Source organism: Neltuma alba, unplaced genomic scaffold (assembly GCF_004799145.2).
Source record: "Neltuma alba isolate B1F8T4 unplaced genomic scaffold, ASM479914v2 tig00010549_pilon, whole genome shotgun sequence".
Classification (NCBI taxonomy): domain Eukaryota; kingdom Viridiplantae; phylum Streptophyta; class Magnoliopsida; order Fabales; family Fabaceae; genus Neltuma; species Neltuma alba.
Window position 1 is genome coordinate 68,320 of NW_021635416.1, and position 72,089 is coordinate 140,408.

Genomic DNA, 72,089 nt, shown 5'->3' on the forward strand with positions numbered 1-72,089 from the left:
CTATCAATAAACAGAGTGATATGGAAATAGATTTTCAAGGAATAATGATCGAACATTTTATCAATAAATAGATGATAGATAAACTTATCGATAAACGATAAAGAAAAAATATATTCAGTGAAAACATAGACTTTGTAAATTATCGAATAGGTGATCGATTAATGAATGATCGATCAAGTGATCGATAAAATAAAACAAAGAGATTTAATCCTGTAAAGTCAAAGAGCTGATTTATCGATCACGTTATGTGAAAAACAAGGCATACAGGTAAGTGCAGTGATCAATCATATTATTGATAATTTGATTATCGATCTGGTGATCAAAAAGACCATTAATTAAAAACGAGATACCGATAATCGATCATTTGATCGATAATCCACTGATTGATCAAGTGATCGATAAGCCACTTGGATAACAACCTGCATATATAGTGGGTTATAAGGCAATGTTCGATCACATTATCAATAAATCACTGATCGATAAAGTGATCAATAAATGGTGACTAAGGCAAAACATAGAGTGAGTAGAGCGCATTACCATTTGTCTATCTTCTTATCGATAAACCATTTATCGATCATGTGATTGATAAATGCCTATTAGATTTGTATGCTTTATCTGACTGATGTTCGATCATTTTGATTATCGATCAAGTGATCGATAATTTACTATAGACTTTTATACATAACTAAGTTAACAATGATCGATCAATTGATCGATCAAGACATTATCTATAAGGTTATTGACCAATGTTTCCGCTAAGTTACTGATTATACAGAAATATTATCTATCAAGTTATCGATAAGTCCTTGATCGATCAACATACTAAAACATATATTCCTCACTTTGTTATCATCAAAACCTTAATCCTAACATGGCCCAATCATAAATATCAATTTCTATCCAAAACCCACTATTTTGGTTACTGTTTTTAAAAATAGTTTTAGGCCTCCAAAAATTCATTTCTCCCTATCAAACACTCTTTTTTAATATAGAAAAGCACCCTGAAAAATTTTAGAATTTATCTCAACCTCTAACTATTTATTTTGAATTTTCCCCGAAATAGGGCTTTACCGATAAAGTTTTAGTAATAAATATAAGATCTGGAATCAATTTTATAAATTCAAATAAATCCTTAAATAATTTTCTCATATTTTTTTAGGAATTATTGAGGCCTCTACATATTTAAAATAATTATTTTTTCTCAATTTACAATATTTTTCCTGAAAAGCTTTTGTTTTCAAGAAATTCTGTAATAAGCTATTTCCATGCTATTTTCACCTCCAGAGTCTCAAATAAAATTCTAAAACCTCTAATTCACCAATTTTCTATTTTTAAGGAATTTTCTAAAAAAATTTTCAAATTTTCTCATTTTGCCCTTCTTAGACCGATAATTTCAAAAATATCAGTTCTGACTCATTCTAGATTTTATGTCATGCCTAGCTTCTTTAGCTAGTCTACATTCCCTATTGGCCCTTGAATTAATTTTTCATACCTATTATCAAAGTTAAATTTTGCGGGATGTGACATTATTTGAGTAATGTGGAATGTCATTGTTGCGTGATTGATAGGCATTCAATTTGAGCAAGTGGAAGCTCAAGAACAACCTAAGGGGATCAAGGTGCGACACTTGATAAGAGATAGCAAGAACTTATAATTTTAGTATTAAATTGTATTAGTTGTTTTTGCTATGTATGTAATGCCATAATGTGGTTATGTTATGCATGATGACGTGTTAAATCCTTGCATTTATGCCTTGGAAATGTCTGTAGTTGAGTTGAGAATGAGATGATGTTATGCTCCCTTTTTATGGCTTGCAAATGTGAATAGATATGTGGGAGATTTGATTATGCATATCATGAGCAACCTTTAATACTATGATTGTTGTTCTATACGACTCAGATTTTCTTGAAGTCTCACCTTTTTTATATACATTAACCCTACTAGGAGATAGCTCTTCAAAGGAGAAAAGAAAGGGTTTGGAAGTTTGAGAATAAATTGCATGAAATGTTATGTAAATCTATATATTTTGTATAATGAATTATTTGGATTATGTAATGTATGTATGTTATGATGGATGCTTGTATTGATGGTTATTCCCACTTCTTGGGAGCTATTATATTATATTATCTATGATGATGTGAATGGTCATTGGTAAAAATAGAAGCTAGAAATCAAATTTCACAAGTTAGGGCAATTAAATGAGTTAAAATTACTTGTAAAACCCTAACTTTAAGGCTATATCTTTTATGACCAAATGAGAAAACCTGGTCATGAAATTTGGTGGGCTTAGAGATCACATTTTAAAGTTCAAATAAAGTGATATATCACTTAAATTGGAGTTTTGTATGAAAAGATATGAATTTTTGAAATTAAGGTAAAAAAAGTGGAAAATGAAAATCGATCAAATAAACAGTAATTCTTGGGAAGAAAATGGAGCCCAAATGGATTTAGCATTAGACTAGTGGGTACTCTTCCTCCATAAAGAATTGAATGAGTTTTGAATAGAACTTGAAACCACCTCATTTTAATTTTTTTTAGAATTAATTGTGACTTGTTAAAGTTGACAATATTTTTAAGGTTACCAAATAAATAGTAACCTAAGATAGTAACTTCAAAATATGGTTTGTGACATCCTGAATTTAGGGCCTAGAAGTACTAAAATTAACCTAAAATGAGTAGGCTACTAAACCCTCCTTATGTATCTTGAATGTTGTATTTGTTTGATTGGGTTTATTTGTAAGTGAGACAGGCGAATGAAGCTCTATTTGTATAACTGAATCTTCCATTATTCTATTAGTATATTGAGAAAAAAAGAACTGATTGTTTGGGTATATTTTTACGCTGGGTGCTCCGTTTTTTGCCGTTGACAAAGGTAGATTGTTCGTTTGTGCGTATTTCAATTTTTGTGATGAGTAGTAGGAGAACAAAATTGTAAGCGGGAGGTTATGTTTGGGATAAGATTTAGGCTTGAGAGAAGAATTTAATGTGTGTCATTGTTTGTGGTTAGTGGTATAACAATTGAAGTTGGGCAATTTAGCAGAAGAACTAATACATTTACAAGTTGATTGTGGTAAGTGGCATAACAACTGAAGGTAGGCAAATTGCGAGAATAAATAGTGTATTAAGAAGTTCATTGTGGCAACTTCATTTTTAGTGTCCTGACAATTTATTCTAGGCAATTTACAAGACGAATTAGTGCATTAACAACTTGACTGTAACAATGACATGTCTCATCCTGTAACAAGTGAAGTAAAGAAATTTTCAATAATAGTTACTGTATTTAGAAGTGTGGAGTTCATTTAACAAATGGATTTGCATGCAATGGATTTTGATGTATATTCAGCATACTTGTTACTGAAATAATAGTTATTGTGTGAAGGCTTACAAAAGATGACAAAAAAGGATCTAAAAGTTACTTGGTGGAAGGTATTTAAGACTGAATTTTAGGAAAAGAATAAAGAGGACATACATGGGATGAAAGCTGTATCAGATGCTACATCAAAAGTTTGGAACAAAATGACAAATGTTGAGAAGGAGCTATATAGAATAAAGGAGGAAGAGTTATCACAAGGAAAGAAGAAGAAATATGTGACACTATTTTCAACCCAGTGCTCCCCATTTAAATTCAAGAAAGTAGCTGATTTTGTTAAGGGGAAAACAAATTTAAAGAACAGGGTAGAAAATTTGGGATTTAGGAAGCTATTAAATATCACGCTGAAAAAGATTCCAAGAGGTTTATGTGTGGAGGTTATACGTGCATATGATCCCCCCACAAAAGAACTGACCATAAGGGGGAAGACATTGACAATAACACCTGAAGATATGAAAGTGCTAATGGGCTTACAGGATAAAGGTTTAACAGTGAAGTTAGATGGCTTCAAGGATGAAGTGAAGGAGCTAATAAGAAAATATACGCCATTGACATATGCTGAAGTTGGGGAAAAGATAATGAGAAAGGAAGATAATGGAATGTTTGAGTTCTATTTTATTCTCTTTATATTGAGAACTTTTCTTTATCCCGCTAGGAGTGCAAGTGTCAGTGAGACAATGTTAAAAGTAATGGCTTGCACATAGAATAAGTGGAGAGAATTTGATTAGGCAATATTTATGCTTGATGAAGTAAATAATGAAATACAATAGTACAACATGAGCAATAAAGAAGGAAAGCCTGAAGGCTCAAAAGTCATTGGAGGCTGCATCTATTTGTTACTAGTACTTATATACTTGTTTGCATAATTAAATAGAAGATTTCACTAATTAAGTTGTTCCCGTATTGCCTTGTTTGATTAATAACTTGTTATGTTTTTCTTTTCAGCTTTACTTCTCATAAAGCTTCCCACTGGGGAAAGCTGTACCCAAATAATGTCATGCAATTAGGTATCAGGATGATAATGCTGTGAAGAAGAGGATTAAAGTAGAAAAGGAAAGTCAACGTGGCATCTTGCACAGGCACACTATTGCTGAAGTAAAGTCAACAACACAACCAGGGGGAACAATTTTTCAAGTCTCGGTAAGTAGTACTAATGCATTAGTCTCATTCACTGACAGTTACTGTATGTTTTCTGACGTACATTTAAATACACAGGACATTCAAGAATTTTGGCTGAAATTCATGAAGGGAATTGAAAGACGACGCGCAGTGGAAATCAACTTAAAATTTAAAACTTTCAACCCCTTGCCCGGATCTACCGATCGCGTTAAGTTAGGTAGTAAGAAGCATTACCTTCGGTGTTTGATTTCCAGGTGGCTCGGTGATTCCGCCGTTCAGGATGCCTCTGCTCGCCTCCTTTGTCATTCGAAGTCGACAACTCCGGTCGGCTTCCTCTACCGGTATCCACACGAGTAGCCCTCAATCTCGAACGACGTGCTAGCGTCTATGTCCGTCTAGGGTTTTCAAAAATCCGTCCTCTCTTCTCACTTTTGGCCGTCCCTTATCTGCTGAGTGCTTTCGCTCTCCCTCTTAAAACCCTAGCTCCTCATATCAAATATATAGGATGCTATAGGTTTAATGAATGATTTTTAATTTCGAAATTAATCCTAAATTAATCCCGAAATTAATACAATATCAAATATTGCCTAATCAGATAAGAGAATAATTAAATAAATATGGTTTATATTAAATCCGTCTCACAGATTTAATTCACCTATTTATTTAATTCAAAAATAAAGATATGACGGAATTAATTTACATAGATCTAATTTATCCTTATAAATTAAATCTAACAATTAATATCTCTTATATTTATATAATATATATATACGAATATATATATACATGTCCACCCTATATTATTCATTGAATCTGGACATATCTTAGATTCAATGAATCTGGACATCATAACTCGCGTTGGGCTATTTTGTGTGCGACCCTGTAGGCCCATATGAAGTTGGCAGTAGGCCATTAACTATAATGACTCACAAGTCGTAAGCGGTCTCTAGCAAGACATCACGACTACCCAAATCATATGAGGATCGTTGAACGATGTAACCTTTCATACAACCATATCGCGTCCCTTTTGTCACACGACATTTTGGTCATGGATGAGGCATGGAGAACGTCATCCTCCTATTCATGACCGTTACTTTCTCGATCCCTGAGTAGTCTAAGTATAGAAACGGAACTACCTTTCCATTATAGTATGGCCATACATTTCTCAGACTCACTCATCGAGGGGCCCAGTAATATCTCTCTACGAATGTGAGGGACAAATTCCATCTTGACCATTCACATTCCTCCACATGAAAAACCATTAAGCCTGAACATAGTCTTTATGATCACTCGGTCAAAAGTGACTTTTGACTAGGTCAAAGCTAAGCATTTCTCATGTAGGAATCCATGATGATCTCAGGTCAAAGGGCACAATGACATGGTTTGTATATGAGAGAAGCTTATGACTTAACCCATGCAGCTCTCTCATAGCGGGTCGGTCCAACACCTTGTACTCTTACATGTGCCTATGACTTTAATTTATATCTCTATATATCTTTAAAGTCATACTGGTCTTATTTCATCTCTGCTCCCATATAGATGACCGACCAGGGACATTTAGGATAAACCATGAGTTATCCAAGGATAGTCATCACAGTAAACATGCAAATAATATGATAACGTAATTAATAAATTCATAAATTAACAATGTTCAAAACATAATGATTGGCCCCTAGGGCACAATTTCCAACAATTCAATGATAAATTAAATAGTGAGATAGAAAAGCTTTAGAGTTTTGTTTTCAAAGAGTTGATAAAATTAGAAAGCAAAAGGCTTACTGGTGCGAGAGGTGAAGAAATGCACGCTGTAGAGGTAGAAAAAGGTGAAAAAGAAGATGAAGAAAAAGAAGAAGAAAAATAACAACAAGAAGAAATAAATTCAGCCTCCAAGAGAAAAAAAGGAAAAAGGAAAAAGATGCTACAAAGGTAGGAGAAAGTGATAATAAAGATAAAGAAAAAGAACAAGAAGAAGAAGATGCAGGTGAAGAAAAAGAAAAAACAAGATGATGAAGATGAAGATGAAGAAAAAAATAAAGAAGATGAGGAGGAAGAAAAAGATGAAGAAGAAGATGAGGATGAAGAAAAAGGTAAAGAACAAGAAGATAATGATGAAGAAAAATAGCCAAAAGAAGATGAAGATGAAAATGAAGAAAAATAGAATGATGGTGAACCTCGAAATGAAAAAGAAGTTGATAAAGGGAAGAGGAAATGAAAAACGGTGCAACTACCCACAAGGAGGTCAAAAAGACACCCTAAACCATCAATAAAGTCACCATATCAAGCTACGCACGTGAGAAAGGTCAAAGTTAGTGAGAAGGAAGCATTTTATAAAATTTATACTGATTGGTATCCACAAGATGAGGGTGGAGAGTAAGTATAAAGAGTGGTTGGAGCTACGATACATGGGAATAATAGCACCATACTAATTTAACTTTCAGGTTTGTTGTGTAGGGTTTTGGTGGAGATGTTTGGCCATTTTGCAACACTGTAAGACCTACAGATCCTTATGTCACATCCAGTAATATGGCATTTAGGAATAGGGATATTTCTAAATAATTGAGTGTCAAAAATGACAAGGAGAAATAGAAGAATTTTGGTGGAAAATAATTATTATAATTTTCCAAGCCAATTATAAAAGTTTGACTAATTAAGGAAAATTAGTCAAGAATAATTATGAAAAAATATTTCCAAGCCACAAAAATTAAGAAAAAAATAAGGACAATATTCCTTGAGAATTATATGGGATTATAAAATTGGTTTTATGACCAAATTGCCCTTAGAGAAATTACAAAGGAATTTAAGGGCGATTTAAACTAGTTTAAGGTCCTTTATTTGAAATATTCCAAATAAATATTTTAAAGGAGAATAAAAATCCCAAGAAAATTCCTATGATATCCTAAGGATTTATAAGAGATTATGAAATTAAAAGAAGACCCTTAAGTATCTAAGAATTTTCCCAATTCCTTTGAAAAGTGGAAAAATGACTAAAGAGAAGGAAATTAGTTTTCCTTTTATTTAATTATTGGAAAATTAAATTTGAGACAAAGAGGGCAATTTGGGAAGATAAAAATGAGGAGAATAATTTATGGATCTAATAGAAAATAATTACAAAGGCCAGAATACTGTAATTATAGAAAAGAAGTTAAACCCGAAATAAAAGTGCACCAATAAAGTGTTAATCAGAGTCTTGCACTTTGCTTGGCCCATAAGTTGCCACTTGTCAAGCCTTCAATGGATGGTAATTAAAGCTTTCCAAGTGTCAAGCTATCAATAGAGAGGATCTTGACTTTGGAATTTAATTACATTATGATTTAAGTTAATTAAGAGAGAGGATTAAGATTAAGTAAGTATTTGACACTTGGCAAATCATTAATGATGGTTGGTGGGATATTTTGTGAACATTAATGAGCTTTTCCTCCCCCTAAATCAGATCATATTTCGTCCAAGGCATGAAGAGAGGGAAAAAGAGAAAGCTTGAAGGGAAATCAAGCAAAAAGCAAGCATATTTGATCTTCCAACTAAGATCCAAGCTTGGTAAGTTGTCTTAAGATGTTCCTTGCTTTGTTTTATTGCTTTGTATGGTTGAAATTTCTGGTTTTTCCTCTTCATTTGGAGCTGGCCAAAATGCTTATGGGGTAAGGGAGGAAGTTTTATGGTCCAATCTTACTAGAACACTTTAAAGTATGGTAGATCCTAGTGGTTACAAGTGGTTATAGGTTGATTTTGGAGTGTTTTCTTGGTTGTGTTGCTTGAGACCCATTTCGGCCAAAGCAAGATCTGAACCCTAGGATGTGTTTTTCAAAGTTTTGAGGCTTCCATTGTGTTCAAAATGGAAAATAGTGTAGGGTAAACCTAAAGAACAAGAGTTGGAAGCTATAGAATCAAAGTTGCAATTTTTGGATTTTTAACCCTAATGGTTTGGTCAAGCTGAAACTGAAAGAAGGAAATTTATTTTGTTAAATCCAAGTAGATATTTGGAATCTACATGAAAAATCATGTCGGAATGAGTCAAGAGGGAATTTTTAGGGTTAAAGGAAATAAACTCTAAAAATTCAAGAATAAAGATTGAAGCTTTAAGGGGTTTAGGAATTACTTGAGTTATGTTATTGATTCTTATGTGGAATGGTTAATGATTCTTGCTGCCCTTTTTGTGGATTTCCATACTAGGGTTTGGCATTTGTGGAAGCAAGAAAGAAGAACAAGAAAAATCAAAGAGCATTGGATTAAGGTAGTAAGATTTAATTAACCTTAATGTTGAGTGTTGCATTGATTGCTATGCAATTTCATGTGCTATTATGTGGTTGAACTAAATGATGATGATGATAATGATTGTGTAGCTATACTCCTTGCTTTATGTGCCTTGGCTATTGCATGTTAGAGTGCTATATGTATGAGGTAAAGTAGTTCCCTATTAATAGCAAAAGGTTGAAATGCTTGTAATTGATGCATGTTAATGTTTTGGTTGATTGATCTTGCTACTAGGATTTCTTAAAATCTCATCCCCCAAATACAATCTAACATTTTAGGGCCTGAAACTCCCAAGGGCAAGCTGCAGATTGGAGGCTAAATTATGGTGTCACACCATAAAAATTCGTGGACTTTTGGTTATGTATAAATATCAATGGTTGGTGCTGTAATCTCTAAGCAGGACGTCCATTTAGGGCCATGTTTTATTAAGTTAAAAAATGATAGGTAGCACGTTAAAAATGGCCAACTACAAGATTTTTAATGATTTTTCAAAGTTAAGGTTCAGAACCTTGAAAAAGGATTTTTGCCAAATAGACAGAGGTGAATTTCACAAAAACTTGACACTTTTTGAAATGGAATTGGTTCATAAGATTATTTTTCCTTGAAAGAGGATTCAAAGAGCTTTTTATAGAATTTTGAACCACTCCATTTTGATTTTTCTAGATTAAGTTATGAATTTTTTAAGTTGGGGCAGAAAACTGGATTTTTACCCGATGAATAGTAAAAATCCGAAAATCAGCATTTTTCATGGATTTTTGAGCCCAAGACCATCCAATGTGGTCTAAAATGTTTTTAATTAAACCCTAAGTGGATCCGATAGTAAGTTGTGACACCTTGGTCCAAGGCAGTGGATAAGCAACTGAGTATGTGCGATGTTGAATTGAAATTGTACAGGCATATACTGTGAATCAATTTTAATTTTCATGTTGTATTATTTTGTAGATTATGTCATTGGCTGCCCATACTATGAATGGCGAATATAAGGAAAAATTTTCTATGGTTAAGAGGCATACTTGATGCTAATTTCATGGTTAATGCTGTCTTGTTTTTTTCCTCTGTTTATGCATTCATATGTGTTTCTAAGAATGCATTAAAATACATTGTCCTATAATAAGTACAATTTGGAAATACACCATAACAGTTAGAGTATTTATAATGAAAGTTAGGATATTAACAAGTTAATATTCTCTATATGTGCTTTTGAGAATGTATTGAAATACATTGTCCTGTGACAAGTACAATTTGGGAATACACCATAATAGTTAGAGTATTTACAATGGAAGTTAGGATATTAACAAGTTAATGTTCTCCATATGTGCTTCTAAGAATGCATTGAAATACATTATCATATGAAAGTACAATTTGGCAATACACGATAAGAATTAGAGTATTTACAATGAAAGTTCGGATATTAACAAGTTCATGGTCTCCATATGTGTTTCTGAGAATGCATTGGAATACATTGTCCTGTGACGAGTACAATTTGGTAATACATAATAAGGATTACACTATTTACAATGAAAGTTCAGATATTAACAAGTTCATGGTCTCTATATGTGTTTTTGAGAATGTATTAAGATACATTGTTCTGTGACAAGTACAATTTGGCAATACACAATAAGATTTAGGGTATTTATAATGAAAGTTCATATATTAACAAGTTGATGTTGTCCAATGTTACCCATCATAGATAAGAATGGTGTAACAATAGAGATCATAGGAGTTAGAGAAACACTAAAAAGAAGTACTCCCAAAACACATTCTTGTCTATGATGGCTAACGGTGTAACAATAGAGATTATAGGATGTGGAGAAACACTAAAAAGAAGTACTCCCAAAACACATAGGCTATAACTTAGGAGAATGTGAATATCTCTTTGCACTAATCATATTCGCAATGCACTAGTTTTGCTTTGTGTTTAAGCCAGGACACTGAGGTTTTATGTGTTGGACTCCCTGTATGGTGGCAAGGATGTGACAGATAAAAAAAAAAGCAAAAGAAGAGAAAAAGTTATCCTAAAGACAAAGGCCAGCAAATGATGGCTTAATTTTGTGTTAGTTCAATCATCATTATTGATATTTTGTCACCATTGATTAAAACAGTTGTTTGATAGTTATTTTTTATTGTTTAGATGGCATACTTCATTGACATACTAAGAAGAGTAAAGCTTGATCTGGAGTTATTGAGCAACCCAGATGTGAACAATGACATCTTGTACCCCACTGTTCATGTCCAAGAGAACATGTAAGTTTTTAATAAAGTTTTTGTGTCGTATTTCTCATTATTAAAATAACCTAATAGTGCGATTTGTCAATTTTCTAGTGACAATTGTGGGATTCATGTCATCACATATCTAAGAGAGTAACCCCACATACAAGAGAAAGATGGAATTGAATATACTATTCCTTATTATACAGAAGTATGAGTTGATTAAGTGTTTATCTATGGATGCATTATTTTTAGATTTCAATCTTGTACTCTACTGTGTCCCTTGATTGATGGTTCTTAATGTTGTGTAATAGGAAGAACTTAGTTCCCTGAGTTTAGACTTGCTGTGGTGGCTCATTACTCATGCAAGAAATACATGGTTAGCAGTTGTTGTGCAGCTACTTGCAAGGATACAGACATAACTGAGAGGAAATTGAAGAGGAATCTGTCAGCTTAAGATGTCTTTTGTATTAGCATAGAATGTGTCAACTTTTATGCATAAGGATTATCCACAATTTCATTTTTAGTTCAATGAACTATATAGTATGTGTTTATTACATGTCCAATAATGGCAATATATTTTTCCCCATAAATTGCTTACTTTGAGTGCAAATGTTGACTACTGGAATTAGGGATTTTGCAACAATAAGAGCTAAGTTTACAACAGGGGCTCATGTTTTCACAAGTGGCTTTTTTTCAAATATAACTAACCATCACGCTAGTCTTTCTAGTATGTTCATAACTGGATTTACACAATTTGGAATTGACAAGACGAACTAGTATTTTTGCAAGTGTAAATTTTCACAGTGAACTGTAAATCATCACACTAGAGTCCATCAAGTGTGTTCATAACTAGGTTTAGACAATTTACAACAGGCATTGGGGAATTCACAAGAGGAACTAGTGTTTTTGCAACTGCAAAGTTTCATAATGAACTATTAATCATTACGCTAGAGTCTATCAAGTGGGTTCACAACTAGATTTAGACAATTTGCAACAGGCGTTGGGGAATTCACAAGAGGAACTAGTGTTTTCGCAAATGCAAATTTTCACAATAAACTGTTAACCATCACGCTAGAGTCTATCAACTATGTTCACAACTAGGCTTTGACAATTTGCAATAGGCATTAGGGAATCACAAGAGGAACTAGTGTTTTCGTAAGTACAAATTTTCTGTTAGCCATCATGCTAGTATCTATCAAGTATGTTCACAACTGGGCTTAGACAATTTGTAACAGGTGTTTGGGAATTCACAAGATGAACTAGTATTTTCACAAGTGTAAAGATACAGACATTGAACTGTAAACAATCACACTAGAGTTTGTTAAGTGTATTCACAACTAGGCTTAGACAATTTGCAACAGGCGTTAGGGAATTTACAAGAGGCACTAGTGTTTCCGCAAGTGCAAATTTTCACAATGAACTGTTAACCATCATGCTAGTATCTGTCAAGTGTGTTCACACTTGGGCTTAAACAATTTGCAATAGGCATTTGGAAATACACAAGACAAACTAGTGTTTTCACAAATACAAAAGTACAGACATTGAATTGTAAACCATCATGCTAGAGTCTATCAAGTGTGTTTACAATTGGGCTTAGACAATTTGCAATAGGCATTAAGGAATTCACAAGAGAAACTAGTGTTTTTTGCAAGTGCAAATTTTCGTGTATAACTCAACCATCATGCTAGTCTATCAAGTGTGTTCACAATTGGATTTAGACAATTTACAACAGGTGTTGGGGAATTTACAACAAGAACTCATGTATTCGCAAGTGGACTTACAAAATTGGCAATAAGAGTTGGGGAATTTGCTAAAATAATATGTGTGATACAATAGAAATTAGGGAATTTGCAAAATCAATACATTAGCTAACAACAGAAATATGTCCATTCACAAGTGGACAAAGTCTTTCATGCATTTACAGTTTTACCAGCCAATTTCAGTGTAGTACTTGTGATAGCTTCTCGTCAAGTATTGTCATAAAATATTCCAACTACCAATTCACTATACAAAAAAGATTCCAACCCACCACCAAAGTTACTAAATAAGTTGTCATAGCTACTTCCCTAATCTATCCAAAAGAAAATACATATTAAGGTTCATTCATGTACAAAAGTAGCTATATATTAAACAAAAAATATATACTATTGTCAATAATAAAGTCGCAGAGGGTTTGACTTATGGGAAGTCTTTCTCGTGTGACCACCTTCACCACTCTTGAGCAATGATACACTTTCTTGTCCTGAAATTGTGATTCAATCCTCCTAACTCTAGGCTTTCAAGGATGGCGAGTAATCAATGGTGGTTGTAGAAAGATAGTTAACAAGTATTCTTCATATCAAAGAGAATCTGGCCTAGGAATGTCATATGTCTCAATTGGGATCATAAGTATACCATAATTTTTTTCTTGTGTTGAGAGTAAAAACCAATCATCCACATATGTATATATATTACCATATATCTTCTTGATTGTGGCATGTGCATGTGGGCACAGCTATCCTGACATCTACCAACCTTTACAAGTATACTCACATAATATAAGATTTACCCGCACATTAATGTTTCCCCACCTAACCCTGAATGTGTTTATTCCATAATCTTATACATCCATTTTTTTCTGATCTAGCCACATGATCTATCAATTTTTTTCTCTATATTAGGCGCATACCATTGGTCCAATTCCTCATTGCCTCTTTGTTGTTATACATCTTTTTTGCTAATTTTTTTTCCCTATGCTCATGTATAAAGATAACAATGTTGTGCTTCGTCTCACGAACTAGCCAAGCATTGAAGGATTCAACTAGGTTTATAATGATATTGTCTCACCTCTTATAAGGAAATTTGCTTTGTGCCTAATACACAATCTTTCCATTCCTTTGTAACCATTCTCCTAATTTTGGACAAAATCCCATTAACTTCTCCATACTACGATCAAAGTCTCTATCAAGTCTTGCATATGCAATTGAATCAAGTAATTTCAAAGCAACTTCCTTTGTTTGTCCCTTAGTCTTCCTCTTTCCCCTGGTTATTTTTAAGAAACCAGCACTATAATTCTCTTTCATATGACGATAACAAAAAGCATGCCAATCTCCTCTAAACTCAACTTACACTATACTTCTTATTGAGTTGTGCTCATGTGATATTATTATTAATTCCAATGATCCAGTAATATCTTTATGTTACCCAAAAACCATGCCCACTCTTTGAAAGTCTCACCCCCTATAATTGTATATGCAAGTGGAAATAACTTGTTATTTACATCATATACTTGTGCTCCCAATAAAGTCCCTTTGTACGGACCACTAAGGTGGCATTCATCCACATATAATATGGGTCTAGCACCTTCCAAAAACCCATTTACATAGCAGCCATGTATAATAAATACAGCTTGAAATATATTATTTGATGATGCAACCCACTTTGCTATAGTTTTTAGATTAGTTTGTTTTAGCCTTTCATATATCCAAGGGATTAACATATAAGAATCCTCTGGACGATTATGAATATACGCCAATGCTTTCTCTTTCGCCCTATATGCCTGTTGGTAGTCCCATACTCTCTTTCCAAATGCTGTCTAATGTCATTTAGACATTTGTCTATACTAGAACTCAACTCATGTACAATCACTCCTGAAATAAGTCTGGACTTCTTGTGGGAGACAACTAGGTTGGCTTTTGCATAGTGCAAGTGTTCATTGTCAAATCTTATGCTTATCATTCTTCACAAATTGGTATGCAAACTTGTGTGTGAGGCTATACTTATATAATGATTCTCTGAAATATATAGCATCAATAAAAGTTTGACATTTTGATATCAACAAATCTATCCACTTTAAAGAATTCATCATCGGTATTAAGGTTGGTAATATTTCCGCACTTAGACTTCCTATGTTTAATCATCTTTGCCCTCTTTTAGTCCCCATCGGTGTTGGCACACCTTCTATTAGAGATGTGTTCAGGTTATCTATGTCCACATCCAATACAGTTGGAGATACTGACCTTACAAAAGAAGGTCTGACCAAATTATCTATCCTACATACACAAATACAAATTCTGAGTTTTACAATTCAATTTATGAAAATTATACCAATATCTTATCATGTACAAAAAATCTAAATAAACATGCCCACTTACTCTTGTGCATTGTCCAACTGTGATGCTTGTCTCAAGTTTTTCTCATTCTTGCAAACATAAACACGTCCATTGTTATCGTTGTACTCAATTAATTATGCTATTCCAATATCATCGATAATGTTCAAAAATGTTTTTCTGTCAAAACTAATCGTGTACTTCATTTAATATTAACCATTACCTGACCAAACATTATCTGCTATCATCCTTTGTAGTTCTTCGTATATCATCCCTTCTTTGATCAATCTTCCATTTATAATACCTGCTTCATATGCCAATTTTCCTTCTAAGGTCTTCACAAATTCCCCTCCTGCATGAAACATATAAAATAATTGTTTCCCACCACTAGTAACCATTTATAATTCATTGTTGTACATCATTCAACTATTAATTTCAATCAACTTTTAACAATAATAGACAGTATATGTTAATAATAGGAATTTGTGATTGTACAACAGAAACATGGGTTTTCTATTACACCTTTTTTCTAGAACAACTTAGAGTTCAGTTAAAATCATTTTAACCACATTGGATGGTCTTGGGCTCAATTTTTTCACAAAATGCTGATTTTCGGATTTTTATTGTCCATTTGGTAAAAATCCAGTTTTCTGGTCCAATTTTGAAAAATCATAGCTTAATCTAGAAAAATCAAAATAGAGTGGTTTAAAATTCTGTAGAAAGCTCTTTAAATGTTCTTTCAAGAAAAAATAATCTTGTAAATCAATTCCATTTGAGAAGGTGTCAAGTTTTTGTGAAAGTTACCACTGTCCTTTTGGTAAAAATCCCTTTTCCAAATTTTGATTCTTAATTTTGAAAAATCACCAAAAATCGTGTAGTTGGTCATTTTTAATGTGTTACCTATCAAATTGAAGCTCACGACATGATTTATAATCATGCCAAATATAATCATTTAAAGCATTCAGGAACTTAGTCAAAAAATTGCTTCAAGTTGGCAGGGTAGTTAGGGTTACAGTACTGAATAAGCAGAATAATTACATAACCAAAAGTCAATGAATTTTTATGGTTTGACACCATAATTAACCTTGAATTTGCAGCTTGTCCTTTGATGATTCAGCTCCTAAAAGGTTAGATTTTATTTAGAAAGAATGGGATTTGAATGAAATCCTAATAACAAAATTAACTAACTATATCATCAACAAGCATCATTATTATGCATAACCATATTTGCTACTATTAGTAAACTAGCATTATCATAATTTGGCAATCTCAATCATGCAAAGGCCAAAGCAATGAAGTGCAAAGAGCAGCCACATCACAAGTAGCAAAGCTCATCTACTTTCTTTGTTTTTCTTCCTTCCCTTCACAAATATCAAATCCTAACATGATAAACCACAAAAGGGGCAGCATGATCATCAACCATTTCATATAAAATCAACAACATAACTCAAGTAATTCTTAAACCCTTTTAAAGCTTCCATCTTTGTTCTTGAATTTGAGTTGGTTTTTTTAACCCTAAAAATTCTCTCTTGACTCATTCCTTTATAGTTTTTCATGTAGATTCCAAATATATGCTTAGATTTAAGAAAATAAAACCTCTCCTTCTAGATTCCATCTAACCAAAGCTATAGGGTTCATTATCCAAAAATTACAACTTTGATCCTAATGCTTCCAACACTTGTTCTTTAGGTTTATCCTACATCAATTTTTATTTTGAACACAATAAAAGCCTCAAAACATTGAAAAACTCATCCTAGGGTCCAGTTACTATCTTGGCTGAATTGTCATGAAACACAACAAAGAAATTTCTTCAAGAACAACCTATAACTACTCAAAACCACTTGGAATAACTATGCTTTGAAGTGTTTTAATAAGTTTGAACAACAAAACTTCCTCCCCCAAATAATATATGTTTCGGCTAGCATCCAAGAAGAAGAGAAACTAAGATTTTCAACCATAAAACTCAAGAAAACAAGGTAAGGAACAACTTAGAACAAAAAATTAACCTTAAATCTTGATTGGATGATCAAAGTTGATGACTTTTCTCTTGATTCCACTTGAAACTCTCTCTTTTCTCTCTTACTCTCACTTTGGCCTAATGACGATCTGAAAATAGGGGGAAGGAGTGCTCTCTTAATGAGCAAAATATCTCAACTACCATAATTAATGAAAGTTCAAGTATCAATCCCCTCTTTAATCTTGCATGCTCTTTCTTAACTAACCAAATCCAATTGAAATTAATTACCAAAAGTCAAAATCCTCTTTACTTGAGGTGTGACACTTGGCAAATTCAAATCCTCTCCATTAGGGGCTTGACACATGGCAAAATGTGAGCCGTTTGAAGTGCAAGACTCTAGTCTTCACTTTATCAATGCACCTTGATTCCGGGTTTATTTTTTTTTCTATAATTACAGTACTCTAGCCTCTGTAATTATTTTTTGTCAGATCCATAATTTATTCTCCTCATTTTTATCTTCCCAAAATACCCTCTTTGTGTCAAAATTAAATTTCCAATAAGTAAATAAAAAGAAAAACAAATTTCCTTCTTTTTAGTATTTTTTCACTTTTCAAAGGAATTAGGAAAAATCTTGGATATTTGAGGGTCTCCTTTTAATTCCATAATCTTTTATAATTCCTTGGGGTATCATAGGAATTTTCTTGGAATTTTATTCTCCTTAAAAATATTTAGTTGGAATTTTCCAAATAAAACCCTTAAATTTGCCTAAATGACCCTTAAATTCTTTTGTAATTTTTCTAAAGGTAATTTAGTCATAAACCCATTTATATAATGGCATATAATTCTCAAAGGGTATTATTCTTATTTTTCTTAATTAGTCAAATTTTTATAATTGACTTGGAAAATCATAATAATTATTTTCTATTGAAATTCTTCTATTTCTCCTTATCATTTTTGGCTTTTAATTATTTAAGAATATTCCTTATTTCTAATTACCATATTACTGGATGTGACATTTTCACAATATTAAACTGTCATTTTCCTGTACAACTCTAATTTGCAAATTTACAATCCAAATACTTTTTTTCACAACTTCAAGTTACCATTTCTCTCACATTTAGCTTCCATATCACTCATTTCAGCACGTTCACTCATTTCCCTTTCATTTCTCGCTCCTATTTTCCTTCAACAATGCATTATTGTCAGTTTTCACCCATTTTCACCAACTTTTCAAAAATCACTAACACTTCATGTTCATTAACTTCAAACAAGAAGACGATAACAATTTCTTTCTAAACTTGAAAGTGCCATCAGATTTTTCCTCTCTCACTACCTACGTACCCATGTATTTAAATACTCATTTCTATATTATTCAACCATCACAACCCAACTATGCTCAACAAGTTAGCTCAATAGAACGAAAATTTCAGAAAAAATATTTTACCACACACACCAAGCACCAGAGACGATCACGACACTATACTGTAAGGCAGAGTTACAGTTTCTGTCACTTCCACCAACACTGATAGTGACTTCCCACAGATGGCCGATAGATGCACTTTTGGATTGACCATTACCTATTGCATTTTCTCAACTCATTCTTATTGATCACCTCCCTTCATCACTGCATGGGTATGGGAACAATTGGTGCCAAGTTCTCCTTTTCCCCTTTTTCTTCTTTCTTTTCAGCACATCACATTTCGTAGGGTATTTCTGTAAAATGGGTTGTGCAATTAATTTTAGTTTACCCCCGAGGTCCTTCAGTGAAATTTTAGAATTTTTTGGGGTTGTTTGAAATTAATTGCTAACTGCAGTCTTTGGTTTAAATTTTCCTTATAATTTATTTATTCAATTTTGATAGTTGACAAAAAATTATTCATTTTGGTAATTATAAAATTGTAATTTTATATATTAAATGTAATTTATAATCATATTTTATTACACATCACAAAATAAGAACTAACTAGAAAAAGATAAAATTGTCTATACAAAAAATATTTTTTCCTTTCATTTTTAAACCAAACAAGATAATATTAAAATTCATTTTCTCCTTATTCTTTCATTAAGTAAAATTAAAGATTGCCCGGTTTCTTGGCATCAAATGGGATTGAAATAAGGGAAAATGGCAAAAAAAAAGACTGCCAAAATAGAAATATTAAACATAGGAACTGGTTTGTAAAAATTATCATCAAAATGTATATTATTATTGTCAAAACTCTGCCAAGGATTTTTATTTATAATTTTTCTATTTGAGCACTTGTTTTTTTTTTGGCCATTTTTCCTGGAAATAAATGACATAGTACGTTGCATTCAAGTCTACCCGTCTCACTCGAGGACGACTGGCTTGGTAATATTGGATTAGGCGGGGAAGCCCTTTCATTACCGTACACAAAGATCCAGACAAGGCAAGAACCTCTTGCATTGTGGTTGGGGCCGTATGGATCGGCAACGAACTCAGAGTCCGGTTTCTATCCGCCATTGGAGCAGCGAATCTGGCATCACTTCGCCGGCACGTAATGGCCATGCTCGCTCTTCTTCCGCCTCTGGAATCTCCAGCATCAAAAGGGCCCAGAATGTCGCTGCTAAAGCTGCCGCTCAGCGTCTTGCTCAGGTCATGGCGTCTCAGACTCCTGACGACGATGAAGAAGACGATTACGATTTAGGATTTCGCTACACTCCTCCTCCTCCTCTGTCTCTTTCCAGGACTAGTAAATCCTCTGTTCCTCCTGCCACAACTAACAGATCTCCATCCCCTGCGGTATATCTTTCACTTCTGCTTTACTTCTTTTGTCTCTGCATTCCTTTTGCCTTTTTAACTCTGCTCTGCTTTGAATACATTAATTGGTTTGCAACGAGATTCACCACTACCTCTTCCAACTACTGTCACTATTCATTTTATATTGTGATCCAGCCTCAACTCCGTCAATCTTCTGGTACATTGTGCCGCCTGCATTGTGGGTTATAAGCTCCTACATCGGATCGGCCAGCTGCAGATCTTATTAGTTCATGTGCTTTGTAATTTAGATACTCAATTTACTCGTGCAAAAATTTCCTTGCTTATTGGGAGTTTTATTTGATCGAAAATAATATTATCTGTTTCATTCGATAAAACATATATCTTTTCCAACTTATCTTGTCAGGCCTTGCATGGCCCTGGAAAGGTCTCGCCAAGGCTCATTGTAGTACTTGAGCTGAAATAGTACAACCAGAAATTTTCGTTAACTTGAATCAGTAGTATTTGTATATATGCATTGTTAGGCCTGCTATTGGGTTTGTGGCCGAGCGGCACTTGCAATACAATATAATGATATGTTTTCATTCTTCTATCTGAAACGCCGATTCTTGACAATTCAGCGCTGATTTAGTTTTTCTGTTAATTAGTTAGCTCGGAACTTGGTAGATGAAACAACATCAGCACGATCAGCATCAACTGGAAAACCTTCAATGTCTGTTCGTCAAGCAGCTATTATACCACCCAATAGACCGCAGCCAAAGGCCCCAGCTCCTGTTCCACCAATGGAGCCCTCTCTTATTAAGCCCAAAGATATTAAACCTAAAGATAAAAGGTAATATTTCTTGATCCTAATAATATTTTTCTGGTGTGTTTGCTGTTTCAAAACATTTCAGTGGATGACTCGTGTTTATATTTTCATAATCTTTGTGGCATTGCTGATTCTTTTCTTATTTCCCTAGTAAAACACGTTTGACCATGCGCTTAGGGAGACTATCGGCTGTGCTAATTGTCATTGGCTTGCTCACTAAGTGCACTACATGGATGCAAAGTTTATCTTTAGTGATAGTCCCCCTTGGGGTGTGGGAATGTGCTTTTAATTGACATGCAGCGTGATGCCATAGTCTTGTAATTGAGGGGGGAAAAAAATCCCCAGTGAAGATCAGATCTTGGAGGGAACTGCCTCTTTAAGTCACTAGTTCATTGGGGTTCTGTAGACGTTGAAGCTGCTTATCTTGCATTGAAAACTTCTCAAGCTGTTTTAACGCCATCCAGTTGATTTACTAGTGGTTTCAAAATAAAGAAGACCTTGCTTTTTTCATGTTCAGAAATCATATTGATGTTCTTAATATGAGATGAACAATCATGCAAGATCTTAGAAATTAAGCTGAATTAAAATGTCAGTACCATGCATTGTATGAAATATGAGATGAGCCATATTATTGATGGTTTATGAATTGTGCAGCTTCTTGTAGATTTTATATTATACATATAGATGCTGTTCATCCATCTTCTTGTTGGTGAGCTGTTTGACGAAGTTGTCAAGTATAGAATTTAGTTTATTCTTGGTGAATTTGCATGGAGTACTTCTGTCATTTGAAGGGAAGTTTTCTTGGTCCTGTGTTATTGATTGGCGTTTATGGGTTTGGCATGTAGGTTTGTTTTGGGTTCTTGGATTCAAGATATAGTATCAATCTGGGGTTAATGATTTCATTCATAGTAGGTGATGGGTTGGATGTTAAATGGTTGAATAAATGCTTCTTGCAACCTTGCTAGGTTCATAGTATTCACAAGGGTACTAGGCTTGAACATATAGGAAGATGCTTTAGTTTCTTCCCTTGATCCTCTCAAGAAACAGCATATGGTCAGTTCTTCTGAAAGCTTGATCTCCTAACGACATTTTCAAATTTCTTTTGGTATTCAGCCGCTAATCTATCTTGGCTTAATTTCTTGAGCTCGGCTATTGGGTCTTCTTGGAGGACATCACCTGTGTGGTTAGGCTGATTATTTCTCTCTCTCTCTGTAAATAGGGATATTTAGTCATTATTAACATTAATATCTCAGACTATTTTTGGGGTGCATTATCTGGTAGTATCATAGAGATTATCTTTCCTATTTCTGCTCCTATTTCTTCGGGATTCTCTTCTCATTGCTCTGTATATATATATTTTGCACCTATTGATGAATAGGACACACAACGAACTGCTCTTCTTCAACAATCCATATACTCCTTCCTACTCCCCATTTTCTTTTTCTGCATAAAATTATGATACCACTGTAATGCTCTTCCCCTCAATTGGCCACTTATCACCTTGATCTTTTGGTCCATCTGAGTCTCAATTCTAAGGATTTCCCCTCATTTCTTTTGACTTCTTACTGCATAATCTCTGTTTTTATAGCTATTTGAATTGGGTCCTATCACACTCCAGCCTAGGAAGGTTATCGAATGTACTATTATTCAGTTTATATGAAGAGATTTCTTGGCTTTGAGAATTGTACTGAGTTAGGTTCTGATTCATATTCTAAATATTATTTCTTCCCTCTGCTCTCTCAGTTCTATCTCATCCTCTTTTAAATCATGTCAAACTTCAGAATCTATCGTGTCTCTAATATATCCTTGGAATATGTTTGCAAATATGTATCCATTTATTTTCTTGCATTGTTCTTTTATCAAGAGAATCTGCGCTCTCACAGATGCATATTTGCATATTATTTATAACAAGTTAAAGATTGTTGATATGGGTGCTTTGCAGATTTGCATTGGATCCTGAACTTGTTAAACCAAAAGCGTCTGAAGATGAGCATGACGCTTCTGCTCTTCGTGATGAGGTGTGTTAATAGGTCATATGAAAGCTTTTTATTAAAGGCAATGATGATAGCAGCTAAGGCTTATGTATATGCCGTTCTGCCCTTGTAAATTTTGTTGAAAAACTGACTGCTATTCTCTCTGCAGCTTGATATGCTACAAGAAGAGAATGAGAGTGTTCTTGAGAAGGTGATATATATATATATTTTCCTTCTAATTGTGATCGGTGAATGATAAAGAGCCCACTTATAAATATTGGAGTATCTCTAAAATGTACAGCTCAGATTTGAGGAAGAGAGATGTGATGAGGCCGAGGCCAGAGTTAGGGAGCTTGAAAAACAGGTACTTCACATTTTCTTTATCTCTTTACGAGCATATGCAGACATATAAGCTGAGTTTCCACAAATTGACTGTGGTCCTAGTCATTTGATGTATGCATGCTTATTCATGTCTAACTCAGTCAGAGAATAGGAGTTGGTAATTTTCAGGTCACTATTTGTGTTTATGAAGTTGTCATCATCTTTCTGTGAGAGTTTCAATTTTTGGCATTTGACCTGTCTTGAATAGATAAAGTCAGAACTGCCCTTTGAATATTCAGCTGTACCATGCCAGAAGAGTTTATCCTAGGATTAGCTGAACTACCCTTTGACCGTTCAACTGTACCATGTCCAAAGAGTTTCTCCTAGGATTGGTGAAACTAAGGTTCTGTATTCACTGGGATTATTGAATTCTGTAAAATCACCTTGATGTTTATCATTTAATATGTGCACGTATGGAAGACATTATCGTATTTGCTTATACAAAATGTTTAATCTTCTGATGTCTCTGTATCTGCAGGTTGCTGCCCTTGGAGAAGGTGTATCTTTGGAAGCTAAACTCTTGAGCAGGTGAATTTAAGTTAAAACATTTGCAGGTGAATTTCCCTTAGTTAGTAGTATGCGTATATGATGGTATCCTAAATATTTGAATTGCAGAAAAGAAGCAGTGTTCCGTCAGAGAGAGGTAATGTGAGAAATTCTAGAGATTCTGAAATCCAAAACTGTTGACTGTACTAATCATTTATAGTTAATTTCTGCTGCATAGAGGATGATCTATTCTTAAGGTGATTAGCATGCTTTGCTTATTCTGCTTTACATACCTTTAATAAAGCTTATATTTCACAGGCTGCATTAAAAAATGCAAAAGACTCTAAGGATGTAGTCAATAAGGAAATAACATCTCTACATGGTGAAGTTGAGGTAAAAAACTAGTTGTTTGTATACTCTCAACATATTATCAACGTAAAGCTTATATTTCACAGGCTACATTATTTCTTGAGAGCTATTTCTCTGATGGCGCTACATATGCATTTTCTTCCCATCTTTTTCCTTATCCAGAATGCAAAAGCTGAAGCTGTAGCTGCAGCTAGTCAGCTTCACCGGGCTGAATCTGAAGTGAAAGCTCTTCAGTCAATGACACAAAGAATGGTATTAACTCAGAAAGAAATGGTATGTATTACCATCGCTACTGGACTCAAATTTTAGTTTCTTGGAAATTTATCATTTGAATTCCATCTTTTAAGGAAGAAGTTGTTCTCAAGAGGTGTTGGCTTGCACGATATTGGGGTTTAGCTACAAAATATGGTAAGTGTTATTATCTATTTTCGTTTCTCCAGTTTTTTCTTTCTTTTGGGGCAGTTTAGGAGAGCCTCACTTTGGGTCAACCAGTGGTATGATATCAATTGGCTCCATATATTGATCATCTTGGCAGAATCTAATTACACTTTAGCTTTATAATTATTAGCATATATTATTTATGCTTGTCTTTATTTGTGTATAGCTAGATTGTTTGTATTATTAATATTTTATGCATGTATAGTTATACTGTTGGACTAGGAACATTAGAAATATCAGATTGTTTGCTTGCCTTTGTATGAATCAATGTCGATAAATCATGACTAATGCAGCTCATTCCATGCAATACATGGAATCTGAGTCTAATTTATGGTATAGTTTGTCATATTCGCATCTCATGACGTAAATTTTTGAGGTTACGTGCTTGTTGAAGTTTAGTTGGACTTTATTGTTAGTTATTGATGTGAACCCAATAGGAACTTGTCCTAGCAAACTCATAAATTACAAATTGAGCAATGAGTTATGGAATCAATTAAGGAATAAAATAAAGAGAATAAGAATGAAAGAAACAATTGAAAGATTCGAAACCCAATGAGCACGCCTTCTAGAAAACATTGACTATACAAAACTCAGCACCCAAAGGAAACAATGGCTCAAGAACTCCAAATATAAACAACACAAGAGTTGATCAAGCTCTTACGTCATAGTATCCTCATAAGAATACAAGGAAGCAAGTATGCTAAATTATACTTTACTAAACTCTAATATAAATAATATAGGTACAATACTTGACTAAAATAGGAAATAGGACTCAACACATGCTAGAAACCCTAAAAACCTGAAACCTATTATGATTAGGCATAGAGGAGTGAGGTAATGTCCCTTTTGTGATCTTGGGTGATTTGGGACGTCACTTTTGATGTTGGCATGAAAGGATGTTGGATTTTGTTGAGGTAATGGATGAATAGCCAAAGATAAGATTTTCAAGATAAATGAATATTGTGGATATCCTTTAAATAATTCAAATGGTGTGGTAAAAGGATGGATATTTAAAGGATATGGTAACTAGAATCCATTTAAATCAGATTTGGTTAGATTTAAATGAATTCAATGGATATTATAAGATAATTTTTAAGCTAATTTGTAAAAGTAAACTAATAATATCCTAATTTGTCATTATTTAATGAAATAATGGCACATAAGACTCTTAAAAATACTTAAAAACTCGTTTTGGGCTTCATTGAATCATGTTAAGCCCATTACAACTTAATTAAGCACAATAACAAGCAAATTAATATAAAAAAGACCTAAGGACACTATTTTCAACTTAGGCTCATTTATAACTCATCCAAGCCCATCTCCCGAAGGTCCTGCATACCTGTTTGTGTTCCTTTCCTTATTTGGAAGCCTTCTTCACATATCTCTTGACGTATCACGCAGCAGGGACTTCGATTTTGGACTCCTATGAGAGGCTCCTTGATCTCTATCATCCCCTCCCTCTTCGAAAGAATTCATTCTCAATTATCCACCTACATCATAAGGGAATAGATTAGCAACATTGATGGTTGCACTAATGTTATAATCAACTTGTAGGTCTACTTTGTAGGTATTATCATTTATCATTTTATGTATTTGAAAGGGACCATATCCTCTTGGAGCAAGTTTAGACTTTTTTTGGGTTGGAAATTGTTCCTTTCTAAAGTGCACCCATACCCAATCTCCATGCTTAAATACAACTTCCTTTGACCTTTATTTGCAGCTTGTGCATTTAATTCATCCTTCATCTCAATATTGGCTTAAACCTTAACATGTAGATCCCACACAAATTTTGCATTTTTCTTGCCGTCAAGATTAGCATGTTCATTGCAAGGTAAAAGAAGAATATCCAAGGGAGTCAAAGTGATATGAGATACAAACGGACTGGCTAGAATCAAGTAACGAACGGATTGTTGATCTAGGTAGGACTTTAAGAGAACCTGTTTCTTACAACTCTAGCGATGAAGACACTACAAGGTTGATCAATCCCTTGATACTGTCGAGTATTCTCACGAGAATACAAGGATGCAAGCAAAGCTCACACAGGGAGAAATAAACTCAATTCTCATTCATCTAAATTTGAATTCAATTACAAAAAACATAGCCTATATATAGGCAATAATAGAACACTCTAGAATCAGCATCCCAAGACATAAATGTTAGGGATGATGCCTCATTAATGATTATTTGACTATGGGAGGCACAATTTATTACATAGAAATAAAAGAAAATAACTTAAATTTCAAGAACAAGTCTGCTATTTAAAAATAGGAAAGTAGATCAAAACATGATCTTCTAGAACACTCCTTGACCAAAAAAACGAATTTAAATCATAATCAATTCATAATGATACCTTCTTGATCCTTCTTGGATGTCACTTATGATTCTTGTCCAAGGCACATCCTTATCACATGGTATTTTAAGTGAATTCTTCAATCTGAACCCCACATGGGCCTTGTACATCATCTTGTTGGGCTTCTAGCAATGTGATCACCATTTTTGGACTCCTTTTAGGCTTATTAAAAATGTGCTTCTTCCAAATAAATGGGCTCTAGCTCTTTTAGCTCTTTTATTGTATTTAGGGCCTCCTTCATAGCTTTGGTCCTTGCTCTTGTCATTGGGCCTTCAATGCCTTGTAATGGATCTTTCAGAATGTTGGACTTCTTTCTTTGGGCTCCTTGTTCGTACTCTTGGTCACACCATGCTCCTCCATCACAAAGGATTGAAACCATAGACAATTTTAAATGGAGAATGGCATGCAGTGGAATGAACAGTTCTATTATGTGCAAATTCAATATGTGATAGGCATTTTTCCCAATTGTTCAAGTTTTTCTGAATAATTGCCCGTAATAATGTTGTTAATGTCCTATTTACTACTTCTGTTTAGCCCTTTATCTGGGGATGTGTAGTACCAATTTATTCCATAAAGCTCTCCAAAAATGGCTTAGAAATTTTGCATCATGGTCACTAACGATTGTTCTGGGAATGTCATGCAATTGAACAATTTCTTTAGCGAACAAGACAACAATATAAACAACATCATTAGTCTTAGCACATGATCTATCAACTACCATAAATATGCTATCTTTTCCACTAAGGGACCTTGGTAGTCCTAGTACAAAATCCATGTAGATATCAGTGAAAGGATGATTAGGAATAGGTAAAGGAGAATATAAATCATGTGGTTGAACTCTAGATTTTACTTGCTTACATGATATGCACTTAACACAAACATATATAACATCATGTTTCATAACAAGCCAATAAAAGTGTTCTTGCAATAAATCTAAAGTTTTATGAATACCAAAATGTCCCATTAATCCTTCCCCATGAGTCTAATGTACAAGTAACTCCTTGATTGAACATTTAGACACACATAACTTTTTCCTATTTGGAAAGGAAACTATCAAATATGAAGTAATCATTGAATCCATTTTTTTCACAAGAATACCATATTTCCCCAAAATAAGAATCAGTTTCATATAAACTTTTAATCTTCTCAAAATCAAGCAATCTAGCATGCTATGATGTGATTAAGGTGTATCTACATGACAATGCATCAGCAATCACATTCTCTCTTCCTTGCTTAGGTTCAATAATAGAAGGAAAAGTTTTAGTGAATTTTAACTAGCAGGCATGTCGCTTATTCAAATTACTCTGGGACTTCAAATATTTCAAGCTTTCATGATCAGAATGGATAATGAGCTCTCTAAGCCATAAGTAATGTTGCCATGTTTCTAATACTCTATTTAGTGCATAGAATTCTTTATTATCCCCATTCAAATTTTCACTCGAATAAGCTATAGGTTTAGATTCTTGCATCAAAATAGCCCCAATACCTATGCCAGATGCATCATACTCAATTTCAATTCAAAATGGTGAATTATTTAGTTTATCTCTAATGTGTTTGATGGAATTAACTCTAGAAAGTATGCATTATTCTTTAAGAAATTGCCCTACAGAGTGCAAGTCGTATAGAGCAAAACCTAGGCAGAAGAAAAGCAACCACCTTGCATTGAAGAGGCTCTCCTCGCAATTCTCTCATCACAATTTCCATGCCCTTTTTAACAATCAGACCCCTATTATATAGCCTCTCTCCCTCACTAACCGTCAATTAGAAAATACCATAATTACCCATGCTTACATGGTCTCCTCCCCCATGTCACTATTACTCTTATGTCCGATAGTGTTAAATGCCTTTTCTTGTGCTTTACACCATTTAAAAGTTGCATGTTTCTTAACAAGTTCATTTAGAGCTGTAGCAATAGATGAAAAACTTTTAACAAACCTCTTGTAGGAACTTGCAAGTCCTTGAAAACTTCTTAACTTTGCTTATATTCTTTGGGGTTGACCAACTTCAAGTAGCTTTCACTTTCTTCTCATCTACAAAGATTGTTTTAGCCCCTACAACAAAGCCAAGAAACACAACAGAATCCACGTAAAAAGAACATTTTTTAAGATTTGCATAAAGCTTATGCTCCCTAGCTATGCTAAAGACTACACGCAAATGCTTAATATGGTCATCTAAGGTCTTACTATAAACTAGAATGTCATCAAAGTAGACAACAACATAGTCCAAATAAATGAATGAAAAACATAATTCATTAAGCTCATAAAAGTACAAGGTGCATTAGTTAACCTAAAAGGCATAACTAACCACTCATATAACCCTAATTTTGTTTTTAATGTAGTTTTCCATTCATCCCCTTCTTTCATGCGAATTTGGTAATAGCCGCTTCTAAGGTCAATTTTAGAAAACAAAGCAGCACCATGTAATTCATCTAACATGTCATTTAAATGAGGGATGGGATAATGATACTATTCTATTATTTTGTTGATCGCTCTACAATCTACACACGCGCTAACTACCATCTTTCTTTGGGACTAAGATGATAGGAACCGTACTTGAACTTAGACTTTCACACAGAAAGCCTATTCTTAACAATTCTTCCACTTGCTGTTGAATCTCCTTTGTCTCCTTAGAGTTTGCTCTATATGTAGACTTGTTTAGAATTGGTGTGCTAGGTATAAAATCAATTTGGTGCTTAATACCTCTTAACAGAATCTAGTATCTCCTTAGGGAAAAATTCTTTAAATTCCTACAACAACTCAAAAATAGGACTAGGACAAGAAGAATCAAGTTGGTTGGTTGAAAAATATATGTCCTTGTACAAAAAACACAAGAATTTGCTGGCCGTCCATAAGGGCTCTTTCTACCTCTCTTATTTTCACATACAAGCTCATATTTTTAAGCTTTTCTTTTACTTTTGATTTTTCTCTCTCATTTTTTTTAATTTTTCTTTTTCTTTTTATCCTTATTCTCATGTTTTCTCTCTTTTGCATTCTTTTTCTCATGTTCTTTTTTTGTGATCTTTATGTTATCTATCGTTTCTTTTTCTTTCTTTTTACATTTAGCATCAATTTTCATTTGATCTTTGCAAGCTTAAATTGGCTTGGGGGGTCCATATGACTTTTCGGCTATTAAAGTCAAAGTAGTAGTGGTTGTTATAACTATCATATTAGACTTTCCTATCAAATTGCCATGGGTGAATAAGCAATACATGACCAGAGCACATAAGAACCACATCTCATGTCACTTTATCATGATATTTTCCAACAGTAAAAGAAATTGAAACTTGCCTAATGACTTTAGCTTCTCTATTGTGATTAAACCATTGCAACCTGTTTGGCTTAGTATGGTTTATAGTAGTTAAGTTTAATTTATCAACAAGGTACTAGGTAGATTTGCACAACTTCACCTATCTATTATTGTACTATATACCTTATCCTCAATGTAGCATCTAGTGTAAAATATGTGCTTATGCTTTTGATTATCTTGAAGATCTTTAAATTACACATTCAAAGCTCGTCTTGCAACAAATATCTCTTTATGCATAGATTTATCAAAACCGTCATCTACATTTGAACAAGCATTAAGTGATGGTATATTTTCATCATCAGAACTAGCACTAGTCACTTTACCATCCTCTTAAAAAAAAGTGAGTTCTTTTTTTGGTGCATTTAGATTGGATATGGCCTAACCTTTAACATTGGTGGCATTGGACTTCACAAGCTTTAGAAGAAGATTTAGAATTAGAATTGCCTCTAGAGTTGGTAATTTTAGGTGCTGCAACTTCTTTGGATTTGGAGGTTGAATTAGGCTCCCCTTTTGATTTGTGAGATGTTCATGTGGAGGTGGAGTGATTTCGCCTCCAAGTAGACTAAGAATGTGTTTGCTGTGCCTTTAACTACTTCTCTACCAAGGTAGCTTTATGCAACAACTCTTCCATGTTGATGTAGTGTTGCAGCTGTACTACTTCTCTGATGTTATGCCTTAGGCCATTTATGAACCGTCATAAATTGCTATAACTGGAGAAGTAAATTTCTGTAATAATGAATAGGAATAAAACGCTTATGCATAGCAAGTTTCAGCTCAGCCCATGTTTGAATCGAGTCTTCTCCATAGTGCGTTCTAGTAGTTTGAAATTCATCCCACCATAAAGTGGCATTGTCCTTGAGATTACGGGATGCCAACATGATCTTCTTCTCTTTAGAGTAATCATGAATCTTAAAAATGAGCTCAGCTTCTTTTTATGGGAATACCTTTTGTAGTGAGGAGATTCTTTAAAATCTGAGTATTCTTACACCTTTTAAATTTGGATTTGAAATTATTTCTTGATGACTTGAAGGGAGGGGTGGTACTAGCCTCCAAGAAATCTAGTCTGTCATGGATGTGGTTATTTTCTTTAAAAGGATCATCCATTCTTTGAGATAGCCTCTCCAAGTACTCACCTAAGGCTTTATTGTATAACTTGGGATCTTGGTGGTGTTTGTCTTGAGAGATGATGTGCCTAAAAGATTAGTAAACAAAGAAAATAGAATCGGATCTTTACTCTGCTCATGTGTTTAACTCTTAAATTTTGTTATATCACTCGTGTTTACCCTCGAGTTTGGCTTTTTCGATGACGTAATTCCCTCTAGCGTTTTACCTAGGATTGAGTGGACACGAGAGATTAGCAAAATAGATTTGGAGTTCAATAAAGGACAAATGGATACAAACAAAATTTGAAGTAGATTGGAGTACTTGAAGACTAGGAGAGGATGTTCTCACTAAGTGTGTATGTGCGAATCATGCCACCTAGCTCAAAAAACAACAATAAAGAAGTTAGGTAAAAAATAAGTTTTTTTCCAGAATTTTCCTCTTTTTTTTCCTTTTTTGCTATTTTCATTGTCTTTTTTGGTTTTTTTTTTCTTTTTCTTTTTTACTTTTTTTTTGTACTAGAAATGAAAAATAAATAAAAAAAATAAAATAGGGAACATTAAATGGATTTAATTAGATAAGATTACAAAATCTGCAAAGCATCCCTTAAATCGAGGAAATCCCACAATTCAAGCAAGTTTTTAAGCAAATCTGATTTTTTTTTTTGCATGAATTTTTTTTTGGGTTTCTTTTAGAGTGCTAAGATGAAAGGAAGAAACAAAAAAAAAAAAAAAAGAATACGCAAGACGGCGTGAATAAGTGCACAATAATGATTCTTGGTGGGAAAAAAAAAAAAAGGATGAGATGGAAAAGATGGAATGAGAGGGTAAAAAGCTTTCAGATAGAAAGATGGAAAGAAAAGAAAGATGATGATGGGAATGCAAGAAAAAGGTATAAACTTGATTTCTTGTGACAGGCTTTGATGCCAATCTAATGTGGACCCAATAGGAACATGTCTTAGAAAATCTAGAAATTACAAATTGAGCATTGAGTTACGAAAGCACATAAGGAATAAAATAAAGAGAATAAGAATGAAAGAAATAATCAAAAGACTAGGAATCCAATGAGCACGTGTTCTAGAAAACGTTTGCCCATCTCCTATAGGTCTTGCATGCTTCTTTGTGTTCCTTTGCCTATTTGGAAGCTTTCTTCACATATCTCTTCAATTTGGACTCCATTTGTTGCAAGCTCAACTTTTGCAATACATCCATAAGTGATAGCTCTTGGTTGTGTGCCTTGAGCTTGGTATAACTTCTCCTTGGCTTGAAGATCTAAAATAACTCCTTCTAAGGACTCCTTTATGGCATGTTTCTTTGCTATTGTTATTGGACCTCTAATTTCTTTTAATGGATCATCCAACACAGACTATGATTTTGGACTCTTATGAAAGGCTCTTTGATCTCCATCAGTTATCTTTAGATTATTGTTTAATGTGTTAGATTTTCCTTAGTGGCTTACTGTAATTGTTGTTTATAATTTTGTTGTGGTTTGTAGGTATCTGTGCAGATGTTGCTGTTTCCAAGTATGAACATTGGTCATCCCTAGCCCCTCTTCCATTTGAGGTTGTTGTTTCTGCGGGACAGAAAGCTAAGGAGGAATGCTGGGAAAAAGGCATGAAATAGATTTTGACTTTGTAATTTTGTTAATTTGCCTACATAGTAGAATAACTCCAAAGAAGAAAAAGAAAGAAAAAGAATGATATTCAATAAGTTATTTTCCTTTGGACGTGATTTTTCAATGTTTAATCAAATTGACCTGTGATATTTCCACATTTATACACAGAAGGTGAGGATGCATTTGATAAGAGGAGAAAACTTGTTCAAGACTTGAGTGATCTCACTGGAGAGGGAAATATTGAAAGTATGCTTTCAATTGAAATGGGGCTGAAGGAGCTTGCTTCCTTGAAGGTTCTTTTCAAATACAGCAATCATCTTTTCAAATTCATGATCTTTTAATATGTGTTATACTATTATTTTCATAATAATATCATTTTATTAAGCTTTTTCTTGTCTTGTTTATTGGCTATCGTATTTGCTGCTCACGTGACATTTCTCACCATAAGGAGTCACTATATGTAGCCAATATTTTGTTTCTATGTATTTTAATATTCCTTTTGCTTGTCAATTTAAGGTTGAGGATGCTATTGTGCTTGCATTCGCCCAACAACGACGTCCAAATTCTACTCGACAATCCATTTCAGGTATGGAATGCATAAGCTGGTGGTTTTCACAGATAAGTTCTTCAGTTACTTTTCTTGGCATTCTCAATTCAAGTGGTACATTATAGTAAAATCGAATCATTAAAAGATTATCAAAGTAAGCACAAACCTGTATGATAGAAGTAAAAGGAGGAAATAGAATATTCATTCGACAAATCACAATTCAGGGTAGCACACAGTATATATCCTGACCTCTAGACACGTCACAGCACTTATTTTTTCTCTAGTAACTAACTCTTACCTTTTTTCCTTGGCATAATTATCATAAAAGCCCTTACCGGAATAGTGCATATACCAAAACTCCAATCCTTGTCCATAAGGATGGTGTTGGTTGGCGATGCAGTGGTGGGAAAATTAGGAAATTGCTATCGAATGACAGAGAGATCCTCCCAAGTAGCATCCTCAGGTTGACAGTATTTCCATCGGATCAAAACTCCAATCTTCCGGCTCAAAATTTCCTCTAGTTCGAGCATAAAGTGGCCCTGAGCATTACTTGGTGGCAAGGAAGGAGCAAGAACAGCCTCAGAACCCATATGCTTTTTAAGGAGACACACGGAAGACTGGATGGATGCGTGATTCAAAAGGCAATTCCAATTCATAAGCAATAGTCCCAATCTTTTTTAGCATCTTATAGGGACCAAAGCAAGAGCAACAAGTTTGTGAAGAGAGGAATTGTTTAACAAATTCTTGTGAAAAGGATTAAGTTTCAAACAGACCATATCCCTAACATTAAAATGGCATTTATACCTGTTCTTGTTGGCTTGTTGCACCATTCGTCATTGAGCTTAGAACCAACTCTCGTGACAAGCAAGTGCAGTTGACCAGATCATTAGGTGAATCACCCACTATACAAGGCAAGTGGATAGGTGGTGCAACCCCATAAATAGCCTTAAATGGTGACATTCTAATAAAGGAATGATAGGTAGTATTATACCATAGCTCTGCAAAGGGCAACCATTTCACCCGTTACTTGGAAAATCCTTAGTCATGCAATGAAAGTAGCATTGTAAATTGCGATTTAAAATCTCTGTCTGGCCATCTGTTGGAGGATGATAAGCAGAAGAATATTGGAGTTTAACCGCATATAACTAAAACAACTCATTCCAGAATTTGCCACAAAAAATAGGGTCCCTATCTTTCACTATTGTCTTAGAGAAACCATGTAATTTGACCACATTATGGGAAATTTGTTTTTGACTGTAGCCTCATTAAATTTCCTGTAATCGACATGGAAACACCAAGTATCCTCCTTTTATACAAGGGCCACTGGCGCAACAAAAGAGCTAGAAATCTCTCTTATAACCCTATTCTAAGCATCTCTAAGACTTATTTCTCAATATCTGTTTTTTTGGTGGGTTGATACCTATGAGGCTTGCAATTGATGGGTTGATCATTTTGTAGGGGAATAGCATGATCAAAGTGTGGGTGCCTTGTCATCCCCTTCAATAGCGTTCATAGTCCCCATTGCATCAACTTGGGCATCCCTTGAGGCATCCTCAAAATATTTCTTATCCTCATTGATCATCAAGGTGAACAGGTGTGATTCTTGATGACTGTTAGAGAATTTTTCGAGACACCAATGGCACAATCTTTTCTTCCTTCGCTTGTTCATCTCTTTTTTTGTTAGTTGTTTGGTGGGTTTAGATGATGGTTTGGGCCGATGAGGATTGGGCTAGGGATTTCGCCTTTAGAGGCTTGTGAAATGTTTGAGGCTGGGCTTGGCTTATGGCCTAAAAACGAAACTGAGCGAGATCTAGAAGAGTCACTTGTCATAGCAGACCTAGAACGGCGTTGTAGTGCTTGGATTGTCAACTCTTGCAAATATGCTATAGACATCGCCCTAGAAAGGGATGATGGTGCAAAGTTGAGGACGAATTTTGAATATCAGGGCGAAGGCCTCTAATGAAAAGATTAATCACAACTAGTTCAGGGATATCAATCTCAGAGAGGAGGTCATTGAATTGCTTCTCATATTTAGAAATTGGGTTTGAAAGTTGTTGGAGGCTTTTGAGAGCAATCAAAGGATGCTTTTCCTGCATATCGGCAAATTTGATCTCTATCTGACGGAAATACTCAGCCCACGAGATATCAGCAAAGGATTGATGGAGCATAAATGTTTAGTGCCATTGTAAAGCATGGCCCTCTAAATGGATGCTTAGAAGGCGAATACACTAGTCAGAAGAGGTACCGTCACCCCTAACATTATCCCCATCAAACTTGGGGAATTCCATATGGCTTTGCTTTGTGGCAATCGAATAAGAGGTGGCAGAAGAAGACTATAGTATCTCTTGAAAAGAACTGACCATAAGGATACGTGGGGTCACGTGAGAGCCATTGCCAAAAGTAGGACGTTTCCTAATTGACGAGTTTAAGCTAGAGAGCTTTGTGGAAATATCCTGTAGAGTGAGTCTGAGGTCGGCGATATCTGATGCTTATTGATCCATGCGAGTATTGATAGAATCAAGAACAGTCTGTTAAAGGTACAATCGATGCTTAATGTCAACTAGCTGTTCCAAGGAGGATCACGTCTCTAGCAGTGCCATGGGCTGTTAATAGAAGTAAAAGGAGGAAATAGAATATTCATGTGACAAATCACAATTCAAGGTAGTACACAATATATATTTTGACTCGTCATATCACTTATTCTCTCTCTAGCAACTAACTCTTACATTTTTCCCCAACATAAAAGCCCTTACCAGCATAGTGCATATATCACTATAGGTATATTGTTTTTGCCGTCTTAGTTTATAATTAAGTCCAACAATTTGAAAAATCTGCTTTCTGTCAACCTTGCCCATTAACATATTGTTAAGAGTAGAGAGGAAAACCAGAATATTCATTCACGAAAAACATAGTGGCATAGGTGCAGGCATATATACTCTGGCATACGCACGTCATGATGATTATACTCTCTCTCTATAACTAACTCTAAAGGCAAAACTTACATTTTTCCCCAGTATAATTACTATAAACCCCCTTACCACTGTAATGTATATATCCATACTCCTCCCCACAAGAGAATCCTTGTCCATAAGTATATGGTGAGTGGCTAGTGCAATGATCTGGAATCGAGGGAACTAGTGCTGGATGGCAGTAAGATCCTCCCAGGTGGCATCTTCAGGTTGAGTAAACTTCCGGTGAATCAAAATTTGTGTGACATGGCGATGGTGGTGCTTAATTATCTTATGCCCCAAAATGGTCTTTAGTTCGAGCATAAAGTGGCCATTATTGTCAACAGGTGGCAAGGATGGGGCTGAGACTACTGTAGGACCAACATGTTTCTTGAGAAGAGAAACATGAAAGACTGGATGAATTCTTGTATCTTGAGGCAGTTTGAGCTCATAAGCAACACTAACTATTTTATTCAGAAATTGATAAGGCCCAAAATAGCGAGCTGCCAGCTTATGGAGGAAGAAATTGTTGATTAAATTCCGCAGAAAAGGATGAAGCTTCAAATAAACCATTACCCATATTGAAATGGCGTTCTATCCTGTTCTTATTAGTGTGGTGGACCATTCTCTGTTGTGGCTTCCCCAAGTGTTGTTTCAGAAGCTGTAAGACTAGTTCTCTGGATAAACAAGTACGAAGGAAAATCTTTATTAGAATATGTGCAAAAATCTTAAACGCATACAACTAATAAAGCTTATGGAGAATCTCCAATGATTAAAACAAGTACTGATTTGATTTCCAGATTATTTTTTCAAGCTGTGAACCCCGATATTTATAGACATTCCCCAAAAATTCTGACCCACATGACTGAGGAAATGGAAAACAAAGAATCTGAACATGTGCAAAAAGTATATACTTAACTCAGTAAATAACTAATACTCTAAACTTATGCATTAATTAAACCAACCACTAAAATAAATATTAATCAAATAAGACTAGAATAATGCATTTCCAAGTCACTGGCCAATTTTTTGTGCACGTGACGTCGTTATCAATTGGTACCCTATTAGCCACATCACGAAAGGAATTGATTGTGGAAGAACATGACTGATCTTTTAGCCGTTCTTTTTTAAATTAAAATAGGAGTGTTAGATGTCCTAGCAGGTTAATGACGTTTATACACTTTTGAACATTGCCAGATCTTAAATCACCACAGGATCCCAAGTTTATGGAGGCCTTTGGTTAGTTGCTCCCCACCTATGTTTCTGGTTGCTCAAATTACTGTATGTTATGTTCTTGCAGTTGATGAGTTAAGGCTGGGCTAAATATATTATGGTTTTTGTGTAGAATTGAGTCCAGAGGAGTCTGAGGATGTTCTCTTTAAAGAGGTATTCCATTCTCAGGAACTATTGATATTTTCTATTGAAAGTTCCATGTAATTTCTGCGCCTAATGCTTATATATTTACTGTACATCATCCTGCTTGCTGTTTCTACTTTCTCATTCAATATTGGTGGTGTGCTTGATACTGATTGGGTAATTGAGATCTTTGATTTTGATGAGTTTTACCTTATTACTCCTCGCCGTGTTTGACCAAAAGATGCATTGTTTATTGTATCAAGCCTTTTGTCTTCTGAGTGAAATTACTCCGCCTGGACAGGCTTGGCTGACATATTTTTGGAGGAGAGCCAAGGCTCACAATATAGAGGAGGGCATTGCTAATGAGCGTCTTCAGTTTTGGATCAGTCGGAGTCGACATTCACCTACTTCGCATGATGCTGTTGATGGTAGTATCTAAACTTAACATTTTTGTTGTTTGTTTTTGACCAACGACATTTCTCTTGTAGTTAGTTACTTTGTGTTAGCTAACATGGACTTAACAGCACGGTACCTTTGTCTGCTATCTGTGAAGAAAAATATTTTTTTTTGACCTCTCTAATTAGGAAATACTACTTCTAGTTTTTAATATAAGAACTAGATAACTAATCTGAGAATATTAAGAAAATTAGTTAAATTGATTATTTGTCACAAATGTGTCGATCTTCATAAACTCTCCTCTTTAATCATGGATGATTAGAATTATCTCTTGGTATAAACTCCTTGCAATTAATAGGAATATTTTGGAGAAAGATGAGAGACAAAATGGATTGAGGTTTTATATTTAGGACTAAATCCAACTTTCTAATTAGCCCTTAATACAATAGACAGTACCTCTAGATCTTTTTGTCATCATCTTTCCCAATTAAAATTTGACAAGCATTTGATTTACTGATTAAAATATGACAAGTTTACAGTTTAACTTGAGAGACTACGTGTTTGTTTCTAAGAGTTATGTGTGTTATCTTATTATGAAAAAACTAAACCTTTTAAATGTTTTAATCGATAAACCTTATGGCCAGAATAAAAAGAACTCTATATACTTGTTCTGTCTCAACCTTTTGTTTTTAATGCCCAGTGATAAAAATGTGTATTACTTTTTATCAAAAGAAAAAGAGAGTAAAGAATATGTGTTACTAATTTGTCTTTTATATTTCAGTGGAGCAGGGACTTGTGGAACTTAGGAAGTTGGGAATTGAGCATCGACTTTGGGAAGCATCCAGGAAAGTTTATCAAGATATTCACGGCAGTTGACTGCTTTGCCTGAGCATTTCTGCTAAACCTCGTTTGAGGGATATATTGATATATCGTACAATATACAAACTTCTTTCTGGATCTTGGACACTTCCACCCTCCTCCGCAAGTTGTTTAGAGAGGTTGGTTATGCTGAAGGTTCTTGTCTAATCACTTTTTCTTGTACATAACTGTTACCTGAACGGGGGATGGATTCCACGCTTTCTAGCAATAATATTAACTTTGCTAAGATGTATTACTTTTGATCCTTACTCTAAGAGTTACTTAACAAATTTTAAGAGATTAAAAAAGTTAACTAGGTTAGTTTTTCGTAACAAAATATAAATTGGTTTTCGGTTGGTTTGAAGTTGGTGATACTAAGGTTTTGAGATCGGATTTGGTTTAGGATGCTAAAGAGAAAGTGAAGTTGGTCAAAAATTGTCAACAGCTCAAAGTTGACAACAGTCATATGTGGATTATTGTTGTAGGGAATTAGAATTTGCAATAGGGGATAAAGTGTCTAAGGGTGTGTTTGGGACAGCGATGGCAGAAGTAATTTTTTTTCAATACAGAAGTCAGATTAAGTAAAAGTCAGATAGGGTAATGTGATTTATGTTTGAATTGGGTTTTAGAAAAAGGTCAGTTTGAGAAGCTGAAACTTGTTTGGATGATAAATATAAAAGTAAGTTTGGATATAAAATGACTTAAAAGGACATGAATTTTATTAAACAGTACATATATAATATTAGATATGTATAATGTGACTATTTTTTAAAAAGTAAGGAAAATAAAATTATTAAAAGTAAAGAAATTTAATTTATTATTAGAAAGAAATTATATATATAATGTGACCATTTTAAAAGGAGTAATGAAAATAAAATTATTAAAAATAAATTTTCTTTTGGTAAAAAATATCAAGTTTGCTTGGAAATTTAAAAAAAAAAAAATCAAATTTAATCACATTTAAAATTAGGAATTAAAGAGGTGAAACATGAGAATATTAATTCCTTTTAGAAAGTGCCAATAATATGGACCAGAGTATTATCAATGTTTAACACCCCATGTATTATCCCAACGCCCTCCTCACTCAAAAGTAAAAAAAAAAAAAAAACACCTAGAATCAGCTTCTTGCAGAAGTTCATTTCAGCTCCACAAGTCAGATTTCACAAACGTGGGTCTAAACAAAAATTTTGAGGAGCCTGGTGACTTTTGTGATGGGGATGCGCGTTTAGGGGCCCAAATGTGATCCTAAACACAGCCTAAAAGTGTCACCTATGAAGGGAGTTTTGAGATTCAATAAGAAAGGCAGGTTAAGCTCGAGGTATATTAGTCCATTTGAGATATTAGAAATAGTCGATGTTGTAGCTTATCATCTATCATTACCTCCTGAGTTATTTGTGTCCATGCTATTGAAGTATCCCTATGACCCCCTGATGTAACATCCCGATTTTTGGGCCTAGAAGTATCAGAAATAGCCTGAATGAGATAGGCTACCAGACCCCTTTTTAGTAGAGGTCTTAAAGATGAGAAAGAAAGTTAAAGCAGTTTTAGGGACTAAACTGCAAAGTGAATGTTTTAAGGGGCTAAAGGGTAATCAAAGTTAGAGGCTCCGGTAAAGTCTCAAAGGCCCAGAAAGAGAAAAGAGGCTAGATACAGACCTAAGGTTAAGTTAGAAGCCTCAAAGAGATTGTTTTATGAGGTTGAGCCTAAGCAGGGGTAAAACCGTAAATTTAGAAAGTTACGGCCATCAGGGGTAAAAATGGAAAGTACTTAGAAAATTCTCTGGGAAATAATATTCTAAGACTCTTTTGTGAAGAGAGATGATGAAAATACCCCTGAGGTAACTTAAAAGGAATTTATAAGTTTATGGCTCAATTTGAGATGTAGAGGTAGATTTAATTGTTTGAGTCATAAGAAAACCTCATAAAATTATGGTAAAATAGGGATGTATGATCTAAGAGACTGTAGAAAATTATAAAATTAGTCTCATCCCCAGAAGACCAGCAAGATGGCTTTAAGAATACTTAAAAGCCAGTTGTGCCGAAAAAGGGCATTTTAAAGAATGATTTTTAAGTGAGGCTACAGGTTGAGTTATGACCTAAGAAAATTCACAGATTTTCTCTAGAATATGAGGAATTTTATGATATTTTTGGATGAATTTTTGGAGCTCTGGATTTAATAAAATGCTCCAGTCAAATATTAAATAATTTTGTCCCCTAAATAGGAGACAAAACCAAAGAAAATATCTAAGAGCCATCATGACGATGCTGAGTCAGCGTGCTGAGTCACCAAACGTAATCATGACACCTACGAGTCATCATGCTGAGTCACCAGAAGATATTTATGGACAGCATAAAAATCAGAACACAGTATGGGAATATTTTAGACAGTCTTTTGTCTACCCGTTATAGTGAAATCTCTACTGCATGACTCAGTAAGGTTAAGTAACCCGTCAGTAGAGCTAATTATTTTTCCCCTCTACTCCTCTAAGGTGGCACCATATATGTACTTAATTAAGATGAGAAAATAGTGTCAGAACATGTCCTGGTGGTACAGGGTAAGTCAGGACCCGAAAAGTATCCGATACGGTGCAAGATTGGCTTGATAGGTGGAGAAATAATTAAGAAAAGGACATGAAAGTGACAAGTGTACGGTTAGATGAGAAAAAGAAAATATTACGTGTACGGCTAGATGGAAGACACGTGTACGGTCGGATGCAAGACACATGTGCGGTTGGATTAAAGACATGTGGCTTGATGATGTAAGCATGATGTCATCATGGTGAGGTAAGCATGATGTCATAGGACACTTGTCTCCGTAACATCAAAAGAGAAAATAGACGGTCCAGATCGAGCCACGTATTTTTAAGATCAACGGTCCAGATTCAGTCTCTTTTTCTATAAATACCCCCTCCCCTCCCTACCATTTCGTCCAAGCATAAGGAATCCATGGGGAAGCTCTTGAAAAATGGTTTCTAGAGAGAGAAAGAAGAGGGAGAAAGAAAGGCCAAGTGGTTCCAAGCCAGATCAAACTCTAAAACAAGGTATGTGATGGTTATAGCACCTGATTTTATGCCTATTTCGGATTAGTTACTGTGTGTATCTGATTCTGAAATTTTGCATGCTTAAAGTACACTCTGTGAGCTTTAAATCCATAGGTAGAACACTTCATTTGGATATGTGTACGATTTATGGTGATTTTTCAAAGTTAGGGTTTGAAATCTTGAAACAGTGTTGAACTTTTGAAAGAGTTTCGCGTTCCGTACAGTTTCGGTACTGTTTAGCGTAGAATTGGTTCTTGAAACTATTTTTCCCTTAAATTTAACTTAAGGAGCTTTCAGTGAGACTTGGAACCATTCAATTTGGATTTTTCTAGAATTAATTATGAATTTCCAAAGTTGAGTAAAAATTCTGGAAATTCTGCGTGAACAGTACCAGCTCCAGATTTGGTATTCTTGAATCTAAAGCCATCTAAAGTAGTCCTAATTGATAAGAAATGGATCTTAAGGATGGGAAATGATAAGATTTATGTTAGAAAAGTTAGAAAGAAAACCCTAAGACTAAGAGAAAGGGTTGAAGTTCAAGAAAGCTAGTCTTGAACTTTATGTCATCTAATGGTCCTAATGGATTGTGTGATCATTATGGTTATGTTTAGGACCTTTGGAACATCTAAGAGGATGTTTGGTGATGTTGAACAAATGCCCACATGGTTGGAAAGTCAAGGGAGTTAAAGGAAAAGTGAGAGGAAAGCTTGAGATGCAAGGTAGTGAACTTACCTATACTGTGTGCTTGATATGTATGCTTGCATGATGTGATTGTGTTGCCATGATGTGACTAAGCTATGATGAAATGTTTGAAAAGTTGTGTTTGCAAGTTTATGTTATGTTTTGCCTTGGCAATATGTTATGGAAGCATGAAATGCTTTAGCTTACTTTCCATGGCATTCATGTGTTAATGTTATAACACGTCATGCATGTGCATTATGTCTTGCATGCTTATGGGTAGTGTTTGCTACTGAGATTCCCCCGAATCTCACCCCTCCCTAACCAACCATTTAGGTCAATCAATGATGGGCAATAATGGCATGAGAAGCAAGGAGAAGTAAGCGGAGAATTATTCTTGTTAATGGATGAGACTGTTGATAAATGTATAATTCTACTATTTTGTGAACTATGTTATGGATGCCAATGATGCCATATATTTAATTATAATATTTATGGCATGAATAAAAGTGTATGAGTATGAACAAGAAATATTAAGGCCATGTTATGTATGCCAAAGCAATAAAAAGAATTAAAGAGATGTTAAGGGATAAAACGTAAGTCCTGGAGCAGTGAGTTTGTAGCTCCAGTTTGACCTATCAAACGAGTGAGTTAGGTCATAAGATTTGGCAAGCAATAAGATCTGATGTTTCTATTTAAAATGAGGGGTAGTTTGCCCGATTCCGATAACCGACCAGAAAGTTCCGAATATGACCAAATGAACAGTAACTCTTTTAAAGGAAATTGAGCTCGAATTTCAAGGCAATCAGTTCAGAAACTATTTTTCCTCAAAATTTTATCCAAAGAGCTTTCTGTAGAACTTGGAATCACTCAATTTTGATTTTTCTACAATTAGTTATGAATTTTTGAAGTTTGTCACATTTTAAGGTGACAATGAATAGTAACCCGTAAATGAAAATTTTCAAACTTGATTTTTCATCAATTGTAGCCTTCAAAAGTGATTCCAAATGCTTCCGCAAGGAAAGTTAATTGATTTAAACATGAGGCGTTACACCTGATGTTATTGAGTATCAAAAAGTTTGTGTTAATGAAGATTTTATTAGTATTCAAGTTTTGATCATGACAAATAAGGTTTTTGATTCAAGATTTAAAATTTGTTCTTTTTTATCAATAAAGTTATTGATAATTTTATTTATTGATAAGCTTTTCGATAATTTTAAAAGAAATAGAGACATTTATCAATAAACTTAGGAAAAATTTCAAAAAAATGACTGTTGAATTTTAAAATTTCAAATCAGTATTGGTTATTACACTTGTAAAGAAAATGACTATGCTCAAAAAACAAATAACAACACATTTTTGTAGTAATTCCTGATTTGTCATTTTGAAATTCAACAGTTATTTTTTTGGGATTTTCCCATAAACTTATTGATAACGTGGTTTATCGATAAAGACTTTAATAAATGCTCTCAAATTTCTAAAAATGTTTGATTTGAACGTTTGAAATATAAAATTCTTAATTTATTGATAAATTTTAATAATCCTTCTTTAAGATAAGGTTTTTCAATAAGATTGTTTTTGAAAATAGTCTAAGTTTAAGCATTTTACAAGCTCTTTATCGACAGAAGTCAAGTTTTTCTTTTAATGATTTTAGAAATTATTATTAAAAGATTTTTAACAGTAATTATTGATAAGATTATCAATAATGTTTATCTTTGACTTAAACCCTAAAATGGATTTCCTAGTGATATTTATTGGTAAGATTATCAATAAATATTTTTATTGATAATGATATCAATGCAGGTGTTTTGCAATCTTCAGCTTCAATAAATTGTGATAATCTCTCTATTTTTTTGGTTTTCAAGATTTGTCGATAAGGTTTGTGATAAAATGGCTTAAGAATTTCAATATCTCTCACATTTCAGTTTTTTTTCACATCTTTGGTCATTTATCAATAAGATTATCTATAAAGGGTATTAGTGATAAAGAACGTCAAGTTGTACATTTGTTCTAGTTTCAATAAGATTAGTGGTAAATACTACCTTTGGTCCTAATTATAAGAGCCAGTTGACTAATTTGAGGAGATTAAGGAAGTAAGTTGAGTTAGTTATTTGTCCTAAATAGGTGTTGTCTTTCCCAAAATATCCTTGCTAATCAAGTGTATTAACTAGAACTATTATCATTAGAAGGACTACTTTGGAAAAAAATACATAAATGTGAGAGACAAAATGGATTGGGGTCTTATATTTAAGACCAAAATAAAAGTCAAATAGGATCTTATATTAAGAACCAGAGGTAGTAGTTGTTATCGAATTACTTATCGATAATTATTCATTCAGTTTAGCTATCTGATCTTTGGGCTAGTTAAACTTAACCTGCTTGATATTTGTTTATTGCTCTTTATTTGTATTTCTTTTATACTCTAACTTTGGGTCTTTGCATAATGTAAGTGTTTATACCTTTCAAAAGCCCAATGAAAATAAACAATACAACGTAAAGACGTCATCAAATAGTATAAGATGTTATAAGTGGCGCTTCTATCAAAATTTAAAGCAATTTAAGTTTTAAATGCTTGGCCGATCAAAATCTTATATTAGATCTGTAGCATGAAAAACATGATTGCCATCCTTGAAGGCAAACACCAAAAGAGCATAGCCATCCAGGGCAAAAAAAATTCTATTAAAATATCCTCAAAAAAGAAACACAAAAACATACAACTAAAACACCAAAAAAGCACCAAGCACAAGAACTTACAGAAGAAGAGTTGAATTTTCCAGTAGATACTAGTTTATTAATGCGCACACACCCACATATGTAGATAAAATTAAATGGTCAGTGAAGAAGAAAACTCAAACACTGAAAGAACAAAAGTTTATTACCTTAAGATTGAAGAGTGAAGAAGTCAACAGATAAGAAGAGGAGGAAAGGTAGCCATAAGGGCATTCTGTGTTAGGGTTCTTCGATTCAATTGCCTTCTGTGTTCTTTGTAACACCTTAATTTATAACCATATATGGAGCCAACAAATATCAAATGGAACCATATTACATGGCCTTAGGCTTAGAAAACCATGCCTTGAAAAATCACTTTCTTAGGTTACTATTCACTTAGTAACTTTAAAATTTTGAAAATTTATAACTAATTCTAGAAAACTCGAAATAAGGTGGTTCCAAGTTCTATTTGAAGTTTTTTCATTTCTTTACACAGAACAAATATTGACTGGTCAATTACTTATTCCATTCGGGCTCCATTTTATTCCCAATGAGCACTATTCATTTAGTTGATTTTTAACTTCCAGATTTTTACCGTAACTTCAAAAATTTATAACTTTTAGTACATAGTTCTAAGTTAGGTGATGTACTACTTCATTTGAAGCTTGGGATGTGAAATTTAAGCTCACCAAATATCACAGCCAGATTCCATTGTTTGACCAAAAATGTCGTAGCCTCAAACACTAGCTAGGTTTTCCAAGTACTTTTAATCCTTTTTAATATCATTCCTTTATGGAATTTAGGCCACAATTACCAAACATGCTATCATGTTCTTATGCTTCATAATACCTCTTAAGATTTGGGAGCATCATTCCATACAACATTCATCATAGTATACACGGCATTACATAATTCTAAGCAAAGTGATAATTACAAAACATATGAAAATGCATAATTGCATGACATTTCATGCAAGCCTCTTCATGCATCCACATTCTTCCCTCTATCTCTTGAAGAACCAACCCCTAGTAATGTCATTTAGATATAAAGGCAGGGTGAGATTGCAAAGAAATCTCAGTAGTAGAGAACAACAATCATAATGTTAATAATGCAAGATTAATTCATGCTATATGTAATCAACATTTTCATGCATTCATCTGTATCATCATGCCATGGAAAGGGAGCTCATAAACATGCCATTAAACAACTCAACTATATGTATTGCCAAGGCATAAATGCAAGGAGCTAAACACATTTCATCATAGCTAACTCAACCACATCATAGCACATGGCAAAAACAACCAATGCAATTCAACACTAGAATTGTAAGCTCTTGCTACCTCTTGTCAAGTTTTGATCCTTGATTCCTTTCCCTTGTTCTTGAGTCTTCTCTTGCCCAAGCTCAATGCCTATCAATTGCAAAACAATAACACTCTAAATGTTAACTCAAACAACGTCATTCAACACTTAACCTAAAACCCTAAGATATTTAATTTTAAGGTTTTTACATCATCTTTCTTAATATAACTCTCATATGCTTTTCCCACATGATTTTTTTATTTGAACTTAGATTTATCAAAATCAAATTCCTTCCCCAATTTTCAAACTTGGCTGAGACATAGGGTATGGAATTCCAAAATTTTCATTTTCAATTTTAATGCTTCTAAACAAATTCCCTCAACATAGTCCTACCCAAATTCATCTTTTAAACTCTTTGGAAGCATGAAATTAACACAAATCACTCTAGCCTGATGATCCAAGTTTGGCTAAATGGTATGCATAAATGCCATAAGTTGGAATTCTTTCATAAACCAAGTTAAAATACTAGTTTCCAACTAGTTTCTATCCTCTAATTCCAATGCTATCTTTAAATCATTCATATCAAGTCATATAGAATTTTGGGTAGCAAGGTTTCCTGGGTTTTCTTAGCTATTTTCAATCATCCAAAGCAATCCCAAATCATTCACTAATCTAGGTAGTTAAATCCTTAATGAATACTTTAACTTTCCTTAAATGATTGCTTGAAGGCTCCTGGTGCTCTTCTTCCTTTTTTCAAATTCAAATAGCAAAACATCCCCCCTTATTTTTCTATTTTTACCAAATTTTATGATTTATAGGGGTATTTATAGACAAATTTTTGGCTTAGATTTCCTATTTTGTCCTTGGTTAAACACTAGAATTCCATGGCTCTTCCATCACAAGATCATGCCACATGTCCTCTCAACTTGCCACACGTCCTTCCCCCTTACCATGTCTCCTTCCACCTATTGCGCATGTGCTTAGAAAAATAATTTTTTATTGAATACTTACATTTCTTCTAAGTTTGCCCTTTAAAAAATTGTATAAATTTATCCATGTCCTCCTCCTCATAATTGGTGCCAAAATAAGTAAAATTATTGGGGAAAAATTTGTCCCACCAAGCCTTAAGTTATTTCGTTGCATAACCTTAGCGTGTAACGTCCAGAGTTTTATTAGGTTTTAATAGCCTCTTTTTGGTTGATTTTGAGGATAGATTAGTGATTTAACCTTGATCTTGGTGTTTGGCTTGGGATTGAGGTATGTTGAAGGAATAGGTGAACAATCCCTCTCAGGGTCTGTTCGCCGTGGCCAACCGGGAGTTCCAAGGGGGGAATGTCCTTTCGGGAAGGTTTCGCAGCGGCGAAGTTAGGGGCATGCCGCGGCGAAAGTTTTCTGGGCGAGCGAGAGTTTCCTCTCGAGAAGCTTTCCCCGCGGCGAAGATTGGAGTTCGTCGCGGCAAAGGGGGTCGAATCTATATAGTCGCGGGAGGGGTCAGATGTGCGAAAAATAGAAAATCTGAAGGAAGAGAGAGAGGCTCTGCTAGGTTTTTGAATTTTTGGCTTGGAGGGGGCATTTCTAAAGATCCATTACCTCATCAGTGACCACCCCAAGTGTTACTGGACCGTGCCCCAGATGCGGGGGTAGGCATGCGGGGCAATGCTGGGAGTGCTTTTGATGCCGTCGGTAGGGACATGTTGCCAGAAACTGTCCAGAGAGCCAACCGACACCTCAAGCTAGCCGTTCTACTATTTCGGGACGTGTCTATGCCATGACAAATGAGGAGGCTTCTACATCTCCAAACTTGTATATGCATGGCTAGTTGTATATTGCCACATTTAGGGCCCCTTTTGAAATATTTTGATTGTTGGTCTTATTGTAAACTAGAGAAAATGTTATCTCCTTATTTTTGGTTGGTCGGAGGACATTTCTAGTGTTTTGGGAAACTTTGATATACATTGTTGGAAATCAATTGTATGGCCTGATGTTGATATCTTTTGTTACCCGGGCCGGAGGCTCGGAGTCCCCGTGGATGTTAATGAATGATTTTAGTTGCATGCAACGGAGTTTGAGTTTGAACCGAGTTTAATGTTAATTTCTAAAATTTTGCAATTTCTTTCTACTATGGTAGTTGTTGTAACAGCTTTCCTTTTCTACCATAGTAGTGATTTTATGTCGAGTTTATAATGTTTTGAGGTTAAGGGTTTTACAAATTAGTACTCAGAGCCAGTTTGTTTCTTTGAAATTGTTTCTTTTCCTAGTGGCAATATATATACTTCATACATACCTTCCCTGTTTGTTTTGTGTTTCCTTTCTTTTCTTTACTAATGAGGGTTTCCATCCTTAGTTGGGGAGAAGAAGGATGGTACGGACACATCAGACAGATCCACCGGTAACGGACCGCCTCAAGAGAATGAGGCCTTTCTGAGACAAATGAGGGAGATGATGACGGCAGTGGTAGATGAAAGATTAAGAAAGTTTGAAGAAGACTTCATGAGGAAGCATCAAGAGTCGGTCAATCAGGAGGACCGAGAGAATGAGGTGACTATGGGGGCACAAGGAGAAGGAGAAAGGGGGTTTAGAGGTGGTGATTGAGCTAGAGACTTACCTCAGAGGGAGGAGTATCGAGCGGTTAGCCAGGAAAGAGATACTTCAGAGGGAATGATTTACCCTCCGTTACTGAATGACATCACCAAGGTGTGGAGAGAGGTGCATCATCATGATCCTCCACAGTTTAGGGGAAGTTTGGAACCGTCAGATGCAGAGAAATGGATTGAGCGAATGGAGACAATCTTTACTGCTGTTCCTTGTCTTTCTCCGCTCAGGGTACAAGTAGCGATCACCTATCTTGTGGAGCAAGCAAGGCATTAGTGGGTTACTGCAAGACCTTCTGATAAATCTCAATTGGACTGGGATACCTTCAAGCAGATGTTTTATAATCATTTCTTTCCAAAGGAGTTGCGAATGGAAAAGCAATTCCTGTTCTACTCCTTGAAGCAGGGAGAGATGCACAAGGATCAGTTTATCACGAGGTTTATTGATCTGGCGAAGTATGTGCCCAGGCAGACAAAAGATCATTCATTCTGGCTAGCTCAACAGTTGATGAATCGTGCAAGGCCAGAGTTGAAACAACAATTGGCCCTGTTAGAGGTCAATACCTTTGAGGAGATGTGTGTGAAGTTGCGGGTTGTAGCTAGAAGGGCAAGAGAGGTGGTAGAGGCAAGAACGGCTGAGAACCAAGCTAGAGTAGCCCGTTATCCTGGTCCTACAGGAGGAGTGGGGAAAAGAAGTTAGTACAGCTCTGGGAGCTCAGGGAGAAATAGGAATCAAGGGCAGAATCAGAGGTCGAATACTCAGAAGGGCTTTATGCAAAGGCGCCAGAATCCAAACAATCAAATTGGCAGGGGACAGGGCTCCCGTCGAGATTCATCAGTGACCACCCCGAGTGTTACTGGACCGTGCCCTAGATGCGGGGGTAGGCATGCAGGGCAATGCTGGGAGTGCTTTTGATGCTGCCGGTGGGGACATGTTGCTAGAAACTGTCCAGAGAGCCAACCGACACCTCAAGCTAGCTGTTCTACTATTTCGGGACGTGTCTATGCCATGACAAATGAGGAAGCTTTTGCATCTACTTGAGGGGCATGTTATTTCTGCTTTATTTGACTCGGGTACTACGCACTCCTTTATTTCTGTGGACTGTGCTCAGAAGTTGAGTTTTCTTGTAGTTGAGCTACCTTATGATTTGAGAGTGTCTACTCCTGCAGGAGTCATTGTTGTAACTAGAAGAGCGTGTCTAGAGCTTGCACTTCAGTTTGAGAATCGAGATTCTACAATAGATTTGTTTTGTCTACCTCTGAAAGGTATCGACATGATTATTGGCATGAATTGGTTGATGGCCAATGGTGCAATCCTTGATTGTAAAAGGAGGTTGGTGACGATTCCGGTAGGTGCCTTATGTGCTGAAATGTTAGGTGCTCCAGTTTTGTTGTCAGCTGCTTAAGTAGAGAAGGCGGTGAGGAAGGGGTGCCAGGCCTTCATTGTCTTCTTTTCAATTAGTGAGGATGAGGCAGGAGGAATTGAACAGATAGCTGTGGTGAGGGACTACCCTGAGGTGCTTTCAGACGAGGTTATAGGACTACCTCCAGAGCAGGAAGTGGAGTTCTCCATAGAATTGGTTTCGGGAACTACCCCAATCTTAAAGGCTCCCTATAGAATGTCTCCTTCAGAATTGGTAGAATTGAAAAAGCAGCTAGAAGAATTGTTAGAAAAGGGACTTATCTGACCAAGTGTGTCACTGTGGGGATCGCCAGTTTTGCTTGTGAGGAAGAAAGATGGTAGCTTGAGGTTGTGTATCGACTACCGACAACAATCAAGAACAAGTACCCATTGCCTAGAATTGATGACTTATTAGACCAATTAGTCGGAGCGTCAGTTTTCTCTAAGATTGATCTGAGATCAGGATACCATTAGTTGAGGGTACGAGTAGAGGACATTTCAAAAATAGCCTTTCGAACTCGTTATGGACACTATGAGTTTTTGGTGATGCCTTTTGGACTAACAAATGCTCCAGCTGTCTTTATGGACTATATGAATCGGATCTTCTGACCTTATTTGGACAGATTTGTGGTAGTGTTCATCGATGACATTCTAATTTATTCTAGAAGTGAGGAAGAACATCGAGAGCATCTTCACATCGCACTACGGATTTTGAGGGACCACCAGTTGTATGCTAAGCTGTCAAAATGTGAGTTTTGGCTAAAAGAAGTGAAGTTATTGGGTGATGTGGTGTTAGCTCAGGGAGTAGCAGTGGATCCTAACAAGGTGGGCGTAGTACTTAAGTGGGAAGTCCTTAGATCGGTAACTGAGGTACGGAGTTTTGTGGGATTAGCTGGCTACTATCAAAGATTCATCCAAGGCTTTTCTCAGATTGCAATGCCATTGACTAAGTTAACCAAGAAGGATCAACTGTTTGTTTGGACGGAGAAATGTGAATCAGCGTTCCAAGAGTTGAAGACCAGGTTGACTACAGCTCCGGTGCTTACACTTCTGATCCCTAGAGTACCGTATGTTCTTTACACCGATGCGTTACTAAAGGGTTTGGGTTGTGTGATAATGCAGAACAATAAGGTGGTGGCATACGCTTCCAGGCAGCTGAGGCCACATGAAGAAACTACCCAACCCATGACTTGGAGCTAGCGGCAGTAGTTTTTGTACTAAAGATCTGGAGGCATTATCTGTATGGCTCCCAGTTTGAAGTCTTCAGTGACCATAAAATTTTGAAATACTTGGTCGATCAGAAAGAGTTGAACAACCGGCAACGTCGTTGGATGGAGTTCCTGAAGGACTATGACTTTGAGATTAAGTATCATCCTGGAAAAGCTAATGCGGTAGCAGATGCTATGAGTAGAAAAGCAGTGCATGTGTTCTGTATGAGCTTAAAGGAACAATTCTTGCTCGGGGAGTTATTGGACATTCCAATTGTACCGTCGGGGCAGGCTACTCTATGTGCAGTGCTCGAAGATTATGAATTCTATTAGGATTTATGAGCGGCTCAATGGGAAGATGAACAGTTGGCAAGGATTCGGGTAGAATTGGAGGATGGCCCAGTGCAGGACTATGAATTTGGAGATATGGGCATCTTGAAGTATAAGAACCGGATTTGTGTTTGCCAGGATGAGGAGATTAAGAGAACTATCCTAGAGGAGGCTCACCGAAGCTGTTACGCTATCCACCCTGGTGCAACTAAGATGTACCATGACCTAAAGCGGCAGTATTGGTGGCCCAACATGAAGAAGGAAGTGACTGACTTCGTACTTTGATGTTTGACTTGTCAAAAAGTTAAGATAGAACATCAACGACCTAGAGGTTTGTTACAAGGGCTAGATATCCCTCAGTGGAAGTGGGACAGCATCTCCATAGACTTCATTGTGGGTTTGCCGAGGACACCCGAAGGTTATGACGCTATTTGGGTGGTGGTGGACAGATTGATAAAATCTGCTCACTTTTTACCGTATAAAATCAATTATACCTTGGAGAGAATGGCCAAGTTGTACATGGATGAAATCATCAGGCTTCATGGGGTTCCGTCGAGTATAGTGTCGGATCGAGATCCGTGCTTTACTTCTAACTTTTAGAAAGTGGTGAATGCAGCTTTGGGTACTAAGTTGAAGTTTAGTATGGCTTTTCACCCACAGACCAATGGACATACTGAGCGGATAATTCAGACACTAGAGGATATGTTGAGAGCTTGTGCCATTGAATTCAAGGGGAGTTGGATTGATCACTTACCTTTGGCTGAGTTTGCCTACAATAACAGCTACCATGCTAGCATCCAGATGGCCCCTTATGAAGCACTTTACAGTCGGAAGTGTCGATCGCCTCTTTGTTGGACAGAACTGAGTGAAAGAACGGTTTTAGGACTAGACTTGGTAGATGCCACCACAGAGAAGATTGAGGTCATCAAGTAGAAGTTGCTGACAGCTCAGAGCCGGTAAAAGAGCTATGCTGATAGGAGGAGAAGACCATTGGAATTTTGTGAGGGTGACCATGTGTTTTTGAGGGTCACGCCGACTACCAGTATTGGGAGGTCCATTAAAGCGAAGAAGTTATCTCCTAGATTTATTGGACCCTTTGAAATTCTGGAGAGAATTGGAGAAGTAGCCTATCGGGTTACTTTGCCACCTCACCTATCCAACGTACATGATGTGTTTCATGTGTCCCAACTAAAGAAGTACCACCCTGATTCGTCTCACATCTTAGAGCCTGAGGAGGTGGAGCTGGATGACAATCTAACTTACCAGGCTGAACTGGAAAGAATCCTTGATGTGAAGGACAAACAGTTGAGGAATAAGACCATTCAATTAGTGGAAGTTTTCAGGAAGGGTATGAGTCCTGGTGATGCCACTTGGGAGACAGAGAAAAGGATGCGACGCGATTACCCTTGCTTGTTTTCTTAGTAAGTGTTTTGTGTTTGTTTGCGTGGGGTATTGTGTGATTGCTTGAATTTTGGGGACAAAATTCCTTAGTTGGTGAGAATTGTAACATCCTGAGTTTTATCGGGTTTTAATAGCCTCTTTTTGGTTGATTTTGAGGATTGATTAGTGATTTAACCTTGATCTTGGTGTTTGGCTTGGGATTGAGGTATGTTGAAGGAATAGGTGAACAATCCCTCTCAGGGTTTGTTCGCCGCGGCGAACCGGGAGTTCCAAGGGGGGAATGTCCTTTCGGGAAGGTTTCGCCGCGGCGAAGGTTTTCTGGGCGAGCAAGAGTTTCCTCTCGGGAAGCTTTCATTGTGGCGAAGATTGGAGTTCGCCGTGGCGAAGTCAGGTTTTCAGGCGAGTAATCCCTCTCGGGATTAGCTCGCCGCGGCCAAGGGGGTCGAATCTATATAGTCACGGGAGGGGTCAGATGTGCAAAAAATAGAAAATCTGAAGGAAGAGAGAGAGGCTCTGTTAGGATTTTGAATTTTTGGCTTAGAGGGGGCATTTCTAAGGATCCATTACCTCAAGTAAGTGATTTTAACCTCTAATCTACTTTCTTTCTTGGAATTTCTGAGGATTTATGGTGAAACCCTAGAGTTCTCTAGGTTGTGATGGAATTGAGGTTTTTGACCGATTGTTTTGAGCTTAATTGATTGCTTTGGGTTAGTCTAAGTATTTAATCGGTTTAGTTTTCTTGGATTTAATGAACTTTGAGTTTTGAAGTTAGGGTTTATGAAAATGGGAGGTTTGTGATTAAGGATGATAATGTGGAGGTTGATTTTGAGTTTTGTGATTTGGGTTATGTTAAGGAGGGTTAAATTGGATGTTTAGTTAGTTTAGAATGTTGTTAAGACTTCAATTGTTCAAAGGGATGTTTAGGTGTTGAAGTCTTATAGTGGGTCCTTGAGATTATGAATTTTAATTGATGTTTGGAAAGGAATTAAGGTTTTAATGGATTTTTTATGACCTTGGAGTGTTGCCTTGATGGTTATACCCTTTTTTTTTAATTGGGTAGAGTTTTGGTTGGAGCTAGGAATTTTGTGTCCCCAAGTGTTGCTTTGGCCACATTATTAGTTGAAAGCTAATACATGATGGTTGTGTGCTTGTGTAGACCGGTTGTGAGCATTGTTGGTGCACGGGGCCGTATTGTTGGTTTGTTATTCCTTGCTCAGGGGAGAGGTAACCACTTTCTAATCCTTTGTACATGCTTTTGTGGTATTGTGAGTGGATTTATGTTTTGTGCTCCGAGTAACAACTATGTTCAAAGTGTATGTTGTATATTAAAAAGGAAAACCGTCTTGTGGGGTTTCAATTGATATTGAATGAATCTAGAACTTGTGAAAGATAGGCCACTAAAAGAAGTTAATTCTGAAATGATCATTTACTATTTGATTATGGTTTGAGCATGATGCATGAATTGGGAATTGGTGAGGGTTTTGATTGTTACTACCACGTGGTAAGGTGTCCATTAATGCATGATAGTTGGCTCTTTACGTCCCCCATAGTGAGGGATAGGCCTTTTGGCTCCTTACGTCTCCCATAGTGAGGGATAGGCCTTTTGGCTCCTTACGTCCCCCATAGTGAGGGATAGGCCGGGTTCGGCTCTTGAAAATCCCCCAAAGTGAGGGATATGGTTGATGGAATTGCATCATTGCACTTGCATGACTTGTTGTGGCTATCATTTATCATATTACTTGTGAACTGACCCACTTGACACCTCACGAGCACCTATTTAGTTGTACCTTGAATCGGAAAGGCTGGTTACTGGGACGTTGTCTCACCTCATGGTTTACAATGTTTTCAGGTGAAGGTTCTAGGCGTGTGCCATCGGGAAGAGACGCAGAGGCTTGAGCTTGGTTAGCTTTAGTCCTTTAGCCCTTGTATATGTATGGCTAGTTGTATATTGCCACATTTAGGACCCCTCTTGAAATATTTTGATTGTTGGTCTTATTGTAAACTGGAGGAAATGTTATCTCCTTATTTTTGGTTGGCTGGAGGACATTTCTAGTGTTTTGGGAAACTTTGATATACATTGTTGGAAACCAATTGTATGGGCTGATGTTGATGTCTTTTGTTACCCGGGCCGGAGGCTCGGAGTCCTAGTGGATGTTAATGAATGATTTTACTTGCATGCAACGGAGTTTGAGTTTGAACCGAGTTTAAATGTTAATTTCTAAAATTTTGCAATTTCTTTCTACTATGGTAGCTGTTGTAACAGCTTTCCTTTTCTACCATAGTAGTGATTTTATGTCGAGTTTACAATGTTTTAAGGTTAAGGGTTTTACATAGCGTACCGGTTAAATTTTTTCTAGATCCTGTCAAATCTAGTAGCTCCAAAAATTCATTTCTCTATGCCAATAGTTCCCTTTATTAGAGAGAGGTTCACCAATTTTTCTCATGTCAAAATTTGACCTATAACTCCTCTTCAATTTTTCTCGAAATGGGCCTTTTACCAACATAATTCATTTTTAAATGTTTTTAAAGCTATCCTCTACATTTTTGCATGTTAGGAATAATTTTATAATCTATAATAACCTCTTATCTATTTTTTTCTCATTTTTATCTAAATTATTGAGGCCTCTGTATATTTAAAATAATTTATTTTTGCTAAATTTCCCTTAATTGGCCAAATATACCTTTAACTTCAAAACATTCTAGAATAAATTATTTTTATCATGTTTCATGCCTCAAATATTGTTAGACCCTTTATTCCATTTTTCATGAATTTTCAAGAATTTTGGGCATAATTTCCACTAATGTCCTTTCTTGATGAAACTTTTCAAAATGATAGTTTGATCCCCGCCCAGGTTTCACTTCAAAAGTTATTTTGTTTCTACCACTACTACATTGTGTGGCCTGTAGTTGGTTTTAAGTTCCTTATTTACCAGTTTAAAATTAACAACATATGACATTTTCCCTCCCTTAAAAGAAATTCCATCCTTAAAATTTCAGGTTAAACTCTTCTCATATCCATCTTGAGAGGTTTATTAGAGAGAATGTCCTTGCTTATACTCAATTGCAGCCCTTATACTCAACTGCTATATCTTGGCTAGGTTTTAATCCTAGGCTTTATCATTTCACATTACAACATTACATACTTTTGTGGCATTCATTTTCTATCTCACAATATCCTAGACCCTTTTTACTTTGTCTTCAGAGGGTCTCTTATGCTTTCTCTTGCATTATCATTTCATATTAAGCTTGCCTGAATACAAAATGTACTAGACTTACAACTTTTAATTCTTTTTACTTTTGCTGTTCTTTTATTTCCTTGTTGATTAAAATAGGATCAAGATCGGTCCAATTTGTTAGATCTAAGGTTTTGATGATAACAAAATGAGTAATTAAGTTTCTCTACATACTTATTATGTTAATCGACCATGTGTTCGATCATTGGTTGATCGAATATGTGCTAGATAATTGACTGTATGTTTTGAGCTCAAATACTGCTAAGATTTATTGATCATATGTTAGATAATCACTATGCCAGATAAATAGGTTGATCGACCACCTGTTTGATCATCTGTTAAATTGTTTCAATATAAGGGCTTTCAAGAAATTATTGATCAAGTGATTGATAAGTTATCAGGCAGAGAGGATGATCTTCCTTACTGTTAACAGAAGGATAACTGATTATCGTATCGATTAAACAGTTATTGATAACATAATAGATAAATGATGAGTCTCTTAAACTCACATACTATTTGGAATGCCTCATAGCTAGAGGTGGGAATCAGGGCCGGCCCGGCCCTCCAGGGCTGAAATTTCAAAAATACTCCAATTTGCTAGGCCCAGCCCTTAAGCTACAGGGCTCAAGGCCGGCCCGCGGGCTTTTGGCCCGTTTAAAAAAAATACTATTTTTTATATTTATCATATTTTTTATAAAAAAATAACAATAACCCAATGAAATTATTAGAAAAAGACATAAATATGAATAAAAGTAAGTCACAAATATAAAATATCATCATATATAAATATCCATCAACATCTAATAACATCTAAAACATTCATTAACAAGATAACAACATCCAAAAGTTTTACCTATAGTGTAATTGTGTAATAAATAAATACTATCATTAATCTTTTGAAACTTCATCATCACTATAATTAATTACTCTTCTTCATAAGTATGCTTTTCTTTTGTAACAAAAATATCAAGTTTTTCTTCTTTATAGGAATTTTACTTTTAAATTTTACAATCTAGCTATTATTTTATTTTAATGTGAGAAACATTGTTGTTGAAACTCATGAATTTCTAATTCAAATTATAGAATCACAAGTTATATAAGTATAAAAATACTCTATTATCAAATATATATATAGTTTAAAAATATCAACGCATACAATATAAATCAAATCATTATTAAAGTCTAAATTAACCCATTTTTTAAAAATTTAATTGGATAAATTATTGTCTAACACTAAATTTCATTTTAAAATGATAATAATAACTAAATATTTGAAATATTATTAACAATGTAAAAAATTAATAACATTAGAATTATATAAAAAAAAATTTAAAAACAAAAAAAATTATAAAATGGCTTAAAAGGGCCGGCCCACGGCCCTCTAGGGTCGACCCTTTTAAGCCCTCAGCCCTCCAGGGCTTATTTCCCATTTGAAGAGAAAAATATCAAGCCCGACTCTCATAATTTTAGGGCTAAACGGGCCGGCCCGACGGGCTCAGCACGTTTTCCTGGCTCTACTCATAGCTTATCAATTACCTTATCAATCATCAGTTTATCGATGACTTGTTCTAAAATTGTTTGACAAAACTCCTCAGGTTTATCGATAACCTGTTCGATCAAGGTCTTCTCTATTTTATTCATAATCAAGCTTTTCACTAACAATAATCGATCACTTAATTGATAATTTAATTATCGATTAACATCATGTTTTTCTGTAATATCAGTCTAAGTCTTTTTGAACTGCTTTTGGATAACCTATTTGATCAAGATTTTATTGATAATGTTTTAGATTAATAAGTTCAAAGTATTTTTACATAGTTACTTAAATTATCGATGATCTGTTTGATAAAGCATTTATCGAACATCTGTTCCATAAATTACAAACACATTTATTTGAACTGTTCTTAACAATGCCTTTCAGTGAAGTTGATACTATCTTATCTTTAAGCTTTTCTTAGCCTTCTTAAATTATCTTATATTCTTCTAAAAACTGAGAAAGCACATCTCAAGTTTGCAAGATTCTTGGCTGGTTATAATGTATATCTTCTTGTTGACTATAATTTATCATTGATCGATCACTTGTTCCATAAATAGTTAATCCATAATGACATCGATAAATGATTCCATCTGTGAACACTGAAAGCTTCTCTGTTAATCAATAACTTATTTGATCAAAGGCTAATCAATCAAGACTTCGATAATTTGTTTCCCTGATCATCTGTTCTTTGATTTTATGATTTTTATTTTCTGCATCTAATCCAAGGATCATTGTTTCTTTGCTATTATTCATCCATTTTCACTTGAAAAGAAAACTTATCTTTGCATTGAGACTTTTCCATAGGTTACGATGCTCAACGGATAAATTTTATAGACTCAAGCTACCTGTGAAGCATTTATTATGAACAACTGTTGTAACTGCCAAACACACACAAGTGATATTCCAACAACTACAAGCTCTTGTATCTAACAAAAAACTGAAAGTCTCCAACTATAAATGGCACCAAGAGCATTGGATGAAGTATTCAATAAACCAAGCTACCATCTATGCAAATTAATCCTTGCATTCTTTACTCTGTTTTTACACTCTGAACTTCAGTGTGTATCATATATACTCTGTGAGAGAGTCTTTAATTTCTTTTACTCAAATTTGTGAGTGACTCAAGAGTGTGGACTCTTGAGGGGCTTGTAACCTTATGGGTAGTAAGGGAGAGTAATTGAGAGTGACTTAATTACTGTACTGTAGCACCAAGAGCATGTTAAATCTTAGGATTTAGTGAAAAACTCAGAGGTGCTTTAAGGACTGGAAGTAGGTCAAGTGATTGAGACCGAACTAGTACAATCTCCTGTGTTATTGCTCACCTGTTCATCCTCGGTGACATCTTTCTAAATCTGTCTTCATTGCTTTATTTAGTTATTTATTTTGTAAAGTTAGTTTTTATATATCACCTAATTCACATACCTCTTGAATGAAATTACACTAACATTTGGTATCAGAGTAGGTCTATTCATTAAGGATTTAACCATCTAAAGAGAGATCTAATGGCAGGATTTGCTGATAGTGTGCTGCCTAAAGGATATTTAACGTCAAAACCACCAGGCTTCAATAAAGAAAATTTTACTTTCTGAAAGATGAGAATGAAGATCCTCATCAAAGTAACAAAATATGGTCTATGAGACATAATAGAACATGGCAACTATGTCCCAATAAATATGGTAAACAGCCAACAAGTACCGAAGAGCCCAAGGGAGTTTGACAAAGAAGATAAAAGGCTTGTTTTACTGAATGACAAAGTAATCTAAAACATCCTACCTTTAACCCCTTAGAGTACGCATTTCAAAGCGTTATGGTTCAAGCAATTCACGAAACAAGCTTGAAGATTGAAACTTTACAATTGGTTCTCGGGCTATTATTCACTGTTTAAATTTCAGACTTCAGGTCCAACTTTGAAAAATCATAACTAATTCTATAAAAAATCATATTGATATAATCTAAAATTCTACGGAAAGTCTTTGAAAGCTTTTTAAGGGAAAACTATCCAATTGGACTTATCCTTGCCCAATTCGTATAGTTTAATCAATAAAAATTACTATTCATTTAGTAAAGACTGAAGCACAACACATCACCCTTCTAGAGAGAAGAAAAGAGCTAAGCACAAACATGGGTAAACTCAAGAATGCAAAGAAGTGTGTGGTAGTGACAGAACAGAAGCACAAATACAATCATATCAAACTCAAAGCCAAGGGAGATTATTGAAAACAAACATAAAACAATTTGAATTAAAAACTACTTCTACTGAGGACATCCCTTTCACAGTCTCCAACAATTACAGCAAGATAATTTAAGCACAAGTAAATTCATGTGGACAGTAGAAGTAAAGGAAAGGGACAACCTAGCCTTAAGAAGGCGGTACGGGCTCTTCGTAGAGCTTGAGGAGATGACTGTTGCACTGAAATATTTTTCCTATGGCCTCCTCTTTGAGCTCTATTATCCTAAAGTTATGCACTTTTGTCCCAATATAGGGTCCATCCCAGCTCATCTTGAACTTAACTTTCTTGAATTTGAATCGAGCTTGATACCTCAATACCTTATCACCCTTCTTGAACTTCTTTCTCAAGATGTTAGCATCATGGACAAGCTTGGTTTTCTGCTTATAGATGTCTGAGCTGTCATAGGCGTCTAACTGCATTTCTTGAAGTTCTTGAATTTGAAGGAGTCAATTTAGGCCAGCTTCCTCCAAATTGACGTTGCAGCTCTTAACTACCCAATATGATCGATGCTCCAGCTCCACCAGAATTTGACAGGACTTACCATAGATGATCTGATACAAAGACATACCAATTGGGGTCTTGTGGGCGGTGCGGTAGCTCCATAGTACATCGTCTAGTCTCAAGCTCCAATCTCTATTAGAGGGCTTGACAATCCGTTCCAAGATGCATTTGATCTCTGTATTTGATACTTCAGCCAGATCATTGGTTTGAGGATGATAAGGGATGGACACTCTGAGGGAAACCCCATATTTTACCAATAATTATTGAGTAACTTGTTGCAGAAGTGGGTTCCCTGATCACTGATTAGCACTTTAGGTACCCCAAATCTACTGAAGATGGTGGACTTTAGAAATTTGGAAATTGTGGGTGCATCATCTTTACGTATCGGGATGGCTTCTACCCACCTAGAGATGTAATCTATAGCTAGGAGAATGTAGGTGTAACCTTGGGAAGGTGAAAAGGGGCCCACAAAGTCTATCCCCCAAGTGTCGAAGATCTCACAGAACAAGATAGGTTGCTGTGGCATTTAGTTCCTTCTACTAACCCCCCCAAACCGTTGGCATTTATCACGTGCCTTACAAAAAGTGAATGCGTCTCTAAATAAGGTGGGCCAGTAAAATCCTGCGTCTAAAACCTTCCTAGCTATTTTTTGTCACACTTTATTTTTAAACCCCATTATATGTCATTTGTGTCACACCTTCATTTTAAACCCCATTATACGTCATTTGGAACCATTCGGAATCCATTTGTGTAACCCCTAAAAATCAGATCAACTTTGAAAAATCATAATTAAATGTAGAAAAATCAAAACGAAGTGGTTCTAAGTCTCACACAAAGCTTATGATACATAGGAAAAATATTCATAGGTATCAATTTCTCACAGATCAATACCATTTTCCACGCAATTATTTACTATTCATTTGGTAAATTCTGGAATTTTCAGTATTTTTGCCCAAATTTGGAAGGGCATAACTCTTTCCACAAAATTTCAAATTTAATGATCTACCACTTAATTTAAAGCTAAAAATATGTCCTATAAGTTTGCCAAATTTCAAATCCAGATTTGAACATTTGCTATTTATTTCATATGTCCCAAGTTTGGGTCATTTCTAGGGAAAGTTCATCCCCTAATCATACTTAGTTTTATCTTTTCTTAACCTTTTACCCATCCTTAATCGTATGGGACTTAACACATGCTTAAACATACATTCTAATATACTTTCACATGTTTAAACATAAACATACATGTTTGGCTCCTACTAGGAGCTATTATCCAACAAACATTACATAATTTGTAACATTCCATAACAAGTTCCAAAAGTCATTCTAGGGTGTAGTAAATATTCACTTAGTCTCCGGAACTACTTCCTTGTCTTTGCCCTTACTTGAACTCCCTCCTAGGTGGTGTTAAACATAAGAGTGAGATTTCAAAGAAATCCCAGTAGCAAAGAATCACAATTATCATGCATTCATGCAAACACTACGTGCAATGCTTTTGTGCATTTATCTTGCTTATGTGTTCATGCTTTTATGCCATGAAAAGTAAGCTATCATACACATATCGAGAGGACATAATGCCAAGGCAACATAATTCAAACATTGCAATCAACATTTACAACAAAGCTCAGTCACATCATGGCACACTTTGCACACATACACATTAACACATCAATGTAAGTAAGAAAGCAATCAAAATGTAATTCAATGCTACCTTTTGATAGTTGGTTCTTGATTTCCTTTAAGTTTAAGATGTTCTCTTGAGGATTTGGCTAGGTCCCTATCAAACCAACACCGATGCCAATCATCAATTATTCAAACACATTACACATTACTTAAACATTAAACCCCCTTTCTTTGGATTTTTGGCCTAATTGTTTTCCCTTTGACTCAAGAAACATCTTTGGCCATTTGTAACACCTTACATTTGCATCCTTATATTATGCCAAGTTAAGATATTCGGAAGCGCAATTACAGGTTACCGGGTTGAAAAATCTGAGTTTAAAAATTTCTTTTCTCGCATTACTATTCACTGTAACCTTAAACTTGGCATAACTTTGGAAAATCATAACTAATTCTAGAAAAATTGAAACAAGGTCGTTCCAAGTCTTACTCGAAGCTCTTAACATCATCTATCAAGGAACAATGACCTTAGGTTCCACTTTAATCAGAAACGCATCCGATTTTAATTTCAAAAAGTACTGTTCATTTGGTCATTTTTCTGTTTTCCAGGATTTTTGCCTAACTTCGGAAAGGCATAAATTCTTGCACAGAGCTCCAATTGTGATGCTTTACCACTCATTTTAAAGGGAAAAATAAGATCTATTTGCATGCCAAATTTTAGGGAAAAATTCAACCATTTGCCTAGGGTCTTAATTGGTCAAAGTTTGGTCAAATTTAGACCATTTTTATTCCCCTTTTTCACTAATTCTAGCACCATTTCGTTTTCCACTATAAGCATACCATAATCGCATATAAAGCTACTCGACCATTAATATACATCCAAAAAGGTTATCATGTCATGTGTTCATGATCAGAATATGCTTACATGGCTTCGAAAAGAAAGGTCTGAAACCATATAATACAATACATAACTCATAATTTCCTCAAGCCATGATTACTTCGTTTCCTTTCTCCTTGGAAGTAGTGGCACCTAGGATATCATATTATAGGAGGAATGAGATTTCATAGAAATCCCAGTAGTATTGAACATATAACCATCAGGTTAACATGTACAAGATGTCATGCTACATGCAATAAAATAACATTGCTAGTCTTTATGCCATGCCATAACCATTCTGTATCCATGTCATTATCATGGAGCATATAATCATTCTAGTCAAAACTCAATCATGTAAGAGCCAAGGCATACATTGCAAGGAGTTCACATCATCTGTGCATAAACATTCTCATGGCACATAAACACACATAGCAGAAACACCAAATGCAAGTCAACAAAATAATTGCAAGTTCACGCTATCTCGGTTCCACGCTTAATGTTTCCTCCTTGTTTTCCTTGCTTGAGGTCCTCCTAAGTTTCCAGAAATTGCGTATCAACCATACAGTAAGGGTATGGTAAATTCCTTATCCAGTATACAATTCTTTCTCAATATAATACTACCCTTGTGCCTTTCAATTTATAACTTCTGTATACCTTTCCTAATCCTTTGACTTTGGTTTGACCAAGCCTTAATCCTCAATTAAGGTCTTGGAATTCTTCCTTAATCCATGATTAATCATGCTTTCTTGGTTAATCACTGACCCTTAATCCTTAATCCAATATTTAATTAAGGTCCTCAAGTCACATAGTCATTAATACAGCATAATCCTCTAAGATTAAGTCACTAATCGCTTATGGATTAACCATTAATCATTCTCTAATCAACATGATTAATCATAATTAATCATCCTTCAATTAACATAACTAATCACTAATTACTAATTAATCAAGGTAACTAACCTTAATTACTTACTAATCTTTAATCAAATAGCATGATTAATCTTAGCTATCACTAAACCATAATTAATCAAGGTAATTAATCCTAATCTTCCTCAAAAAATAATTAACTAAAAATAATTAACACTTAGGGAGGTAAACATACCTTAATTAACTCTTAATCGGCGATTAGAGGCGGTTAATCTTTCTTTCTCCCTTTCTCTCTCTTCTTTCTTTCCTTCTCTCTCCTAGAACTTAAGAGCAAAACATTCCCCCTCTAGCAAAACCTCTTGGCCAAAATGTGAAGGGTGAGGGGGGTATTTATAGGCTTGAATTTTTCAAAATACCAAGAATGCCCTTGGAGAAAAAGATGCAATCTCGGCCGTCCATTTTTTTCCACTTTACACATAGACAAATCTTAGAGCACAAGCCTTAAGATCATGACACATGGAAGGACACCTATTCACCATGTGATTTTCATGTGGTATAAAAATATTATTTTAATGTTTTGTCTCTTATTTCCCTTTATGCCCTTGAACAATTTGGAAAATTCCAACCTTGTCCTCTCCCTTATTTTGACCAAAATATTACTCTAAAAATTGGGAGAAAAAATGACTCATCCAATATTAAGTACAATCCACAGATTATTTGTGTATTTTCGGTCTGATTTGCCAACAATCCTGTCCAATTTACTGTCACAAAATTTTGATTTCAACACCTCCTTAAATTCCTCTCATTCCAAGGATATTCCATGATTTTTTTCAAGTTTTACCTCTGTCTATAATTTTCTAAATTTTATTCCGTCAAAAATCAATATTCTACCGATAATAATTCGGTAATAAATATTCTTTAAGCTAACCTCTGTACATCCAAAGGTGGGAAGTGATTTTATAAATTAGGATAATATGTCACATAATTTATCCCTATTTTTCCTTGAATTTTTGAGGCCTCTATATATTTTAAATACTGGAAATTGGCTAATTTTCCTTAATTAACCAAAAATTCTAATAATTGCAAATAATTCCCTGATAAATTAATTTTTATCCTACATTCACCTTCTAAGCCTCAAATATTATTTTATACCCTCCTTTCTATTTTTCATGATTTTCTGGGAATTCTCAGGAATTTCGGACATTATTTCCAATACTGCCTTTTCTTGACCGATCTTTTCAAAAATGACCGTTATGTCCCTATCCTGATTTTTCCTCATAGCCTGGATCCTCTACCAGTCTACTATACTACTTGACCTTAGTCAGTCTCAAATCATTCATCAATTAGGATAAAATTATTAGGGTGTGACACCATTCCTACATGATTTTTCATGTAGAATTCAAATATCAAATCAGATTTTACAAAATCTAATCCCTTCCTTAAGTTTTGGTCAAAACATAAATGAATTGTACAAGGGAAGATGTCAAAATTTCCAACTTTGATTTTTAATGCTTCCAAATTCAATTGCTCCACATATCCCTACACAAAAACACCCAAGGAATTCAATGGAAGCATCAAAACCATCAAAATCCAATCCTAAGTCCATGAATTCAAAATGGCCGAACACCTCCCCTTAGGTTCCTAAATTTTCACATTTGATTCCGATGAATTAAAACACACTTTCATGGCACAAACCTACACAAAATCACATTTCAAATCCATTGGAATCATTAAAACACATGGAATTAAATCCCATCCTTGAGTTCTTGGTTTGGCCAAAACTTTCTTGCACCTTAAGAGGTTTCCTTTCCATAATCCATTCCAAAACAGCACCAAACACAGCAACACAAGCTCATAACTCAAATTATTGTCCTCTCTTAGAACTTCAAGCAAAACAGAAATGGAACAACACTTCTCCTTCAATTTTAGTCATGAATTGGCTATTCAAAATGCATCAAATTAAAGTCTAAACATACCTTAAGGAGTGTTGGGTTAAAGCTTGCTGATTAGCCTTGCATTGGAAGTGGTTTGAAGGGTGTTTGGAAGCCAAGAAAATAGTTGTGCAGAACCTCCCCTCTTTTGTCAATTTTTGTCCGAATTTTGAGTGAATTATGGGGGTATTTATAGACCTCATTTGCTGCCCAAAAACCTGCCCTTGGGAAGCTATTTCTGCCACAAAATTAAGTGCATAAGTCAGCCAAAATGAGGGGGCAATCCTAGCCACACATTCTTTGACTTAATTTTCAAGAGAGTTGATCCAATAGTTGAGATTTTTCCACCCAACTACTCCAGATGTTTCTTGGGTTGGAGAGCATGGTTTTCAGCTTATTTAGAAGGGAACTAAATGGGAAAAAATGGTTAGGAAGTAATGGAATTGGTTAGGATAATTTAAAAATTTATTTGGTCACATAATACTTGATTTCTTGCCCCCTACTAAGAAAAATGGCTAGGGGCTTCAAAAATTCCATTTATTTTTGTGATAATTCCCTATTTATTCCAAAATTTTTATCTAAAATTTTTTGGAATTTTTCAAGATCTCTAGGTATTTATTTCACATTTTCTCCGAAATCAGGTCTTTACCGATAAGAATTCAGAAGTAAATTCCCCATAAATTATTTCTTGCATTTTCAATGCTTGGAAACACTTTTATAAATTAATATATATTTCTACGGAGTGTATCTATATTTTTCCTTGAATTTTTGGAGTCCTTAGGTAATTAAAATAATTGTATCACTTTAATTCCCCCTTTGTTTTTCCCTATTTTCCCAAAAATAATTATTTTTTTGGGAATTTTCACCAAAATTTATTTTGGGCCATTCTCACTCCCAAAACATCATAGGTGACTCAAAAACCCCTAATTCCACCATTTTCTATTTTTAGAGAATTTTTGTGAACTTTTCTCAAAATTACTGTTTTGCCCCTAGGGACTCGATAAAGTCGTTTTCGTCCCATTTTGGGTTTCTATATTTTATTCACACCTTATACTTATCAATCATGTCTCATTCCTTACATTCCCATTACTAGGGATTCAAATTTTGGGATGTTACATTTTTTTTTTGCACTAAAGTGGCCCCCACATAAGGTATCATGGCAAGCTTCCAGAATGGCTCGAGCCTCTACTTCCGGAATGCATCGTCTAATCACTTGGTCAAAACATAACCTCCATAGGTATGGTGGATCCCAAATATAATAGGAAGTTTTGTTCCTCAGCTTTTGAGTGTGAAAGGTGGTTAAGTGAGAAGGGATTAGACCAGTAGCAATATAGTTAACTAAGTGAGCAAACCATGGTTGAGAAACAGACAAAGCACATAGAGATTGGCCAGGGAATAAACCATAGATAATATCAAAATCGAATACTCCCTTGGTTTCTAAAGGCGGCCTGCTCAGGTGGTCTGCCACATAGTTGACATTTCCAACTCTGTCTTTCACTTCCACATCAAATTCTTGAAGCAATAACATCCACCTCAAGAGCCTTGGCTTCGATTGAGGTTTGTGGAAGAGGTATTTCACTGCTGTGTGATCTGTAAACACAACTACTTTGGAATTTATTAGATATGGTCTAAACTTATCGAGTGCAAAAACAATTGCAAACAATTCCATCTCAGTAGTGGTATAGTTTTTCTGAGCTGTATCTAGAGTTTTAGAGGCATAAGCAATCACTTTTGAAACAAAATTCTCCCTTTGACCCAACATTGCACCCACACTTAAGTTCAAAGCATCACAAGAAATTTCGAAAGGCAAATCCCAGTTAGGAGAGGTCAAAATAGGAGGAGTAACTAACCTATTCCTCAATTCTTCAAAAGCAAGCTCACATGCATGGTCAAATTGAAAATCAACATCTTTTTACAGCAGTTTGGAAAGAGGTAAAGTGATTTTACTAAAATCCTTCATGAACCTTCTATAGAACCCCACATGTCCTAAAAAGGACGTTAACTCTTTCAAGTTGGTAGGGTAGGGCAAAGAAGATATCACCTCTACCTTGGCTTTATTTACCTCAATTCCTTTTTCAGAGATTAAATGTCGTAGCACGATGCCTTGATTAACCATGAAATGGCATTTTTCATAGTTTAAAGCAATGCATTATGCTAAGATTTGGTCAAGACTTTTTAAGCATTCTTCAAAAGAATTCCTATAGATAGTAAAATCATCCATGAACACATCCATGCATTTTCAATAAATTCAGCAAAAATGGATAGCATACGGTGTTGAAATATGCCAAGGGCATTGCAAAGACCAAAAGGCATTCTTTTGTAAGCATAGGTTCCAAAGGGACAAGTGAAGGTGGTCTTGTCCTGGTCTCTAGGGTCTATAGGAATTTTGAAATATCCAGAGTATCCATCTAGGAAACAGTAGTGACTCTTCCCCACTAACCGTTCAAGCATTTGATCAATAAAAGGTAAGGGAAAATGGTCTTTCCCAGTGGCATCATTCATCTTCCTATAATCGATACAAACTGTCACACCCTGATAATTTTATTCTAATTGATGAATGATTTGTGACTGACTAAGGCCAAATAGTATAGTAGACTGGTAGAGGATCCAGGCTATGAGGAAAAATCAGGAAAGGACATAACGGTCATTCTTGAAAAGATCGGTCAAGAAAGGGCAGTATTGGAAATAATGTCCAAAATTCCTGAAAATTCCCAGAAAATCATGAAAAATAGAAAGGAGGGTACAGAATAATGTTTGAGGCTTAGAAGATGAATATAAGATTAAAAATAATTTATCAGGGAATGATTTGTAATTATTGGAATTTTTGGTTAATTAAGGAAAATTAGCCAATTTCCATTATTTAAAATATATAGAGGCCTCAAAAATTCAAGAAAAAATATGGATAAATTATGTGACATATTATCCTAATTTATAAAATTATTTCCCACCTTTGGATGTACAGAGGTTAGTTTAAAGAATATTTATTACCGAATTATTATCGGTAGAATAGTGATTTTTGACAGGATAAAATTTAGAAAATTATAGAGGGAGGTAAAACTTGAGAAAAATCATGGATTACCCTTGGAATGAGGGGAATTTAATGAGGTGTTAGAATCAAAATTTTGTGACAGTAAATTGGACAGGATTGTTGGAAAATCGGACCGGAAATACACAAATAATCAGTGGATTGCACTGATTATTGGATGAGTCATTTTTTTTCCAATATTGAGAGCAATATTTCGGCCAAAATTAGAAGGGGAGGACAAAGTTGGAATTTTCCAAATTGTTCAAGGGCATAAAGGGAAATAAGAGACAAAACAATAAAATAATATTTTATTTCCACATGAAAATCACATGGTGATTAGGTGTCCATCCATGTGTCAACTTCTTATGGTGTGTGCCCTAAGATTTGTCCATGTGTAAAGTAGAAAAAAATGGACGGCCGAGATCGCATCTTTTTCCCGAAGGGCATTTTTGGCATTTTGAAATATCAAAGCCTATAAATACCCCCTTCCATGAACAAATTCGGCCAAGGTGGTTTGCATGAGAGGGAATGTTGTGTTCTTGAGTTCTAGGAGAGAGAAAGGAAGAAAGAAGAGAGAGAAAGGGAGAGAAAGCAAGGTTAGACACCTCTAATCGCCGGTTAAGAGCTAATTAAGGTATGTTTACCTCCCTAAGTGTCAATTATTTTTAGTTGATTGTTTATTTGAGGAAGATTAGGATTAATTACCTTGATTAATTATGGTTTAGTGATAACTAAGATTAATCATGTTATTTGATTAAGGATTAGTAAGTAATTAAGGTTAGCTACCCTAATTAATTAGTGATTAGTTATGATAATTGAAGGATGATTAATTATGGTTAATCATGTTGATTAAGGATTGATTAAAGCTTAATCATATTGATTAGAGAATGATTAATGATTAATCATGTTGATTAAGGAATGATTAAAGGTTAATCATGTTGATTAAGGAATGATTAAGGGTTAATCATGTTGAGTAGAGAATGATTCATGGTTAATCCATAAGGGATTAGTGACTTAATCCTAGAAGATTATGTTGTACTAATGACTATGTGACTTGAGGACCTTAATTAAATATTGGATTAAGGATTAAGGGTTAGTGATTAACCAAGAAAGCATGATTAATCATGGATTAAGGAAGAATTCCAAGACCTTAACTGAGGATTAAGGCTTGGTCAAACCAAGGTCAAAGGTTTAGGAAAGGTATACAGAAATTATAAATTGAAAGGCACAAGGGTAGCATTATATTGAGAAAGAATGGTATACTGGATATGGAATTTACCATACCCTTACTGTATGGTTGATAGGCAATTCTTCTGGAAACTTAAGAGGATATCAAGTAAGGGAACAAGGAGGAAACGTTAAGCGTGGAACTGAGGTAGCGTGAACTGTAATTATTTTGTTGATCTGCATTTGGTGTTTCTGCTATGTGTGTTTATGTGCCATGAGAATGTTTATGTACAGATGATGTGAACTCCTTGCAATGTATGCCTTGGCTCTTGCATGATTGAGTTTTGACCATAATGATTATATGCTCCATGATATGATGACATGGATACAGAATGGTTATGGCATGGCATAAAGACTAGAAATGTTATTTTACTGCATGTAGCATGACATCTTATGCATGTTGACTTGATGGTTGTATGTTCAATGCTACTGGGATTTCTATGAAATCTCATTCCTCCTATAACATGATATCCTAGGTGCCACTACTGCCAAGGAGAAGGGAAAGGAAATAATCATGGCTTGAGGAAGTTATGAATTATGTATTGTATTATACGGTTTTGAACCTTTCTCTTTCAAGCCATGTAAGCATACTCTGATCATGAACACATGATATGGTAACCTTTTTGAATGTATATTAATGATAGAGTAGCTTTATATGTGATTATGGTATGATTATAGTGAAAAACGAAATGCTGTTAGAATCAGTGAAAAAGGGGATAAAAATGGTCTAGATTTGACCAAACTTTGACCAACGAAGACCATAGTCAAATGGTTGACTTTTTCCCTGAAATTTGGTATGCAAATAGATCTTATTTTTCCCTTTAAAATGAGTGGTAAAGCGTCACAATCGGAGCTCTGTGCAAGAAGTTATGCCTTTTCAAAGTTAGGCAAAAATCCTGGAAAATAGAAAAATGACCAAATGAACAGTACTTTCGAAATTGAAAACGGATGCGTTTCTGATTAAAGCAGAACCTGAGGTCATTTTTCCTTGATAGATGATGTTAAGAGCTTCGAGTGAGACTTGGAACGACCTTGTTTCGATGTTTCTAGAATTAGTTATGATTTTCCAAAGTTATGCCAAGTTTAAGGTTACGGTGAATAGTAATGCGGGAAAAGAATTTTCAAATTCAGGTTTTTCAACCCGGTAACCTTAAATTACACTTCCGAATGTCTTAACTTAGCACAATATAAGGTCATAAACGTAAGGTGTTACATTTATGGTATCAGAGCAAATGGTTCTGGCACTCAGAACAAATTTTGAAATTTTGTATGCTCTAAATCTGGAAGGAAAGCATGTTATAGTGCTTATTAATGAGTTCATTTGGTCATTAGGATTACAGAAAGCTCAGGAAATGGTTGTCTGTAGTGGAAGTGGAAAATCAGGGGAGACCATTAGCAAGGTCATGCCCGGTGAGCGATATCCATGGTGGTACGATGAGACATGGTGGTACGAGGATATTGAGAGGTATGGAGAGCTTAACACCAAATCCCCAGCTACCCAGGTAGATTACTTCGGTTTCAAGAGGAAGGCTCTAGAGAAAGACATTGCCACAGTTGCCTCTAATGATATAGCTCCAGTTGTTAAGATACCTACTAATGATGGAGCAGGTCCGAGTAAGATCCTTACACGTGAAATTAAGAAAGAGTTCCAGTGCCTTCCTCAGCTAGTTCGAGAGTTCCAGTTTAGAAGCCGTTTCATTAAGCCGTATGAGCACCAGGAAGCT

General features: G+C 35.1%; 2 protein-coding genes across 3 annotated transcripts; both read left to right on the forward strand.

Annotated features, from left to right (window-relative positions):
- Window positions 1-19,333: 19,333 nt before the first annotated feature.
- On the forward strand, window positions 19,334-38,905 carry LOC114756941 (coiled-coil domain-containing protein SCD2). 2 transcript variants are annotated; one of them, XM_028945916.1, is made up of 17 exons: window positions 19,334-19,751; window positions 20,375-20,559; window positions 22,478-22,553; window positions 22,678-22,719; window positions 22,810-22,872; window positions 23,368-23,417; window positions 23,505-23,532; window positions 23,694-23,768; window positions 23,907-24,017; window positions 24,092-24,152; window positions 32,434-32,550; window positions 32,722-32,846; window positions 33,070-33,139; window positions 37,246-37,287; window positions 37,394-37,434; window positions 37,706-37,832; window positions 38,582-38,905. In XM_028945916.1, exons 1-17 carry the CDS (start codon window positions 19,431-19,433, stop codon window positions 38,674-38,676), a joined length of 1,629 nt encoding a protein of 542 aa, XP_028801749.1. In that variant the 5' UTR covers window positions 19,334-19,430; the 3' UTR covers window positions 38,677-38,905. The 2 variants fall into 2 exon arrangements, with proteins under 2 accessions (XP_028801749.1, XP_028801750.1); XM_028945917.1 differs by having other exon boundaries at window positions 32,725-32,846.
- Window positions 38,906-49,042: 10,137 nt separating this feature from the next.
- LOC114756942 (uncharacterized) lies at window positions 49,043-49,675 on the forward strand. Its single transcript, XM_028945918.1, has 2 exons — window positions 49,043-49,207; window positions 49,310-49,675. Exons 1-2 carry the CDS (start codon window positions 49,043-49,045, stop codon window positions 49,673-49,675), a joined length of 531 nt encoding a protein of 176 aa, XP_028801751.1.
- Window positions 49,676-72,089: the final 22,414 nt, after the last annotated feature.

Bases quoted from the DNA above. Each gene is read 5' to 3' on its own strand.
- LOC114756941 (XM_028945916.1), top strand. From the start codon at position 19,431: ATGGATCGGCAACGAACTCAGAGTCCGGTTTCTATCCGCCATTGGAGC. The intron at 23,418-23,504 runs GTGAATTTAAGT...TTTGAATTGCAG, and splicing joins GAAGCTAAACTCTTGAGCAG to AAAAGAAGCAGTGTTCCGTC. The intron at 37,435-37,705 runs GTATTCCATTCT...CCGCCTGGACAG, and splicing joins AGGATGTTCTCTTTAAAGAG to GCTTGGCTGACATATTTTTG.
- LOC114756942 (XM_028945918.1), top strand. From the start codon at position 49,043: ATGATTTACCCTCCGTTACTGAATGACATCACCAAGGTGTGGAGAGAG. The intron at 49,208-49,309 runs GTACAAGTAGCG...ACCTTCAAGCAG, and splicing joins CTTGTCTTTCTCCGCTCAGG to ATGTTTTATAATCATTTCTT.